We start from the raw sequence: 72,089 nt of genomic DNA, 5'->3' as shown, positions 1-72,089 counted from the left end.
TGTTGCTCCCCTCTGGGAGGAAATTTCAAAGTATTTCTAGCAGGATTACCAGGTTCTGTAACAGCTTTGTTCCTTATGCCATCCATCTGGTAAATTACTCAAGTTTCATTTTTCTTGCTATGTACATGCATACATCCAAAATAGATTGTGTTGTTTCTATATGGGCATATGCATAATTTTGTATTTACGCAGTTACAGTATTTATTTCTTTATTTAGTCATGTTTACATAATGTATATTGAAGGTGGTGACTCTGAGAGCTGTATGCAACAAATTTTCATTTTAATATATGCCGATTAGTGTACATTCAAAGTGACAATAAAGTTATTCTAATCTAATCTTGAGGCAATAAACTGAATGTTTAGGTTTGTAATTCTGTTCACCCAGATCAAGAACACCCTTTAATTAACTTCCTGGCTTTAAAAGATATAAGGATGGGACAGGAGTCACAGAGGAACAAATCATTGGCAGTGGTCTTCTTCCAGATAAGTTGCCAGAAGTAATGATATCTGACAAACTAAGATAGACCAATGATTCACTCAGAGACTTTTATCTTAGCCAGCATTTCAGCAAAAGTTTTTCATTTGAGATAGTAGAGATATATTCAAGTTCTAACCACAAAATCACATTTGAAATGGAGCAGAAAATTCACAATAAGGGTCTGAAGAATTTAGATTAAATAGATTCAAAATATGAATGAACAGAGCATGTACAAAACTAGTTACCAAGCAAGAGCTCCAGTGCTTTATTTATTTATTTATTTACTTACTTACTTACTTACTTACTTACTTACTTACTTACTTACTTACTTACTTACTTACTTACTTATTGGATTTGTATGCTGCCCCTCTCCGGAGACTCGGGGCGGCTAACAGCAATAATAAGACAGCGTACAATAATAATCCAATAATAAAAATGATTAAAAACCCATTAATATAAAAACCAAACATACATACAGACATACCATGCATAAAATTGTAAAGGCCTAGGCGGAAAGAGTATCTCAATTCCCCCATGCCTGGCGGCAGAGGTGGGTTTTAAGTAGCTTACGAAAGGCAAGGAGGGTGGGGACAATTCTAATCTCTGGGGGGAGTTGGTTCCAGAGGGCCGGGGCTGCCACAGAGAAGGCTCTTCCCCTGGGTCCCGCCAAGCGGCATTGTTTAGTTGACGGGACCCGGAGAAGACCCACTCTGTGGGACCTAACTGGTCGCTGGGATTCGTGCAGCAGAAGGCGGTCCCTGAGATAATCTGGTCCGGTGCCATGAAGGGCTTTATAGGTCATAACCAACATGATAGGTCATAAGCAACATAGCCATGAAAATATTAATGTGAGTGCTATGCTCCCATTGCAGCTAGGAAATAGGGTGTTCAGTCATATGGTATTTGACATTTTATCAAGAACTTTGGCTTTCTTAGTCTTGACTCAACAAAGAAGCAGCTTTATTCAAGTGGGAGAATAACCATGGTCTTAAGGAATATATTCTTAATTGTTCATTATCAATTTTTGTTGATTGCCTTTGTATTCTAAAACTGAGAATGTAAAGCAGTATGTTTCTAAGTCATCTAGATTTCACGATAAAGGGTTGAACTTATTGATATTACATGGATCTTTTTTATATCTTTTATATTAATTTGATTTTAATCTTTATCATTATGTAGTGTTTTCTTTAATGTACAACTGCCTTTGCAGTTTCTCGCTACTGTTATCTGTAATATTTCACCAATATATTTTTTGAAAAAGATAAATAAACACCTTTACTTCTTTAATGGGATGGCTATTGATTTTCTACACAAAGTGGCAACATCATTTTGTGAAAAGCAACATTTTGTTATTTCAGTAATGCTTTCCGATAACTCCTGGCCCATAGAAGTGAAGCCTGTCATATGGATCTTATTTCTTTACTTTTTATTCTCAGCCTACAATAGAAAAAAGTCCCTAAACAATAGGATGAGCATGAGTTTTATTAACAGCTTCTTATTGAATGTGATTTTATTTTTCATTCATTCATTTTTAAAAATAATTCATTTTTTCTACTAAATGTTATCTCTAAATTTGTTGCTTGCCATATTATTGAAATTCAGTGTTATGCTGGTCAGCTATGATCAGTGAAAGGAAATAACTTGGTATATTTTACTAGACACAGTATCCCTTGTGTGTTTGTATTGTGGCCCTTGGGCTGCAAAAACAGATGAGGTGAATTGGGAATAGGCGCCAGCATCAAGGCAATCTGAGAGCTCCGAGGTGGAATGGAGCTGTCAGAGAGAGAGGCGGAGCCTAGGCCATTCATCAGTCCCCAGATGGAGAGGCAACAGCCTCCAGGTGCAGAGGTGGCTGATGAGGAAGAGGAGAAAGAAGCTGGGTCCAGTGCCTGACATGCGAAGGTGCAGAAGGCAGAGAAGAGGAGAGCAGCAGGATGCTATGGGCTGGTCCTGGAGACGGAAGCGCCAGCACGATTCTGGTAAAAATTACCAGCAATTTTTCCTGCCGGAAAGAAATTTTGGCTGCGCCTAGAGCAGCAGCTGGGACCGGCATCAAAAGCAGCCTGCCCCAGCTCCAGCTCCGTGGCCTGCTCTTTGATCTCCTGGGCCGCAGGAGAGATGCCTGCAGTGCGGGAAAGCACAGAACAGGCCGCGCGGCCAGAATTGGGGCCACCCGGCCTGCTCCCTGTATCATGGCCACTGCAGGAGATGATCCAGGTAAGCAGGGGCATAGTGGGGGAAGCGAGGGCAAGGGGCTCAGTGGGGGAAGTGACTGCAAGCATTGCGGTGGGGACTGGTAGCTCTTACTTTATTTTGCTAGTCACAAGCGACCGGCAACTCTTGTTTCCAATTTCCTGATTTCTTTTGCTTCTGCACATGAGTGGAAGCAAAAAAAACCGGAAATCACGCCCGGGCACATCTTCACATAAGATTTGGCTTCTGCGCATGTGCAGAAGCCAAATCGTGTGTCGGGCACGGGCGTGCACCGGGCACGCGCAGGAGTGCACTCCCGGCCTGTTCTAGTAGGGCTGTGATTGGTAGCCCACTCCTGCAGACAACTATTGGTCTCCTGTTGGTCAGCCACTGATATTCTGAACTTCTGAATCCTGTCAGGAATGTTATAGGAATTCTTTCTTGGAATCTGTGGAGCTGAGAATCAGGCACATCTTCTGGATAAGACTTCCTTTGTGAGTGTGGGTAGAAAGAGAGACTCCTCATGTGTTGGGGCCATTTCAAGGAAAATCTAGTATGTGTTGTGGTAGCTCTGGCCCAGCTCCTGCCCCAAGGACTGTAGATGTGGGGGAGACATCCACATGCTGCAGGCCTGTTTTGCCCCCGGTGGAATCTGCTGATGAAGGCTCCTCTGACCAAGAAGACATGAGTGACAGGGAAGAGGAGAGTGTGGCAGACAGCTCAGAAGGAGATCAATTATCTAGCTCCTCCTTAGATTCAGAACAAGAGTTAATGATACAGCCACGCATGCGGAGAGCGATGCATAGGCAACAACAACTGAGAGATTATTATCAAAGAAAATGAGGCCACCTGTGGTTGGGTGGGGCTGTGGTAATTAGTGAGGCTGCTATAAATAGCAGGCTGTGGGTTTGGCCATTGTGGTGGATTATCTGATCATTGTGTTTCGTGACTGCTTTACTGACTTTGACCTTTTGTGTGCTGATTTTTCCCCGCTTTGAAACTAAACCAGAGCAAAGTGTGTTTCACTTTGTGAAAGAAGAAGGACTGTGAATTGCCTCACAGCTGCAAGCTAAGTATCACAGAACTGATAAGGGACTTGTACAAATTACCAGTTTGTTTGGAGACAAGTGCTCTTTGCTATACCAAAAGAGGGCTTAGTTTAAGTGACTTTTCATTATAAAGAACATTGTGTCTGAAATTTGTACCTGTGAATTACTGGGAGAAGTCTACCAGAGAGCCCGACAGAACAGTATGTAACATTTTTCACAGGTTCTTAGAGTCTTTGTTAGCCTGGTGTGAGAAAGATAGATTCTGGTCCTAGGCTGCTGATGCTCCTTAACAAAGGGAACTTTAGTTACAAATAGCATGCTTGTCGTGTTTGGGAGCCAGGTCAGAACATTGTGTATCACAAGCAATTGAATGTTGATCTATCTAGATGGACCTTTACTTTGCCCCAATATGTCATTCTTGTTCTGAAAGCTCTAACAAGGTCTGAGATGGTATTTTTAAAAATGGAAAATCCCAGGCAATTATCCCTCATAAGTGGTGTAATTCCTCCTCTAAAATTTGAAGGAACCATCCACCACTGTATCATCTATAATTTAAGATAGAGTGATTTTGGGAATGAGTAAATTCTGTTCTAACCCTTATAAAGGAAATTGGTTTTTAAAAAAAAAATATATATTCCCTTTCTTTTGACATTCTTTCTATAAAAACCATGAAACCTTCAAACTCACATCAGCTATGATTTTCTCCCTAAAAAAGTCTCTCCAAGAAAAAGAGAAGAAGGTCTACTGCAGTCTTTATATCCTGGTTTACCATCCCTCTGTAGAAGAAGAAATTTGAGGTGTCAAGTGGTGCTTTTAAAAAAGAAATGTGACTAAGAGACTATCAGTAATATTCTTAATAGCTTCTGTAGACATGTGAAGACTTGCTGTTTGGTGCTGCTCATTTTGAAAAGAAAGATCTGATGGGTCAGAAGAATTACCAGGCACATGATGAATGAACCACTACAGTCAAGGTCACTTGATTCTTGGCAGTAGGGATAATAATGGAATCTTTGAAGAATAATAACTCATATAACACTAAAGAACGCATTCCAACTAAAAGTCTTTTATCTTTTTCTCATCTCATGACAGATGAGAAGGTGTACCAAAAAAAAGAAAGAAAGAAAGAAAAAGTAGCAAATAAAGGTCTTAAAATATTATTTCTCTCTTTTCCAAAAGTTCCATTACTATATGAATATATGCAGTTATAAATCTTTAATCCTTCTACTCAATTAGTCCTTACATTTAATAATACCAATTATAAATGTAGGTTTCCCTAACCGTCCATCAATATTTATTCTTCATGTTTTAACGTTAAAGAAATGCTTACCTTTAATATAAGCAGAGAAGCATATTTCCAAATGTTGGCTACCTTGAAGTATATCTAATTTCCATTTCTTTTTATACCAATGCACTTTTGCAAATGTCAAATAATGAGATAAAGAAAACTGAGCAACAGAGAACTCATAAGAAGTGGTACAATGGACTACAACTGCAAAGTGAAGTATTGTGCTATGTATTGCTATTCTATATGTATATATGTATCCATCTTTATTCAATACCTATCTGCATTTTTAGGCTGTCCTGGGGGATATAGCAGCAACAACTGTCTTGATAAAAAAAATCTCCTACTTCAAAGGGTACTACTGTTTTCAAATGACTATTTGGGGTAGGCTTATTAAAGCTGGACGTGCATATGCCAGAGATAAAGGAGGCTAAGAATGGAGGATACTGAATCTAACAAGTTCCTCAATTCTTAAGCAGCAGCAATATCTTTGAATAAAGGCAGGATTTCTTCTTTAGAATAGTAATATTGCCAACATGTGCTAAAAAATTATGTACGGATATGAATAAATGTTATCTACTTCTTAATTGAATAAAGGAGAAATACAGCTCCTGTGAAAATACAAGTTAATGAAATCATTATTTTTAAATAATCCTGTGCCACACACATGCAATGAGCATTTAACCCTACAAACATCTGTATCTTTTAAATGAGTCATTTGCTGTCAACAAGCAGCTTAATACTTGATTCAAATTACCTCCCTGTATCATTTTATGGATAACCATAAAATAAATCAGTGTCTGATTCGAGGATAAAATGAACCACAATTTACACCTGTTTGTTTCAATACTGAAATAATAAATTCATGAAGACTAGAATTCCTTCTATTATATATATTTTACCAGAAATATCTGATCATACCTTAAACCTTCAAATTTGCATCAGTTTAGATTTTTATTATTTTATTTTATCAGAAAAAAAAATAATTAGCAAAGAACATATAGTTGGGAAGTAATTTTTCAACTAATAAATGGACATACTGAACTAACAGTAATCTATAACTATACCCATTTGAAACTTCAGAATATGGATCAGTACTATCATCAGAAAAGTCAAAACATAATCTTGAAGTGTTTATTTAATCAATATGTATTGTAGATGACTTCTCAAAGTTGATACAAGCCAGAAGCCTCTGCAGATGGGTAGTGGAAAGGAACATATATTGTGGTTATAATATAAATCCTGTGGCTTTCACATTTACACATTCTGCCATTTTTCCATCAGGGTAGCGAATGCCTCTGAAAAGAGTTTTACATTCTTTTAAAAATGTTTTTATAGTTTTTGCAATTTTATCGTTGCAGCGACTTGCTCATATTGTTCCAGTTTTATTGTAGTTGGTTGTAAGCAGTCCATATAAATCATTAAAATAAATAAATAACAGAAATTACAGGTAGAAAAAAAATGCAAATCCATATAGAAGAGTTCTTTGAAACTAGTAGTGGATAATCAGATCAATTCCGGGGGCAAGTGGGCATGTATTAACATAAATGTCGCAACTCCTTCACAGGCACATGAAATCTACATGGTTTAGGACCTGATTACTTAAGGGACCATCTCCTGCCTCACATATCCCAGTGGCTGGTCAGATCCCACAGAATCGGCCTTCTCCAGGTCCCATCAGCCAAGCATTTTCACCTGGCAGAGCCGAGGGGAAGGGCCTTCTCTGTGGCAGCTCCGGTCCTTTGGAATCAACTCCCCTCTGGAGATTCGCATTGTCCCCACCCTTCTGGCCTTTCAAAAGGTTCTAAAAGACACCTTTGCCAGCAGGCCTTGGGCCATTAAGCACTGGCATTATGCTCCGGCTGATAGTATGATTGTGATTGGGATGTGCTCACATGAATGGGTCTAAGTATATGGCATTTTAAGATTTGGGTTTTATGGTTGGGATTTATAATTTGTATCTGTATTTTGTAAGTAAGTAAGTAAGTAAGTAAGTAAGTAAGTAAGTAAGTAAGTAAGTAAGTAAGTAAGTAAGTAAGTAAGTAAGTTGACAGGACCCGGAGAAGGCGGACTCTGTGGGACCTAGCCGGTTGCTGGGATTCGTGCGGCAGAAGGCGGACCTGGATGTATTCTGGTCCGATGCCATGAAGGGCTTTATAGGTCATAACCAACACTTTGAATTGTGACTGGAAACTGATCGGTAACCAATGCAGACTGAGGAGTGTTGGTGTAACATGGGCATACCTGGGGAAGCCCATAAAAGCCTCTAGGTCAGCATCAAACAAGGGATGGAAGGCAAGCCAGGCTAGGAGGCATCAATAAGGAAAGCTAGGATGAGGGATATCTATAGGGTTTTTAATTCATCCAGGTTGTACAATCACTTTTCTTTTCACCAATATCAAATCATTAAACAATAAATATATATAAACAAAATAAAAAGAATAGGTTTTGCTCTAAATAATTCATTACTAAATAGAAGAAATTCCTTATAATTTCATTTTCATAGATTCATCCCTTTCCCCACTGCATCTCTCTTAGTGCTTTCCATTCTTTTTCAAATGGCTATAGTGTCCCAAAACTCAAAAGGAGAACAGAAGGCTCTGGTGCATGGACAGATGGCATCTATGGGTCTCTGGATCAATCCTTTAAATAAAACACATTATTTGGATTCCAGGGGCATTACAAATCTGAAGCAAAAGTTCCATATGAAAGGTGCTCCTAAAAGAGCAATTATCAAATTATTGTATTTCATAATATTCTCCTCCAAACATTCCAGTGGAAGGAATTTAACCATGTAACAATTTTATCTGCTTCATACAACACAGCATGAGATCTATGCTACTTTGCTGATCGAAAGAGTTATGGAGTTTTTGAATGAAATAAGCAGATTTACATAAACACAGGCAAATGATTAACGGAATTTTTAATTTTTAATAATTTTGTGATAATGGAAAAATCCCATTCCAATATAAGCTGAACTCATCAGCTACAGGGAATTTAATACATATCTACTTTATCTAGGAACATGGGTTCCGCATTGGATAGTAAGAAAATCAAAGAATTGAAGCTTTGATGTTTGTATTAGTTAGAGCAGCATTCCAATTTAACAGATGTGGTTCTTAAAAAAATAAAATAAAACTCCATAGAAAAACCTCATAACCATTTTTTTTCTTAACTTCTCCTGACATTAAAAAAACATTAAACAAGTTGTCTGATAGGATAATTTATTTAGCAGCAAAAATAAAAATAAGTTTTTTTAAAAAAAAACTATATAAAATACTTCTTTCTTGAGACACACATTTCCATAGCAGAGGTCTCCAAACTTGACAACTTTAAGACTTATGGACTTCAACTCCCAGAATTCTCCAGCCAGAGCTGGCTGGAGAATTCTGGGAATTGAAGTCCACAAGTCTTAAAGTTGCCTAGTTTGGGGACCCCTACCATAGTGCATGCTTTTTTCATGTAAACCTCTGCAGCGTCAGTTCTCCAAAACAATTATTTATTTATTTGTTTGTTTGTTTGTTTGTTTGTTTGTTTGTTTATTTATTTATTTATTAGATTTGTATATCGCCCTTCTCCGTAGACTTAGAATAAACAAATTTTAAGGAAATCCTAAATCAATTCAAATAAGTAAATAACATTTAAATCTTGTGTTTAATAAAATATGGGTGGAGGGTCCAGTACATCCAAATGTATTAAATACAAAAGGCATTTATGTGTTTGCATCTGAAGCCCATCTACCATTTTATTATATAATACAAACGGGTATGCAGCCTCAAGTGTATTTCAGCCAGCTCATCTCCCAATCTTACCAGCACCTTTCCATTGATTTTCATGGCTGGCTGCCCAGATTGATTGATTATGTGCCATCAGCTCATTGTCAATTCATAGCAACCACAGAGATAGATTTTCTCAATGACAATGTCCCTAACCTGATCTTTCAGGTTTTCTAGCAGTTCACTCATTGGTGCTGTAACTGAGTCTATCCATCTTGCTGCTGGGCATTCTCTTCTTCTATTTTCTTGTACTTTTCCCGTCATTTGCAACTTTCCCTAGAGCTAAGTTTTCCCACAATACAGTAATTGGAGCCTGGGCATTTCAGCCTTGAGTGAGAACTTTGATCTGATTTGTTTGAGGATCCATATGTTTGTTGTCTTGTCTGTCCATGATATTCTCAGGAGTCCTGTTCAGTTAGGCTGCCAGAGACGGTTCATTTAACAGACTATTATTTGAAGCAAAAGTACAGAATTATATTGCACCCACTGCATTCAAAGTCTGCGAAATCAATTTTTACTGGGCACAGAAACCGAGAAGAAAATTGGGAAAAATTGGAAGACATGTTCAGCATTGTATCAGTTATAAGTGCCATGCATCGTGAAATTCTGGCTATGCTTTGTTTTAGATATCAAAAGAATAATTCAAGTCACAAAATCCACAGTACGAATTGCAGGAGAACAATTGCTTATTGACTGGTTAAGAAAAAGCAAGGATGCTGTTCACACAGTAAAAACAATAATTTCCACGTGGTCATCAATTACAAATAACAGCTCAAATTCCAACTCTTTACTTATCATGAGCTATATAGTTATATCTCTATACAGAAGCATTCATTGATAATAATTCTTTCTAGTGGTGAAATGCTCCCAATTTGCTTGTGTCTGTCGGTTGTTGGCAGTGATGGGCTACCATACTTTTTACTGCCACACTCTGGGCATGGCTTATGCATTTTGTTTCAACATCTTTCAGTGCAAATTGGTTGTTCTAGGGTGGAGCTCCATTTTTGCTACCCCACTGCGTTCCCCCCCCATCCGGGCAGTAGCCCACCCCTGATTATCTACTATATGTTTGGTATGTATGTGCTGTTTGGTTTTTAATTATGATAGGGCTTTTAGTTTTTTTTAATATTAGATTTGTGCCAGTATAATATTGTTTTTATCGTTGTTGTGAGCCGCCCCGAGTCTTCGGAGAGGGGCGGCATACAAATCTAATAAATTATTATTATTATTATTATTATTATTATTATTATTATTATATAAAATGTATGTACACACATGCACGGACAGCTCTTCTAAAATTATACACATTCAACCTCATTTACTGTGATAGGAAAAACATACCCAGAGCCCAGAAGGGAAAAACAGAAAAAAGAAAAAAGAAAAGTTTTGATACCAGTACTGTGTACCTGACCAAAATTTTGCTACCGGTACTGCGTACCTGACTGTACCCATAGGAGTCCACCACTGGTCGTTGGAGAGCCAGTCGCGAAGGCAGTGTGAGGCTCCGCCCACCCACCCAGATGCCTAGGTTCTTTTGCCCTCTGCACATGCACAGAGGGTAAAAAACCCAAATGGTGACATCCAGGTGGTGGACAGAGCCTCACACTGCCTTCACAACCAGCTCTCTCACGACTGAAAGGCACGAGCGAACCGGGAGCATTTCACCCCTGATTCTTTCCTATTTTAATCAATCAGCAAGCTAGAATATAAATACATTACTGAATTCATTGAAAGCAGGGTAATAGTATCTGTTCACACAACGAGCTAAAGGACATCAATGAAATTTGAAAGACAAAAAAAGTCATTCTGAAATACTGGAAATTTAAAGCAATGAAAAGGAATTTAAGCATTTAAGAAGTTAGTCTGAGAAAACCACAGGCCAAGTCATGTGATATTCACCATAGTCTTTGACTTATGACTGCAATTGAGCCCCAAATTTCCATTGCTAAGTTAAGGTAGTAGCACAGCTGTTAAGTGAATCTGGATTTCCCATTGACTTGTTAGAAGGCAGTAAAAGGGGATCACATGACCCCAGGACACTGCAACATACATGCCAATTCACAAGCATCCCAATGTTAACCTGTTTGTGGGGATGCTGCAATGGTTGCGTGAAAAAGGTCATGAGTCCGTTGTTTCAGTGCCATTGTTACTTCAGATGGTCACTACACAAATTATTCTAAGAACTCTCCGTATTTTGGACAATTTTCATCATTTTTGTTGGATTGCCTATCCTTAATTTGCCTTATAGTTCACATTCTGCTTCTATTCCTCTCTGCTTCACCATGCTAAAGTGAAGCCACAATAACCATATTATTTCATACTTACTTCCATTTTTTTGTGTATGAGAATGATGGTTTTTAATACATGTGGAATAGTTCACTCATATGCTAAGCCTTTGTTCCACAAACAAGTACTCTACAAGCATGGAGAACTTCTGTTCACTTACCTGAGCATGTCAGGATTTAAAACCTGAGGTAACATCCCAAGTACAGTGGAAGTGATGTGTTTACTGTAAAGTAGAAGGAATTCTGAGTCATGATGCATCATCAGAATGATGCAATCTGTTCTACCACCTGATTGGTCAATGCTTGTATATATTGTAATAAACCTTTGCATAGGTGTGGTCTTGTGGTTAGTGGTTGGTTTATTGTTAGTGATTGGTTGGCCTGTTGTAGTTTAGTATAGAGTCATCTAGTGTAATAGTTTGGTTAGGTGTTCTGTAATATAGCATTCAATTAATAGTTTTTGATACTAAGAAGAAGTAAAAAGCCTTCTGAAGAAAGAACTCCTGCTATACAGTGTCTTTATTAAGGAAACTGTCCAGGGCCTGATGTTCTCCACGCTTCCAAAGCAGGTTCAAAAATCAACTCTGACAGAACAGAAAAGGTACTGCTGCTACTTCTTTGAAATTATAATACTCAAAAAAGAAATGCTTGAAAAATAATGGGTTTTTTTCCTCTTTATGCTGTCAATAGGTGGAAAGAGCAGGAGGAGGATTGGACCAGAGTACCTCCGGAACCGCCTGCTACCGCACGAATCCCAGCGACCGATAAAGTCCCACAGACTTGGCCTTCTCCAGGTCCTGTCGGTTAAACAATGTCATTTGGCGGGCCCCAGGGGAAGAGCCTTCTTTGTTGCAGCCCCAGTCCTCTGGAATCAACTCCCCCCAGAGATTAGAACTGCCCCCACCCTCCTTGTCTTTCGTAAACTACTCAAGACCCATCTATACCGCTAGGCATGGGGGAGTTGAGACACCTTTTCCCCCAGGCTCTTTATATTTTATGTTTGGTATGTATGTGTTGTTTGGTTTTTAAATATGATAGGGTTTTATATGCTTCTTTTTTAAAATATTAGATTTGTTTCGCTATAATATTGTTGTGAGCCGCCTCGAGTCTTCGGAGAGGGGCGGCATACAAATCTAACAAAATAAAAAATAAAATAAATAGGATAAAATATTCAGAGGGATATTAAAACTGGAGGTATAGCATGAAGGACAATTGATAATTAAACTTCTCTTACACAGAGAAAAGTCATGGAGATCCTTTCATATGTATCCTCAGTACATCAACTTTGTCTCTGAAATTTTTAAAAATAATAATTCCACAGTATCAGACGAGCACCTTTCACCAAACCTGGCTACCAAATTGACATATTGTACTCCTTGTTTCTTCTCTGCAAATAACCATCATTCTGAGACTGGAGCTGAAATAGGAGTGTTCAAATGCCATCTAGAGGAGGCTGTTAAATTCAAAACAGTGCCGATAGAGAAGACACGGAGTTTCTGCTTAAGAGGGCTGATACAAATTTGGCTTTGCTGTCACCTGATGGTGAGTGGAAAGAAACAGAGAACACATAATCTCCCAATGATGCTACCAAAGCAGAGAGAAAAATCAGCACTAACTTTCCGAGGGCTGCCATTTTTTGCGTGAAAAATCAGAGGCTGGTAGCCATTAAAGAGCCACAAGATAACAAAGTTTATGGCCAAGTAAAAAGATAGTGAACAAACTAAGATGGATATTCTGGTGAACATTATCTAACCCATCTGTCCTTACTCACAATAGCAAGCCTAAAGGCTTCAATGTGAGATGCTGATGCTGGTTTATATTCACCCACTTAATAGCAGGGATTCTCCAAAAAAAACTATTTTCTCAAAAGAAAGCTATTTAGCTCCACTAAAAACATTTTTCTCTCTTTCAGGAGCAAAGTGACGGTCCAGAATATAGATCTACAACAAAACTTTCCCTCCCATATTTGTATGTTCAATGCCAGAAAGCAAACGGTGCAACTAAATCATTTGCACAATGGGCTATTTGGCCTTCTCCAATATTTACACCTAAAAATAACCCAATTCAAAGTGTTTTCTTCATTCATAGCTTTGCTTGCAATTTAGCTAAACTCAGGTCCTCTGAAAATTACATCTAATCAGTAATTTTACCACAGAGAAAGCCACTATAAGGCAAAAATAACTAGTTCACATACAAGGTATGCCTGCTACCATATAATTTTCAGGAAAATAGTGACAAATTGCTGCCTTGGCCAATAATACAGGAATTGCAGATCATAGAAGCTCCCTTTTGGAACAATCTATTTCGGTGTCAAAAATGACTGCACTCGATTTAAATGTGGTTACATATCATCGTCGATTCAAAACTATCAGAAAGCTTCTTCCTCTCTTTTTCTGAGCACATTTGTTTATCCACCAAAAGCTGCAACTATATTTACCTTAGAACAGTGGTTCTCAAACTGGGGGTAGGGACCGCTTTGGGGTCAAATGACCATTTCCCAGGGGTTGCCTAAGAACATGGGAAAAGACAAATTTCCCATGGTGTTAGGAACTAAAGCTTCTATTCTGGTGCCTTGGAACATATTTTTACGATCTAACCAATCAGGCGATTACAGAGGGGGTGTCCCTCCAATCTTCCTGCCAATCCCCTTAACTGCTATTCTGTTCGAAAAAAGTTCCTAATGTTATGTTCCCGGGTCACCCTGACCCGGACCGAAAACTCTTCATTTGCAGTGCTTATGTTTGGTATTTTTGAAAGCTTTTTTCACCTGGAAACATGTTTGAACATTTCTGCACACAATGGAATGAAAATTGAACTGAAAAAATTAATCCTTATTGGTTTATTTTGCACATAAATGTGCCTCCCCCCCCGTTTTTGTGAAAGTTTTTTCAATTTATGGATAGTTTTGCTTGCAAAATCCATTCTATTTTACTAAAGTTGGTGTGGGATTGGTAGCTTGAACATTTCTGCACACAATGATATGAAAATTGAACTGAGAAAATTAATCCTTATTGGTTTATTTTGCACATAAATGTGCCCCCCCCCCCCCCGTTTCTGTGACATAGTCTTCACTTTATGGATAGTTTTGCTAGCAGAATACATTCAATTTTGCTAAAGTTGGTGTGGGATTTGTAGCTTGAACATTTCTGAACATAATGACATGAAAATTGAAGTGGAAAAATTGATGCATATTGGTTTATTTTGCATATAAAGTTATTTCAATTTATATAAAATTTATGCTGTTAATTTCAAATTTACATACTTTTTTTTAGTAAAATGGATTTCTTTCATAAAATTAGTTATCTGGCTACAATGTGGTTGATTTTCAAAAGGATATTCCAAATATTTCTAGACAAATATGTATGAACAGTGACAATAATGGCACACAGCAAGGCCGGGGGTGTGTGTCCCGTTTGTGGCAAAAATAAACCAATAAGAACCATTTTTTTCAGTTCATTTATATTTTTCTTATATTCAGAAATGTTCAATTTAGTATATCAAACCTTTTGGGGGAAAATTCCTTAGGGATTTGTAGCCTTAAAAAATAGAAATTGACACAAAATTCAGAAAGGATGGGGGGAGGGGCTTTTTGATCAAAATAAAAATATAAGTCTCAATTTTTCCAGTTCAATTTTCATATCATTATGTTCATAAATGTTCAAACTAGTTTTCCAGTTGAAAAAGTTTTCAAAAATACCAAATTCAAGTACCTAAAAAAAATCATTTTGGTCCGGGTCTATATGACCCGAACAGACTAAACGTGACTTTTTTTTTGCCCAGAAAAAAAAAATTTTCCCCACCCCCACAAATATTTTTTTGATGATCAGCATTGTTAAATTGAGTAAATGAATGCCTAAGATATTAAAAATATTTTGGATTTGAAGCCTGCGTAAATATAAAGTGAAAATGGTTGCAAGCAGCCGAGGGGGGGAGGGAGGCCTTATTTCTGATGTTAAAAAACCAGTAAGAATCATTTTTTTCAGTTCCTTTATATTTTTCTTATATTCAGAAATGTTCAAGGTACCATTCCCACACCAACTCCAGTAAAATAGACTGCATTTTGCAAGCAAAACTATCCATAAATTGAAAAAACTTTCACAAAAACGGGGGGGGAGGCACATTTATGGGCAAAATAAACCAATAAGGATTAATTTTTTCAGTTCAATTTTCATTCCATTGTGTGAAGAAATGTTCAGACTACTTTCCAAGTGAAAAAAGCTTTCAAAAAGACCAAACATAAGCACTGCAAATGAAGAGTTTTCGGTCCGGGTCAGGGTGACCCGGGAACATAACATTAGGGAGTGTTTTTTTTTCAGCAAGAAAGAAACCTCCCACCCCCCCAAAAAAAATTCTCATAGAGAGAACCCCTGAAATGATGAAAAGTCATGAAATTTCAAGTTTCAGATATGCAGGGAAAATTTTTTACAGGGTCTCAAACCTTGATTTCGGGTCTCACAGACCCGAACAGAACAGCAGGGTTAAAGCTCTGTTGGGAGAATTGGCACTAGACTTATGGTTGGGGATCACCACAACATGAGGAACAATATTAAGGGGTCGCGGCATTAGAAAGGTTGAAAACCACTGCTAGAAGGATGTATTATTTACAAATGTCCATAGAACATTTCTATTCAATACTGTACTTCCCAAAGTCTCTTTCTGGCATTTTATTATTTTAAGAAAAGGAAAGATTGGGAGGGGAGGGAATACATGGGATAAAAGTGGGACCCATTCACACTTCCAGCCCAAAGGCAAACATGCTGGCACAAATGACCCAGATACCCAGCCTAAAATACAGACTATTAAGAGGCTTCTGTAAGGTAAACCAAATAGCTCCTATTAAGAGCATATTCTATTGAACACATGGGCTAAAAACTCTGTGGCGCTGACACCATCCCCTGCATTTTCAATTTAATGGAAAAGAAACTCCTTTTGAAATGTCATTCAGGGAAGAAATTTCTCCTTTGAAAAAGGATTTCAAAGCTGTCATTTTGTTGCACAATGCAGTTGATTAGTTTCAAGGAAGATGTCTCAAAGCCTGATGAAAACTAAGCAGGCTTCAGCACTTTTCCTTCAGTACATCAACCCCTGCACCTATCTCCCATTAATTTATCTTTTCATCCATCTAAATATGCTCCCGATTTGATCACACTTTTAAGGCACTTTAACTCTTGCCCAAATTTTTACAGCAATTTGTTCAACATTTTGACAGGAGTTACCAATCCCTTCCCCAGCAACCTGTTGCTCAGCAGAACTAATGCCTCAGAAAGAAAATATGTAAGAAAATAAAGACAAGATGTTAGAAAGAGCGGGAGAAAACAAGGAGCTTCTCATTTTTCATTCCCACCTCATCCATAATATGCTTTATTCTCATCTATACTTGCAATATGATTTTGGTGGGATTTTAAAGGTGTTTATTCATATATAAATCCATCTGCAGATAAGCCAACCATGAAATCCCACCCAACATGATGAGGAAAAAAGTGAGGTAAGTCAACTCTCAAAATGACAACCAAAAGACAGAGTATATATTTAATATACTATTGTTTAAAATGGAAAAATAGATCAGTGTTAATTTATCTCAAATTTTCTGGCAGTAACAGAATGGGTTGTGTCATCCACTTCTGCTAATAACTTTTAGCTTAAGAGCTACATCATATGCTAATCATTAGCAATTTCCAGAACTGGTGATTACATATCTATCGGCAAAGTATACAACAAAAGGCACAAAACTGCAAATGTTTACATTATCACTTAAACCCCTCCATTAAAAAATAAAAACCGACACTTGGTCCAGTAGATAAGCCAATTTTCAGGGTGTGTTTTGTAGCGCAAAGTCCTTATTGTCTGTATAAGTATACAGTGATCCCTCGATTTTCGCGATCTCGATCTTCGCGAAACGCTATATCGCGATTTTTCAAAAAATATTAATTAAAAATATTTTCCCACCCGATGATGTCACTCTCTTCCTTTCTCATCTTTCTTTCTCTCTCTCTTTCTCTATCTTGCTTCTTCCTCTCTCACACTCTCTTCCTCCCTCTCTCATCTCTTTCTTTCCTTCTCTCTCTTTCTCTATCTCTCCCCCTCTTGCTCTCGAGCGGCGGGCGGCGGGCGAGCGGCGGGCGGGCAGCAGCGAGGAGCCGAAGATCGGGGTTTCCCCTTTGCGTGGGCGGCGGGGAAGACCCAGGGAAGGTTCCTTCGGCCGCCCAGCAGCTGATCTGCTCGGCAGCGCCGCAGCAGCGAGGAGCCGAAGATCGGGGTTTCCCCTTTGCGTGGGCAGCGGGGAAACCCCGATCTTCAGCTCCTCGCTGCTGCGGCGCTGCCGAGCAGATCAGCTGCTGGGCGGCGGAAGGAACCTTCCCTGGGTCTTCCCAGGTGCGGAAGTAAAAACACCATCTGCGCATGCGCGGCCATGGAAAAAAGGGTGCGCATGCGCAGATGGTGTTTTTACTTCCGCACCACTATATCACGAAAAATCGATTATCGCGAGGGGTCTTGGAACGGAACCCTCGCGATAATCGAGGGATCACTGTATATAGTACAGTATATTAGCTAGTGAAACACATTTTGTGAAAGCAAATAAGGGCTAAATAACCTAATATCCTACATTAAAAAAACCCACCTCAACCAATTGCATGGTTGTTCTTTCCCTGATGCCACAAACCCAGATAGTCATATGGCACCCAGCTTTACTACTTCACGAACAATCTTTTCAAGCTGAGAGACATCAGAGGTTGACATATGGCTGGATCACTTAGCAGATGCTGTAGTCTCAACTTCAGAATGTTCCACATTTAGGAACAGCTAATATAACGACAAAATACAAATTGCCTTATAAAGGAGGAAGGCAAAGTGTTTACTTCAGACAGTTAACAACTATAGCAACAGAATGGCTGCCAACTGCTGTCAATGCTGCTTACATGAGCTGTAATCAAGTTTCAGTGCTCCATCAAGTGACATGTTGGTTCTAGGACAGGAGATTAAAGCAACCCTATTCCTAACATCATAATAGGATTACCTTCCTGAATATTCGAAGTCACTGAATTTGAAGAGATTAGCAGTTTCCCAAGGGAAGTGTCTACATAGATCAGCTAAGGGTGTCAAACTACAGACGAAATATACTTCATTCCTTAACTCAGGGGTATCAAACTCAAGGCCCGCAGGCCAGATTCAGCCCGCAATGTGATGAGATCTGGCCCGCAGGACTGTCCTGGAAAATGTAAGGGGGTGGCCCGCATCGCTTCACCCCAATCTACCCAATACAAAGAGCAAACATCAGGCCAGCGTGCCTTCAGCCCAGTCTACCCAGTGTGAAGAAGAAACACACCAGCGTTTGAGGAATGGCATCAAGCTGACCACACCCACCCAGTTGGCCACACCCACCCAGTCAGCCATATTTGCCTGGCTCCCTGAGATCAATAATGGCCCTGATGCAGCCCTCAATAAAATTGAATTTGAGACACCCTTGCTTTAACGTAGTGATGGCAAACCTATGGCATGGGTGCCACAGGTGGCACACAGAGCCATATCTGCTGGCACGTGAGCTGTTGCCTTAGCTCAGCTCCAACCTGCATATGTGTGCTAGCCATCTGATTTTCGGCTCACACACAGGTTCTGGGAGGGCATTTTTTACTTCCAGAGAGCCTCCGCGGGGGGGGGGAGGCATTTTTACCCTCCTCTGGCTCCAAAAAAGCCTTTGGAACCTGGGGAGGACAAAACACAAGCCTACTGGGCCCACCAGAAGTTGGGAAACAGATTAGTTTAGATTAGATTAAATTTATTGGATTTATATGCCGCCCCTCTCAGCAAACTCGGGGCGGCTCACAACAAAGTAAAAACAATACATAATAACAAATCCAATACCCACCAATCCAATTACAATGTTAAGCTAAAAAATTCCACCCCCAGAATATTAAAAAACAAGCATACAGGCTGTTTCTGGCCTCCAGAGGGCATCCATAGGGTGGGGAAAGCTGTTTTTGCACTCCCCAGGCATTGAATTATGGGTGTGGGAACTCGCGCATGCAGGATAGCATGTGTGCACGCCCTTTCGGCACCTGAGGAAAAAAAGGTTTGCTATCACTGCCTTAACCTATCCTCATTTTTTGAGAAACTCAGATACTATTTGCTATGGATCATTTTTCTCTGTGGAGAAAGATAAAAAGATATGATTCTCTCTCTCTCTCCAGGCTTTTCTCCTGACGAGTACATGTACATATTATGCGATTTTCTTGGATATAATACATTTTCCTCCCCAATTTTTAAAAATGTTATATTCAAACCTACAGCTCCAACATTTCCTGCAGATCTCCCATCCATATGCACATCAGCTATAACTCAGCTTAGCTATTTTCAAGTTCAGTGAATGTCAAGTTAAGTAGTGCTCATTGATATATATATTTTTTCTCAGATAATATGCCTGGTTTCATGCACCAAACTAAGTCATAGTTAGCCTAAGATTTATTTAACAGATGGGTTTAAATTTTATGCTAAGTCAAAATAAGTCAAAGTGCATGTTGGCTTAAGGTGGTACGCGTGGACGTCTCCTGATAAGGACTACAGCACAGATTTTAGGAAAGAAGGCAACTCTTAACCTACAATACACAATTTGAAACCTTCTGCAAAAAATGAAGTCTCTTTAATAAGCAAAGAACGTGCAAATTCACTGTGATCAAGAATATATATTTCAAATAAAGCTCAAATACCTAAATATGTAATGCAAATATTAGATCACAGGGACAGAAGGGGTATGCTATTGTTATTCTATGATCAGCAGTGAAGTTAAGATGCTTTGGAAGTCTAGGGAGTTTGTGTTATATCAGTTTCCACTTGTCATTTGCTTCAGATAGCAAACTGCACTGGATGAGAACAAGGGAAAACCTCTTTGCAGCTAATGCGTCTCCTTCCAACTTCCCTCTCCTGTTGCTGAAGGAGCATATAAAAGGAGCCCCTGAGAACTGAAGACAAAGAAATGCTATTTAAAAGTTATTTATCCTCACAGTTTGATCCTTCACGCTGGTGACTTTCCAAAGGTCCAATATTATACAGAATGGAAAATAATGTGAATAAGATGAATAAATGGACATCATCAGTAGGAAGGCAGACAAATTCATTTTAGCCTCAGTAGTACTGTATTGAGTTGGTGGGGGGTTTTTCCTGAAAATTAGCATGCATCGACGAGTGACAAATCAGATTGAATTTTCATCTTCAGCTTTGAAACCACCAATTATTTATACATAAAAATTCATTCATCTTGGGTAATTATAATCAACTGAAAATATATATTTGCTTTAGTGTTTAGAGCACATATTGAATTTCCTCTTAGATATTAAAGATTCAGGTAATGGAAAAGAAACCCTCTTCTGTTGAAGATGTTATTACATTCAATGCAAAGACAAAGCAAAGTTGTTTTAGCAAGATAAACTCTTCCTATTACCAGCTTTGACAATAAGATGGCTAATTTGATCATGTTGCTAGAGCACTTCTTATTTTTCTGCTTCCGATCTCAGTTTTGGTCAAATATATGAGTTTTGTATTATTATGAACTCATTTAGAAGAGTCATGACTGAATCAAAAATATAAGGTCTATATTATCTTCATAGTTAGCAAAATACAAACTGCACTGTAAAATAAAATCTTCAAGCATTTTTGTCACTACCCCAGTGTATAAGTAGTCCTTAACTTACAACAGTTTGTTTAGTGAAAGTTCAAAATTACAACGGCAACGAAAAAAGTGGCTTATAAACATTTTTCATACTTATGACTGTGGCAGAAACCCCATCATGATGGTTTGCCCCTGGTTCGGCCCAGAAGAACTGGTAGCAGTGGTGGTAGGAGGCTTTGCCCACCTTCCCGGGACCTTTCTGTACATGCACATAAGTGTTACACACACACACAAGAGCGCATGCACACACTCTCTACATGGGGCTACCTTTGAAAAGTGTTCGGAAACTTCAGATCATGCAGAATGCGGCCGCAAGAGCTATCGTAGGGCTTCCTGCACTGCCTGCCAATCGGTTTCCGGTCACAATTCAAAGTGGTGGTCATGACCAGCCCTTCATGGCATTGGACCAGAATACCTCCGGAACCGCCTTCTACCGCACGAATCCCAGCGGCCGATAAGGTCCCACAGAGTTGGCCTTCTCCGGGTCCCGTTGACCAAACAATGTCATTTGGCGGGCCCCAGGGGAAGAGTCTTCTCTGTGGCGGCCCCGGCCCTCTGCAATCAACTCCCCCCGGAGATTAGAACGGCCCCCACCCTCCTTGTCTTTCGCAAGTTACTCAAGACCACCTATATCGCCAGGCATGGGGGAATTAAGACATCTCCCCCAGGCTTTCTTATATTTTATGTTTTGTATGTATGTGTGGTATGGTTTTTAAATTGTTGGGGTTTTTTAATATAATTTTATTATTAGATTTGTTCCATTATTTTACTGCTTTTATTATTGTTGTGAGCCGCCCCAAGTCTTCGGAGAGGAGCGGCATACAAATCTAATAAATTGATTGGAATTGAATTGAACTGGTAGCAACAGGATTTACTATCCACTACTGATCCCCATGATCACATGATTAAAATTAAGATCCTTGGCAACTGACTGATATTTATGAGTGTCCAGGTATCATGTGATCACGTTTTGCCACTTTCTAATAAAGTAAACGAGGATGCCAGATTCACTTAACAACTGTGTTATTAATTTAACTGCAGCGATTCACTTAACAACTATGACAAGAAAGGCCGTAAAATGAAGCAAAATTCACTTAACTGTCTCACTTCGCAACAAAAAATTTGGGCCCAGTTGTAGTCTTACGCTGAGGGCTACTGATACTGCTTTTCTGAGGTAAATTATCAAGAATGGGGTTGTTTTTCTAGGAAGTCCAACCATTGCAAACAAAAAAAATGACTAAAATTAGGTGATTATGCTATTTACCACTTCACAGTGCTTTACAGCCCTTTCTAAGCAATTTACAGAGTCAGCATCTTGCCGCCAACAACCTGGTCCTTCATTTTACCTACCTCAGAAGGATGGAAGGCTGAATCAATCTTGAGCCAGTCAGGATCGAACTGGTGGCAGTCAGTAATATCCTCGTGCAATACTGCATTCTAATCACTGTGCCATCAGGGCTCTTCTAATGTCATGTCATGTCACTCATGTCACTTGCTGGCAGCAGGATTCGGTGCTTTGAGTTGACTGGAGGATGCTTCTTTGGTTAAAATTAAGCTTTTCTATCGCCACAGCTTATTCATTCAAACCCACCCCATTCATAACCCTATAAAGTGTATCATCTGAACAAGCCTGTAATTTTTTTATCAAGAGACAGCAAGTGGCAGGAGGCAACTGTGATCCGCACTGAGCAAGCACAGGGTTATTGTTTAAATTTCTAACTTCCTCTCTCCAATAGGGCTACTATCACTAAACGATGATATATTCTTCCAGATACTTGACTAGAATTGCTTATTTGCTTCAGTATGCATTTGTGCGGTTTGCTTTAGAGTTCATGATCACAAGAGGAAGCCAGAAAATCAATACACCTTATTAAATAAAGATACCTATCCTCAGAGAGCTATTGGGTCAAATGTCAATCAATTAATGCTCCCCTCAAAAATGAATTTAACATATTGCCTCAGTTAAGCGCCTTTGATTTAGCTAATCAAAGTCTTCATGGAAAAATGGTTTTGAGTGCTCAAAAGTAATGAGAAAAGAGAATGGCCAATATACAAGAAGTGCAGTATTTCCTTCCCTGACAAATCTCTCTTGAATAATTCAGCACAAAATTAATGGACATCCCCTCTCTTAATTTACTACATACAATCTGTATAATTTGCCCCCCTTCCATTTTTTCATATGTATACTTTTTATAAACCATATCAGGGTTAAGGGATTTGGTATAGTTCAAGTGTTTTATTGTACCTGTACATTATTCACTGACTTATAGGTAACTGATTGCTAAACATGTTCTACAAGTTTTCGTTATCATGTGAGTTACTACTCTGCACTCTAGAATCTATTTTTCAGTGATAAAGAAATCATTTAATTCCTTTTTTTCTTTTTTGGTCACACTCTTGAAAACTTATTTATGTGCTTCCCAGTTCTTGAGATATTGCATAAAGCAGAATGGAGGGAATATGCTAGATCAGTGATGGGAAACCCTTTTTGGTTCGCATGCTAAAAGGGTGTGTGTGGGCGTTCTAGCATGCGTGCAGATGCCTTTTCCTCCCCCCGACATGCATGCGCACACCCACCCTGATCGCTGTCCCCCACGCATGGAAAAATGCACTTCCGGTTTGCTATTGTTCTGGTTTTTTCCACTCCGGAAAGTTCAGGGAAGCTTCTGGAAGCCCCAGAGTGCAAAAAACAGCACAATGGGCAAATCAGAAGTACGTTTCCCCAAACTTCCGTTTTGTCCGTTGGGCAATATATTTTTTGCCTCCAGAGTTTCAGGGAAGCTTCCTTGAAGCCTCCGGAGCATGAAACGGCCTTCCCCAAAGCCCAAAATCAGCTGGCTAGCGCATGTATGCCTGCTGCAGCTGACACAGGGTAAAGTCTTGCGTGCCTTCCGATATGGCTCTGTGTGCCACCTCTGGCATACGTGCCATAGGTTCGCCATCACGGTGCTAGATTTTCGACAAGAATGTTTATTTATTATACTATTTTGACAAGCATAGTTCTACTTCTGAGCCAGCAGTGTGTGTAAGTACATAAAGCATAACAAAAATCATATCTGAAACCCATCATCTATTTAATGCATAATAACACTTTAGGTTTAGAGAATTGTCACTCCAGAGCTAGGGTTGGCAACACATGGTTGAACCTAAAAATATAGCACTCGCAATTTCCCGTGTCCAAAATCTTATGAGATTACCAAGAGATTGCAGGAAAACTTATAAAATTAGGGGCATTTTTTAAAAAAAAAAAATTTAATCATCAACTGTTTTGTGCCCAGACCTCTCTATGAGACTGATGATGTACTCAAAACCTAAAAAGGCTGCCCATACTGACAGGGTAGCTGCAACATTATGTCTGAAAAAGTGCCTTAAACTCTTGAAATATACTGTTTAACTTATAAAATAGATAGGAATCCTCGGAAAGGGGCGGCATACAAATCTAATACATTATTATTATTATTATTATTATTATTATATTATTATTATTATTATTATTATTATTATTATTATTATTATTATTATTATTATTATCTAAGCATATATATAGTTGTTCACTCCAGTTCTCTGTGAACGGGAGTGCAGTATAGTAAAGATAAAGCTTTCCCCCGGTCAGTCGTGTCCAATTCTAGGGCAAAGTGCTCATCTCTGTTTCTTATCTGAGGGTAGTCTGAAAACATTTCTGTGGTCATGTGGCCAGCCTGATTTATGCACTTTCAAGCTGCAAGTGGGCAGGAGCTGAGACAAGGAAGGGAGCTCACATTGTCATATGGCACTCAGGTCTTGAATCCAAGCGATCAGCTTTCCAGATGATATATAGTACCCTTAAGCTATTGTTGGAAGCCCAGTTCCAGTATACCTGCTCAGACCTGTTTTATCTGAAAAGGCATGGGGCTGGTTTATTTGAAGGGCTGCCTTTCTCCAGTTTTATCTACTCATCTCATCAAGATCAACAGGAGGGGCATATTACAAATCTTGTCTGCTAAGGGGTTCCATCTGATGGGATCTAGGAGGTGAGTTTTCTTTGCACCTTTGGAACATCATCTATCATGAAGTGAGAATATTTCCAACCTGACCTTTTAGGAGTCTCTGCTAATAACAGTGTTCCTCTTTTTAAAAATGCCACTATTAAATTCCCTGAAGAGTTAATCAAGGATTCCAATTAAAATTTATTTGGCAGCTTCCTATGACCGGTGAGAATTCTGCAGCAGTTTTGCTCTGCGTTTTCCCCCCAGAATCCTTCCATTATCTATCAGTAGCATTTGTAAGTCTGAGAGATCATGTAACAAGGTGGCAGATGGTTGTTTTCTCTTCTCCGTTCAACATGGTCCTGTGAATTCGCCCTTGTCAGATAGTTCAGAAATTCAATCGTACTGTAAGACATCATTAGGCTAGCTGAGCTTCCCATAGATGGCAGAAAGTGCAGCAGATTTAATAACAAGCTTAGTACAATTTTTCCCAGGTTCTGCTAAAATGCACACAGAGGGCTTGCAGAGAATCTTTTTAAAAAGAGGCCAAACCAAGTGATTTTGCTTCCTTCTTGTCACCTCAGAAATTCTCCCTTTCCATTAAAGTGAAAAGCCAGCCATTTTTCTGTTCATCAACCTTACCTATGCAATTCTTCAGGGACAATTGTAAAGTTATAAAATCTAACTATGATTTGACAAAGTTACTGCATCTCGTTCTTTGACAAGCTGTGATCCTGCTATAACAACACATTATCTTGCATTTAGTACAACCTGCTGAATATAAAAGAACCATATGATTTATGTAACACAGAACTCAGTCTGATGGGAAATATTGATCCATGCCCTTAACCTGGGGATGGAGGGAGGTGGGGTAATTCATTATCATAAATCCAAAATAATTAGGAAATTTAAAAACAGCAAAAGGGCTGAGCTTGGGTAGTAAGAAATAAATGTGTTGTTTTAATTATTACAAGTGGTATTCAAAAGAAAGCATAGGGAGGGGAAAAAACTTCAAAGGTAAGTAGGCCAGAGTACATATTGGTGATATGTACAGCAGGGGGTGGGTTCTACTTACCTTCACTACCATTGCATCATTAAGAGGGGCTTACTTGTAGTGGTAATATTCACTTAATAGCAAATACTTGGTCAGCTGAATTGTAGGTCAGCTGATAGTGACCTGTAATGATATTGTCAGATGGAGCTTCTTTTTTATTATCTTGGGTCATAGTGGTGTATTCTTTATAGCGTAACACAGCTAGCATTTATTGAACAATTAAAAAGTGCATTTACAGATCTAAGTAATGTAATACCATATGGAAATTGAGACATTGTTATTTTTGTTTTCTATGTGAAACAATTTGAAGAATTTAAGTTGAAGTCTAACACTGTTGGAATGCTTTGATCACCGTTCAGTAACACGCCCCCCCCCAAACAAATGTATTATAAATTAGAAGAACTTAAAACAGTAATTTTTAGAGATATTATTTGATTTGTATGGATGCCCATCTTAATGGAGCTTGTTATTAAAAGTTCCCCAAAAGCCCCCAAATTCATCTATTGTACAATAGGGTCTTGGGAAACCAAGTGTAATCCATCTTAATATTTGAAGTGCTATGAGATAATGTGTCTCACAAAGCACCAATGCAGGACAAGTTGGTAATGTGATTTTATTTACTCTTGCCAACCTTGGCACATTAGCAATAGGAAAAGAACAGCATGCTTTAACAGGTAAGTGCAAAAATAATCACTGTCCTTCCCCAGAATTTCAATAGTTCATTGAGTACAAAAAAAAAATTCACTTTATTCATTCAGAAGGGAAAACAAATATACCCTTCTCTATATCTCCAACTATAGTATAATGTGCATTTGGCCAATTTCCCAGAAATCTGAGTTGCTGGAATGCATGACAAAGCTGCCAACCCATGAAGAAATATAAATTTTCACATATAAAAGAACGATGATACTGAAGTGTAGGGACCAGGTGCTTTTTTCAAAAGCTGCAATTTGGATCATAAGTTTTGCTTCTTTTTGGTCTAAGCAGCAAAAATCAAGATGAGGAACTTTATAGCAAGAGGTAAAGCGGCTTTAGACTAACAGATTTGCTTGTGACTTGTAAAACAGAAGAAATGAAGCCTGTGTTGGAATTGTGAAAAATTAAGATTGGGTTTCTCTGATAAGGTTGAATGTGGAATTTTACAGCACTCCAGATCAATCAGTGAGTGAGAAGGTCTCCGAAAATGCAGAAAGTTTATCCTCCTGCTCTGCAGAGCTTCAGTTTTTAATGTTTAAAAGCAGTTTTGAAATGTGCAATTTGTCTTGCATTACAGATGAACTAAGTCAGCCTAGTTCTTCAACACTTGTTGTAAAATATAATATAGATTGAATACAAACCTTTCTTCTCTGCGGAGGCCGGCGAAGGTTTTTCTTATTTTAAAAGTTCCGGGTGGCAGGGGGATGCGGAGCCCGCATGCACACACCCGACATTCCAAATCCTGCCTCAGCTGTGAGAAGAACGCCTGCCCCGCCTGTCCTGTAGCCCTTTCGCTGACAGCCTGGGACAAAAGCGCTCGGTGAAGGGACTGCAAGAGGGGCTGGGCGGGCGTTAGCAGCCGGATGAGGAGGAGAAGCCGCTGCAGCCACCCCCAATCCCCCCCTTCCCTGGGTACCTTCCAAAGGCCCCTGGAAAAAGGCAGGAGGTAGCAACGAGGCGCGAGGACAAGCAGGCAGCTTGGCGGAGGGGAAGCGCTGAGGGGCTCTCCTCCTCCCCCAACCCCGCGCTTCTCTCCCGCCCTGGCTTTTGCTTCGCCCGCAGATTTTCCCGCAGTTCAAAAGGAGGCAAGAGGTGGCCTGGATGAAATTGCGGGGAAATCATGGGGCGAAGCGAAAGCCAGGGCGGACTCGCAAAGGCGGGCTCAGGCTGCATGAGGAGAAAGAGGCGGAGGGAAAGAAGGCGATGGCAGCAGGACCTGCAGCTCAGTCGGCGTCTCCTCGTGGGATGGAATCCTCTCTTTCTCACGCTACTCCCATCATGGCTGCACGCAGTCCCGGCGCCCCTGGCTGAAGGTCGTCCTGTGGCTGGTCTTGGGCTTTACGGTTGCTTCCTGGTTCCCTCTCCTCCCACCGCCTGTGTCTACCGCCAGCGCCTCATTCCTCGGGCCGGAGCTGCCGCTTCTTTCCAGGCAGCCCAGCCACACTGCCGTAGAAAGTGCAGAAGTTATTGCCGCCGCCTCTGCCTCCACTCAGGAAGCCATCGTGGTTGAGCTGAGCGAGAGGAAAAGGCGCGGTGACCACGGTGGCTCCCTGAGTGGAGGCAGAAGCGGTGGCAATAACCTCTGTGCTTTCTACGGCAGCGTGGCTGGGCTGGCCGGAGAGAAGCGGCAGCTCCCACTCAAGGAACCCACGGCAACGGCCGCCGGCTTGGTGGGAGGCGACGGTGGGAGACACAGGCGGTGGGAGGAGAGGGAACCAGGAAGCGACTGTGAAGCCCAAGACCATCCACAGGACGACACTCAGGCAGGGGCACCGGCAGCGCCCCGCCCAGCTGGAGCTTCCCTAGGAGCTTCGCGGCACACCTGGCCGTGTCTCACGGCATACTAGTGTGCCGCGGCACACCGGTTGGGAAACGCTGATCTAGTAAAGCTAAATCATTTACCATATTACAGACGACTCCAGGAATATCAACCCTATTGCATACTTTAGAGTCATCGGCAAATAGGCAAACCTTCCATACCAAACCTTCCCATATGTCACTCACAAACACATTAAAAAGAATAGGACCCAGAACAGACTCTTGTGGCACACCGCTTGTAACCTGTCTCTGCTCAGAATACTCGCCATTCACAATAACTCTCTGTTGTCTACTCTTCAGCCAGCTGCAAATTCACTGAACTATCCAGGGATTAAGTCCAATCTTCACTAATTTATCTATCAGCTCTTTATGTGGAACCGTATCAAAGGCTTTGCTGAAGTCCAGGTAGGCAATATCCACGGCACCACCTTCATCCAACACCTTTGTGACATAGTCACAAAGAAATCAATGAGATTAGTCTGACATGATTTGCCTTCAGTAAAGCCATGCTGATTTGAGTCCAATAAGTTATTGTTTTTTAGGTGCTGATTTATCCTCCTTTTGAGTAGTCTCCATCATTTTAAATATAACTGATGTCAAGCTAACTGGCCTGTAGTTACCAGCTTCTTCTCTACTGCCTGTCTTGTGGATAGGCACAACATTGGCCATTCTCCAATCCTCAGGAACATCTCCTGTTAACAGGGATTGGTTAAACAAATCAGTAAGGGGGGTAGCAATGACAAATCTGAGTTCTTTAAGAACTCTGAGGTGGATGCCATCTGGATCCCATTGCCTTATTTATCTTTAATCGTTCAAGTTCTTCTAAGACATCGGCTTCTAAGATCACTGGAGCTGAATCCGTACAGCTGGAAGCAATGCTATATCCATCTATAGTATTATATTGTAAGGTGTCTTTTGAGAAAAACTGAACAGAAGTAGCTATTGAAATGGTCAGTGATCTCCTTATTCTCATCAATGCATGTATTATTCCCGGTACTAAGCTTCGTGATGCTGCAGTTTTTCTTCTTCCTATCACTAATATATCTGAAGAAGGTTTTATCCCCCTTCTTTACAGATTTGGCAATTTCTTCCTCTTTTGAGGCTTTAGCAGCATATATTATCTGTTTCACCTCCTTCTGTCTCATTTTATACACCTCTCTATCAGCTATACTTCCAGACTCTTAATACCTCCTACAGGCAGCCTTTTTTGCATTGACTATAGCCCTTACATCATTGCTACACCATAGCGGTTTCTTCTTCCTTTTACCTTTAGTTATTTGCCTTACATAGTCCAGTGGATTTTAAGATGGCCTTTTTTAATACAGTCCACTGGGTGCTCGCTCCTGCCATTTTATCCCTCTCCTTTAATTAATTATTTAAACATTCCCCCATTGCATTAAAATTTCTTTTTCTGAAATCCAATACTTTGGTTGCAGTATAGGATTGCTCACAATCAATTTTTACATCAAACCAAAAACATAGATGGTCACTGCAACCTAAATTTTCTCCCACCTTAACCTCTGAAACCCAATCCCCATTCATAAAAACTAAATCTAGAATATTCTCCCCTCTAGTTGGTGTCTTAACCAGCTGTGCCAGAGCTGCTCCTGTAGAGGCCTCTACTATATTCTTACTTTTGCATGTAAGGGCACTGGGGATATTCCAGTCAACATCAGTCATGTTGAAATCACCCATAACCCAAATATCTCCCATTACTGCCATTTGGGTAATTTCATCCACCATCTTGTTGTCATATTCCTCAGATTGCCCTGGAGGCCTATAGATCATCCCAATTCTAATGACAGAACCTTCTTTATTTTGCATGCAAACCCAGGGAGTCTCCAGATCTTTACATGTATTTTGAATTAGTGTTGTTTTTAGACTTTCCTTAACATAAATGCTATGCCACCTCCCTTTCTCTCTATTCTATCCTTCCTATACAATGTATATCCTGGTATGGATATTTCCCACTCATTAGAATCCTTAAACCATGTCTCAGTTATGGCAACCAGATCCAAATTTTCTCTAGATATTATGGCCATTAACTCACAGAGCTTGTTGCTCAACCTTTGAGCATTCATGCACATTACCCGAAGAACGTTATTTTCATTATTAGTTTGCCCCTTATCATCAACAACTACATCTATTTTATTTACAGCTCCATTTTCATAAGCTTCCAGAAACTGATTTATCCTCATTGGTCGGGGACAGAAATCATCCATATCAGTTATATCTCTGTCCCCTTTACCTAGTTTAAATGCCTGTCCAAAAAAGTTCTGAACTCCTCACCGAGCACCTCTGTATGATGGAGGCAAACCATCCCTCTTAAACAACTCCCTATTAGATCATCTAGTGACATCATGACTTACATAGCCAAAACCTTCAGCTTTACACCACACATTAAACTCTCTGATACAAGTTGTTTTATCCTCCTGGCCACAAACCGGTAACACCTCTGAGAAAGTCAATGAATCAGTTATTCTGCCCAGCTCCACGCTTAGACATTGGAACTCCTGTTAATCTGTAATATCTGTATATCCTGTTAATATTAGTCTACCCTTAGGCACCGTTCCCTGTAATATGTGCGCGTGCGCACGCGCGCACCCCAAAATACCCCCGTGCAGGCCCTTTTCCATGGGCGCGCGCTTTCCATCCCCCTGCCAGCCCGCGGGAGGGGCGAGGAGGTGCAGCAGTGAGAGGAAAGGGAGCCACGGCCGCCCCTGTCTCCCCACGGTGCCTCCGGCCAAACAAGCCCCTGGCTTCTCGGCCCTGCCCCCCGCCCGCCCGAACCGCCCCCTCTCCTCCTCCACCGCCTCCTGCCTTGGGGTGCGACTTCTGCCGCGGCGGTGGCGGCTGCAGGACGAAAGCGTGGCCCGCCAGCCAGGGGGCTGCGAGAGAGGGCTTTCTCCATGGGCTTCGGGAATGCCCGCCCCGCCCCTCTTGCAGCCCCTTCGCTGGGTGCGCTTTCGTCCCAGACTTCCAGCAAGGGGGCTGCAGTAGAGGCAGGGCAAGCGTTCCCGAAGCGCTCGGAGAAAGTGCTCTCGCAGCCCCCTCACCGTCGGTGCTTCCGTTCCGGAGCTCCGCCTCACAGCTGATCACCCTGCCGCCGACCCACGGCTACTACAACTGCTGAGAGAGAGAGATGAAAGGGGGGAGAGAGAGATAGGAAGAGAGAGAAGAGAAAGAAAGCAAGAGAGATAGAAAGAAAGAGTAAGAAAGAAAGCAAGAGAGAGAGAGAAAGAGCAAGAGGGGGAGAGAGAAAGAGAGAGAAATGTCTCTTGATTTAAAGCATATGATAAAAAGCACCCAAATAATAACAGAGAAAAAAAACCCCAGCCGTTTGTGTGTGTGTGTGTGTGTGTGAACTCTTGAACCATTTCCAATAGCTCACCTCTAATTGGAAATGATTCAAGAGTTCACACACACACACACACACACACACACACACAAGGGGGGAGGAGACAGGGATGGAAAAAGAGAAGATAATAATAGTAATAGATTTTGGTTTTGTTTTATTATTAATTTTTTTAATAAAAAAGAAGGGAATTGTTTATTTATTTATTTGTTTGTTTGTTTATTTTTCTATGCCGCCCAATCCCAAAGGGACTGTCGCTCAGACACTATACTTTTCCACCCACACCGGAAAAAAATTAGAGGGAACATTGCCCCTAGGTTAACAATATTCCTAACCTTGGCTCCCTGGTGAGAAAATCAAAGTCTAGGACTTTCAGCATTCTGCAAACTTGTCTTTTTCCACACTGTTAAAACAGTATATCTCCCTTCTTTATGTGGAATATAATAAAGGATGAGATTCCTTATGATTTCATGTCTATGGTTCACCACCCCATTATGACACAATACACAAAAAACTGAACTCCAGTAGAAAATAAACCAGTAGTGTAATCTAAAATTTTTCCCTACCGGTTCTGTGGGCATGTTTTGGTGGGCATACCTTGGTGGTCATGTGACTGGGTGGGTGTGGGTTGGTGAGCTCAAAAACCAACTTTCACACTTCACACAAAAATAACACAAAACCTACACAACTGACTCACACAATGCAGAAGCAGCTCAACTTCACACAAAATGGCCCCTGCAACAACAAGCAGGAACCTCAGTCATAGAAAGCTCAAAACCAACTACCACACTGCACAAAAATAGCACAAAAGCCACACAACTGACTCACATACAACGCAAAAGCATATAAAGTGACCCCTGCAATAACAAGGAGGACCTCACAGAGCCACAAGGAGCTCAAAAACCAACTGTTATACTTTATACAAAAATAACACAAAGCTACATCACTGACTCATACACAATGCTGAAGCAGCTGGACTTCATACAAAATACCCCCTGGAACAAGCAGGAACCTCACAGAGTGACAGAAGCTCAAAAAACAACTATCACACTTTATACAAAAATAACACAAAGCTATATCACTGACTCACACACAATGCAGAAGCAGCTGGACTTCATACAAAATAGCCCCTAGAACAAGCAGGAACCTCACAAAGTCACAGTTTCAGCAAATAGGTAGTTTTTAAAAATGCTTTAAAAAGTTATTTTAAAAAGATTCCCATGATCCCCTCTCAGCTGATTATTAAAGAGCTGGCAGTGGATTTTTTTTACTTTTTTAAGCATTGTTTTATTACCAACTTTTGCGGAATAGGTAGTAAAAATGCTTTTTAAAAAGTAAAAAAAGATTAATCAGCTGTGACAATCAGTTGTGCTGCGTGATCGTTGAAAACTTTTTTCATTATTTCTTAAAAGCATTTTTACTACTGTTTCAGAGGACCGGAAGTATTTGTTACCAACAGTTTGGGCAAACCAGCCAGAATTGGTAGCATTTCACCCCTGCTATAAATCCAGCAAATGAATGTCATGGAAGAAAAAATTATATCCCTCCCTCTATACATAATATAACTCGAAGTGTATTATATTTTGCTTCACAACCTTCTATAGGTATTATTTTCCAAATAAAATTTTCATTTTCTAAATTGTGTGCTATAAGGAAAAAATGGAAGAGTTGGTATTGGCTATTTTATTCAGCAACTAATTTTAAACTATAAATGAATAAATCAGTATACACAGGTTGATACATAGGAATACTTGGTTTATATAAACAGTCATATTAATTCACCTCATATGGCTTAAAAATCTAGAAACTTTTGCTAACAATGTTTTTAATGCAATGTGGAATTTTCTCAAACAATAACTTAGAGAGAATATGATTTATTTTACAAATATAAATAAAGAAACTATAGGACTATCCCTCAAATAAAATATTTTCTTTTTTGTCAAATACAACAATAATTTTAAAAGGACTTATTCTTAGGGAAATCAGTAGTGATAAAAAAAAATTCAGTAATTTGTGCCAAAACAGCTATTAACTTTCTGGGTACTCAAATAAATGACTAGATTAACTATAAGGTACTCATTTGTTTCTTCTATCCATATTAATTCCATGTACACTTTTCCAGTTGAATCCTTATAATTCATACAATAACAAGGTCCCAAAAAGTGATAAAGAGAAGATGTTTTGGCTGATAATTTCGTGTCTACTGGAACACTAATACACCAAAATGGTTTTTGTGAATCATCCAGAACAGTCAGATCCATAATGAAACAACTCTATAATACAGAAGAAATAAAGAAAATCAGTATTTGTGTCTATCATTTCCATTCCAATGGAGAATAAAAAATCATTTCCATAAAATACTCCTTTAGCAGGTGTAGAAAATAATGAAAAAATATCATATTAGCTTTAAAAATATTTGAAAACAAAATTACAAGGAATAAGACAAATATATTTTTGTTTTATAATTATAATTCTTGATTATAAAAGACAGTTAAAATGTGAGTCTTTTATTCTAGATTAATAAGAAATACCATTTTTTTTAAAAAGTAACCATTACATTAGTATTCTTGAAAATCCATTAAATTTGTTTGCATAATCTATTTGGAATCTATTCTGTATCAGAAAAACTGCATTCAAAATAACTGTATATAGAGGATTGTTGTTTATTTTAAGGTAATTTTACAGAACTATAACTTTTATATATTGTGTGTGCTGCATTTATTTATTTTCAATAACAGACTAATACTGTTTTATAAAGTACAGAATATAGTTTTATACAGTTTTATAAGCAGAATAAACCATTTCCATAATTTAGTAATTGCAAATTACCTTGATAATGCCTTCAAATGCATCTGTTCTCCAAGACAATCCAATATTTCCATCAAGAGGAAGATGTTGAGCTTTCTTTTTGTAACAGATTACTGAAAGCCTGAGATAACCATTTTTAATGTAGTCTGAAATTAAAAAATAATTATGTTATGTCATGGCCAATAATATGTTGAAAGAATATGTCAATTATTTATGTCTTTTTTCTGTAAGATTTATGCTACCTGTAATTAATGAGGAATATTTCCTAGGTTACAGTCATGGTCCATTGGAAAATGGAATAAACAGAGATTACAATACAGTGGTACCTCTATCTACGAACGCCTCTACTTACAAACATTTCTAGATAAGTACCAGGTGTTCAAGATTTTTTTGCCTCTTCTCAAGAACCATTTTCCACTTACGAATCAGAGTCTCTAAAACTATAACCGGAAAAGGCAGGGAGAAGCCTCCGTGGGGCCTCTAGGAATCTCCTAGGAGGAAACAGGGCTGGAAAAGATGGGGAGAAGCTTCTGTGGGGCCTCTCAATGAAGTTCCTGGGAGGAAACAGGGCCTCCCCCCTCCCTGTGGTTTCCCAAATTGCACACATTATTTGTTTTTACATTGATTCCTATGGGAAAAATTGCTTCTTCTTAAAAACTTTTCTACTTAAGAACCCAGTCATGGAATGAATTAAGTTCGTAAGTAGAGATACCACTGTACTATCAAAGGCAGTAATAGTTTTGTTACATTAGTATTTTATGACTTAATGACTAGCACTATATACTGCCATATTCTATTATACAACTTAACATGCTTAGGCTTCTTTGGCTACCAAACTGGTTTTTTTTAAATTCCATTTCATTTTAATTGCAGTATTCTCAATTATTTGCTAGGGTTTTTTTATACTACCTGTCTTTTGTGACACCTATTGTAAGCAAATGTTTCTGGAGAACAAATTTTACAAGAAATACCAATAATCAAACACAGATTGTGGCCCAAAATACCTTTTGTTTGATTTTCAGCAGAGGAAGCATCTTACAGATGAGAAATAATAGACAAACATAAATGACTAGCCAACTGTGAGCTGCTAGAATTTTGTTAAAAGGAATACATAATAAAATCAAAAACTAAAGCAGAATATAATTACTAATGGTTTTGTTATTTATAGTTATTGGAAAGATTTAAGATGGAGAGCAGTTTATGGTTTTGAACAGTGTAGGATCGATTTTGAAATAGAAATGTTCAAATGAAGAGCATCTACTGATATAAACCTACTGAAATTTAAAACAGAAGAACAAGTGAAAAAATGTATGACAAAGAGGGTTAAGATTTTTGGTTATAATATACAGATTGAAAAGTTAAAATGTGTGGCAGAAACAACTGAAATTTGCACTTGATTGAAGTGCATTTTAAATTTTAAAGAGAATTTTTGTAAAATGATGTATCATTGATATATATAACCAAAGAAACTGTCTAAAATATATAAATGCACTTCATTTTTTTCTTGGAAATATGAACAAGAAGGGGCTCCCTGTTTGGTAAAAATGTAAAAGCTAGAAAATTTTGGATTCAAATACATACACTGATTCAGAGCATTTTAAAGAATATACAATTAGGACTAGGGGTCTGTATTTTAGAATTGATAAACAAACAAGAGGAAAAAGTCATAGCATTCTGTTTTTGCATATGGCAATGATGGTGAACTTTTTGGCACCAAGTACACAAACTAGACCGCATGCACGCAGATGCACTACATCGGAATATCAGAAACCCAATCACCAGGTGACCAGTGTACACGCACACACTGGACACTTGGACGTCAGGTTTCTGGTGCTCCAACACACAAAGACCAGCTGGCCAGTGCGCATGCGCATGCCAGAAACCAGAAGAGCAGCTAGCGAGTGCGCAAGTGCCCACAGAGAGGGCTCTGTGTACCACCTCTAGCACGCATGCCATAGATTCGTCATCACGGGTATATGAGAACTGCAGTGATTGTTGTATGCAAAGAGACGGAAAGATTCAGAACTACTCACAATGGAGGAATGGTTGGTGAAGATGGAACTTAATGAAAAGGTCAGCTTGACTTCTTTGATTAGAGAAAATATACTTTCTACATTTATTGTTGACTGAAAAACCCTTATGGGGTTTTGGCATAAAATAGACAAAAGTGAATTTACTATTTATGATTTTATTATATAAATATAGAACAAATAAAATCATGCTGTAACCTCAGAGTAAGGGGTTAATTTATTATTTTACTTAAAACTGCTGTAAACAAGATCAGAAGCTACTTCTTTGTATATTTTATTTTATTTTCTACTTATGTGGCTTTGTTCCTTTCTTGCATTTTTAGCTTTGATTTTTCTTCTTATTCTTCTTATTAAGTTTGTATCAGCTTTTCTTATTTTTTTAAATACATATAAAAGAAATGCCATTAATCAATTTCAATGTAAATACATATTCTTTTTTGTGCTCTTCTACTGTAGCTACTCAACGCTTTAAGTGAATTTGGTGAGCAATTATATTGAAGGTTATTTATTGATCTATCTATCTATCTATCTATCTATCTATCTATTTATTTATTTATTTATTGGATTTGTATGCCGCCCCTCTCCGTAGACTCGGGGCGGCTAACAACAATAATAAAAACAGCATGTAAATCCAATATTAAAACAACTAAAAAACCCTTATTGTAAAACTAATCATACATACAAACAAACAGACTTATAGAAGTCAAAGTGAATGGTAATAATCTTTATTCAAAAATGTTTTTATAAATAAAGATTTAGGCTTATACCATCACAGCTGGCTGTAATGGAAATAATAAAATTCTTCAAAATTAGTGCTAAATTGTGCTAAACATTTTGTATTTTCTTCTTCCTCATTTTCTTACATGCCATGTCTTTCTAGTTTCATCTCAGAATAAAGAAAATCTATAAGCCAGTTAAATATTTCGACTGAAATTTTAATTTAATTTATTTGACTTAATGCCAACCAATCCCAGGGCACTCAGGGCAGCTACAATTAAATAGAGAAACACACTTTTTTATTGGTTCACTGTAGATATTCTGTTCTATACTGAAAAATATAAACAATGAAAATTATTTATAAAAAATACTGCATCTTTGCAGTAATAAGACTTGAGATTGCATGCTTATTCCGTTAAAATTATAGTTTAAAAGCACACACACACCCCAAAGAAACATTAGGAAGTCTGCAGTTCAAGCAATACCTTTTTTACAAAACAAACTGCGAAATGTACTACATATATAATTATTTCCTCTACTCTGTAAGTCAATATGCAGCTGATAGCCATGCAGGCCATATTCAGGATCGATATCATCTGGGATAGCCTTAATAGGGGCTCCATAATGTCTCCTGAAAAAAATAGATGGAGAAGATTGCATGCATAGGGTATATAATGACTAAACAAAATGTTAAATCATGAACTGCACATAGGGAGAAGAGTTTTCACTCCAATTTCTTTGAACCAGTTTCAGCTGTCAAATATTTAAATTTATATTGGGTTATAATCTAAGTATTCTTTAGGAATTAAACTACTAATTTAAATATATAAAAATGGATCTCCTTGTGGGATTTCAAATGTTTAATTGAAATTGTAAATGTGTTACTGTTTATACAATCTTGTCCCATGATATGGTTGTGTAAACAGATTGTATAATTTTTTTATAAAATACTTTTGTGTTTATTGACAATTGTTAAAACTGTTATGTGGCAGGTTTGAATCTCAAAGTCTTAGATCACTTCAGTTCTTTGCCTATTTTATGGTTCCACCAGATATTTCAGGCGAATGGTATTTCTTGAAGATATTCCAATCCTTGTTGCTACTTTGTCATGCTGTTTATGTCAGTCGGTGTCATCTTCTCGCAGCAGCTAACCAGGTGATGCACTGTTTCTTCATCTTCTTTGCAGAAGAAGCATTTGCTACCTGTCTTCTCAATTCTGGCTTTGTAGGCATTTGTTCTCAATGATTGAACTTGTGCACCCAGAATTAGACCCTCTGCCTCTTTTTCAACTATCCTGCTCTTAGGCATTGTCACATCATCTAGTTCAAGAATGTCAAACTGGCAGCCTGTGGGCCAGGTATGTCATGCACAAGCCATGCCCACCACAGCTCCACAAAGGGAAAAAAACATCACAAAACGTCATGTGAAGGCAATGGAACACCGTGAGTTTGACACTAAATTTGCTTTGCCTGATAGTTTTTTAATGTACTCACCATGTAATATTTTGTATTGCCATGAATCCATCTCTCCAATAGTCAGTAAGCCTTCCTGTTATATTAGTGCCTATACATCTTCTTCACTGTCCTTCAGATATTCTTTCAATATCTATATATATTTTTTCCTTCTTCAACTACCTTCTATATTTGGAACATTTCTATTTCCCTTGGTAAGTAGAGTCTGTCAACATTGCTATATGGATGAGGAGCATGATTCATTGTCATTATTTTTCTTATCTTCCTATCCAGAACTTTTAGTTCTGCTTGAACCCAGTCAATATTCTACCTGCATATCTAATGACTGGAATTGCCCAGATGCTAATTGCCTTAATGATATTACTCTATGAACTTTAAAATATTCACATTCATGATGTATTCGTTTCTAATCTTAATTTCAATGCACAAAGTCATCTTAAAGAATGCCCAGGTATTTCTAGCTATTGTCTTCATCCAGACACTTCATGCTATTTCTGGGCTTATCGATTCTTTTAGTTTTCACAAACTCTATTGCTATTTGTATTTTTGATTATGTTTTTCCATAAACCTTCAAATCATCCATGTAAAGGGAGTGGATAGCCTGATAGACGTTTCTGATGCTTGATATCTATGAATCAACTTATTGAGTGTTGTTGACAGAAGAATCTGTGCAATAACAATCAATAGCAGTGATAGTAAGACTCTGAAAGATTGCTTCATTGGTATTAACTGCTTCCAGTTGATCATCATTGACTAGAAACTGTCTATTACTATGCCATTGATTGTTATTAAGAAGTTGTATCTAATTTTGCTTACCACAACATAGGATGACTTCACAAGTTACGTTAGCATCAGCTAAACAATGTTATTTGTTGTCCCACAACATATGCATATAGATATACACCCAGAAAGGAATAAAAGAAAAAAATGTTTGTCAAAAGAGTAGCATAGCTGCTCCAGATTAACACAATCTGAGAAAACCAAGTGGGATCTTAACCTAGTTTTTTTATATTACTATAAAAATACTTTAGGACATTGTTTTACATTTAGATACACTATAGACCTCTTCCTGGGAGAATTACTCTCATAATATTCCTTTCTACAAATGTACCACTCTGCTTCTTTAATTTTCTCCAGCCATCAGTACCCAAGGGGAGAAGTATTATGCTCTACAAGCACTTCAAAAAGTGATATTGTTAAAACAAATTATACTTTTCTTAAAACACATCTTTCTTTTCAGTTTTGAGGAGGAGCTCAGATATGAGCATCTCTGTTAAAACAACGAAAATCAGTACTTACAGTGTAGCAGAACCAAAAGTGCTTCTTTCAATGAGCTGGTGGTAATGAAGACTTGCCATAACAAAAGCAATCTCACCTTTCTACAAAATAATTACAAATAACATACCTTTCAAGATTAAAGTATTTACCTTTCTGAAAGATCTTAAAATAAGAGTTTACAGAGACTACATCATCTTTTTTAATAATCAGACATAAAGTGCCAAAAATAAGCTATTTTAGTCTAAGTTATTTCATATATAATCATATTACACTTGAACCTGGAGTGTAATGAGATTAGGAAAAGTGAGGCTCTGTTGCTCAGAGTTTTCAAAAGGATTCAATGAAATTTTCAGCAATATAGAATATATGTATTATCAGTTGAAACAGGTACTTTTGAACTACCGGTACTTATCTGTATAAATTATTTAAGTTGTTGTTTGGAACTGCAAGAACTCCTTTTCCAGAAATTACCTTTTCCACATTTTAGTCAGAGATGCTAATTCATCTTCCTGAATGCAGTTAGGGGCAGATATCATGGTTGTGATGGGAATGAATGAATGGACTAAACTTTTCCATAAATTAAATTAGTTAGCATTAGCAATAGCATTTAGACTTATTTACCACTTCACAGTGCTTTTCAGCCTTCTCTAAGTGGTTTGTAGAGAGTAAGCATATTGCCCCCAACAATCTGGGTCTTCATTTTACCGACCTTGGAAGGATGGAAGGCTGAGTCAACCTTGAGCCTACTGAGATTCAATCTGCCAAACTGCTGGCAACGGTGACCAGCAGAAGTAGCTTGCAGTACTGCACTCTAATAATTGCACCATCAAGGCTTTTTATAAGGCATATGTCATATAGTTCAGAGACTATTCAAAACAAGCGATTGAACAACAAGATAATGACATGGAGAATTTACTTAACAGAGGGCATTCTTTGTCAAGTGGACCAGGTGAAATTGAAGCCTTATTTGAAAAGAAACCATCACAAAAACAACATATATGATAGAAAAAAACCATACTCTTTCTAATGAAATAAAAATGAAGATGATTGAAGGTGAGAAAACAGAGAGTGATAGGAAAAAAGTGCTCTTTCTAACGAAGCTCTGTTTCATCACCTCCAATCATCTTCATTTTTACTTCATTGTTTTTGTGATGTTTTCTTTTCAAATAAAGCTGCAAAAATCAGTCAAATGGACACCTGGTCCACTTGACAAAGAATGGCCCTAATGATATTCCTTACGCTGATATAAAATCTTACTAGAAATCCAAAATTTTGAGAAGCACTAATATAATTTGATTGTATCACTATCTCAAAGTTCACAATTATTTGAACCAGACCTTTTTATCACTAAATCCCTCCTGACTCTGGTATTTTATATAAAATGCCATTTTTTTATTTTGGTGGAACCACCGCAGAAATACAAATTATAGCAAATCAAAGCTGAAAAGTAACATATGAGAATCAGAGCTTTGTGGATACCTACATCTGAAATTTGAAGAAATGAAAAGAGGCTGAAAAATAAAAGTAACATAGAAGCAGGAATATTCAATCAAGAAATAACTATCTCCAGAATGGAAGTTTACTTGGATGTAAACTAGAGTTTCTCAGGATTCTGATGCAGTTCAAATCTCACCAGGCTGAAGGTTGACTCAGCCTTTCATTCTTCAGAGATGGGTAAAATGAGGACCCAAACCATTGGGGGCAATATGCTGACTCTGTAAACCACTTAGAGAGGGTTGTAAACAATGATGGGCTCCTATGGGTACGGTCAGGTACGCAGTATCGGTAGCAAAATTTTAGTCAGGTACACAGTATTGGTAGCAAAATTTTGATTTTTTTTTTTCTTTTTTCCCTTCTGGGCTCTGGGTATGTTTCCTATCACAGTAAATGAGGTTGAATGTGTATAATTTTAGAAGAGCTGTGCATGCCTATATGTACATACACTTTATATAGTAGATAATCAGGAGTGGGCTACAGCCCGGACGGGGGGGGAACACATTGGGGTAGTGAAAATGGAGCTCCACCCCAGAACACCCAATTTGCACTGAAACAAAATGCATAAGCCACACCCACAGTGTGGTAGTAAAAAGTTTGGTAGCCCATCGCTGCTTGTAAAGCACTGTAAAATGGTACAGAAGTCTAAGTGCTATTGCTATTCTGATCAATCCGCAGTAATCCCAATATTCATTTTACAGCATTCCTATACCATACCAATTATAGCATTGCCTCAGAAACATCACAAAATAGGAATCCAATAAACGTATGGCAATAGCATCCCTAAAAGGTATGTCCAAAGACCATCAAATTGATTTTACTTTTCTTCTATACGTTAACAGAAATTGTATTTGTGATAAGACACAGAGAAGGTAATGTCCAGACTCTTACCCCTTTAGCTTCATTCAAGGAGAGATACACAGCACGGCTCCCTTACTACATAAACAAGTCTACAAATATACAGTATATATAATCTTCCAAGGAATAAGGTGATAACAAATCATTGCTAATCAGCAAAATTAAGTAGTCTTATGGTAACTAAAAAATAGAACAAGTCAGCAAATATTAGCAAAAATAGTTCTGTCACACAGCATTAGCTATATTAATATACCATTTTAATTGCTGTGGATAAGCAATAAAACAAATATTTCCCCCAAAAAAGTTGTATATTAAAAAAACAATCTTACCTTCCAAAGACCCAACATGAACCCTTGTTCAAAATGGTAGAGTTCAACAAGTGCATCACAACCAATCATTTTTGCATTTTCAGTCATCTTATTCAACTTGTATTCAGAAACTAAAGAACGTTGCCATGGGCTTTAATAATAATAATAATTTATTAGATTTGTATGCCGCCCCTCTTCGAAGGATATTAAGGATATTAAGTTAGTTAAACACAAAATGCCCAGTTAGTATTTGAGGTTCAACATTTCAACTTTTTAATGTGTAATTACTAGCAATAACATAAACTAAAAGCAGTTGCAAGTCCATTGATTTTCAATTACTTTATAAGACCAACACTTTATTTATTTATAATAAATTTATTTCTTTACATCCCATTCCCATCTTCATACCATTCAAGGTGACATACATAGCATTCTCTCTCTTTCCATTTTCTGACACAACAATCTTAGGTGATATATTGGGCTGAGAGAGAGTAACTGAAGCTGAGGATAAACTGGAACTATTCTCCTTACTGTTAATCCAACCTTCCCCAATTCCCACCCTCTTGAGAGCTTTTTCTTACAGGACTATTAGGGAATGGAAATCAATTTTCTTATAATTTAAGATGAACACTGTCTATCACATCTGTATAAATAGTGTGTCTCAATAGTACACTGTCTCTATAGTAAGAGAGAAAACATACATAATCAATAGAAAATAGTATTTGTAGCTCAGGGTTCAACTATGGTATGGAGTCTTTGGTGCTCCCTGAGCTTAGCTTTTTCTTGCAGATGTTTCATTATCTAATTAGGTAACTTCATCAGGGCCAGAAGGCCTTCTAATGCTGATGATATTACAGGTAATGAAAAGTCTTCAAAAAAACTCAGACAGCATAAAGGACCGCCAAACATACAGAAATTGATCATTAATAATACTTCCTTAGACATAGAAGGAATCATCATATTTCTGCCATATGAAGCTGCAAATGTGTACCTTTTTGCTTCCCCATTTTCTGCCCTAACTAAAAATAGCAATCATAATATCAAAGTCTGAAATAGCATTCTGCTGATTTCCAATCTGATCACTTTCAATACTTTCACCACTGTGCTGTTCATAATAGTGAAAATGCATCTACAGCATATTACCCTAATAAATTAAAATTATACTGACAAAGATACAACTCAAGGAGGAACTTTTAAATTAACTTACCCATTACTATTATGCATTTTATCCTCACCCAAAAGTACTGGGGTCACTCCAAATAATTGCAAAGTTGACAAGGTATGTAAGGGAGGCCATTTATTATTATACCAATATACTGTAACAGATGTTTCATTAAAAGAAATGTCAGCCTGATCCATTTCATGTTCCTTTCCGTTTTGCTCCTTTAATAAGATTACCCATTTCAAAGCAGAGATTCTGTGATTGGAAAGGAAAAATAAGTGTTGAAGGCTTTACAGCATCCCTTTAATAAGGGATATATTATATCCTAGTCTCCCTTAATTTTCAAATTCAGCAAAAAACATGTGAGATATATATATATATATATACACACACACATATATATATATATTTTCGTAAATTTTCACGGGTATATGTATGTAGATTGTTCTGAGTTCGGGTTTTGCCCTATGTAATATTTTGCATGTTTATGCGACGTTTCGGCGAAATCACATTCACCATCATCAGGCTGAAGTTTCCAAGCTTCGTGCTGTTGTAAAATTGAATGTTTGCAACTGTCATTTCTTCCTAGTATATAGTGTGGGGGTGGAGATTTGGTTTGAATGTAGCAAATAGATTGGGTGATTATGTTTCAGTGATCTGATTGGTTGGTGTAATCATAATTATTAGAAGGATTGACATGGTGATTTTTATGAAGTGTTTTTTGTTTAAGGCTGGTTTCCAAATTTCAAATTTCAAAATTCATAATTATTAGAAGGATTGACATGGTGATTTTTATGAAGTGTTTTTTGTTTAAGGCTGATTTCCAAATTTCAAAATTCCACCAACCAATCAGATCACTGAAACATAATCACCCAATCTATTTTCTACATTCAAACCAAATCTCCACCCCCACACTATATACTAGGAAGAAATGACAGTTGCAAACATTCCATTTTACAACAGCACGAAGCTTAGAAACTTCAGCCTGATTATGGTGAATGTGATTTCGCCGAAACGTCGCATAAACATGCAAAATATTACACAGGGCAAAACCCGAACTCAGAACAATCTACATACATATACCCGTGAAAATTTACGAAAACAAATATCTTACCTCTACGGGGAGGACACTTTCCTACTGACTAGGACCTATGAAAAACTTGAAGTCAGAAAAGCCTCCATCTTATGTGATCTCACATTCCTACGCAACTGCAGGGACAAAAGAATAATTCCCAAATACTTCCAACTAAAATTCCACCCAAAAACCCCAACCATTGAGAGGATCCTAAAAAGAACTGAATTAGCCCTAATCAGAAATGAACTCCACAAAAAAAGATTCATACTTGATGAAATCAACAAAAGTCTACTCTCTCTTCACCTTAAAATCAGCAACCAATTACACCCTATACTCTGGGATAAATTCAAACAAATATCAATCTGGAGAGCAGAAACAGAAACCCAATATAAGACAGACACACATAATAAAAAACTCCAAAAACTAGAAATACAGCAGAAACCCAGCCCTCCACAACAACTTATGACCAAAACAGTACATAACATATCAGACAGGATACTCACCACTACAGAAACCAATATTCTTTCAAAAGGATTCAATTTTGCAATAACCCCAAAACGTATACCAACTGAAAACATCATATGTGGAATTGAAACAAATCTAAACAAAATAAACCCAGATGCAGCCAACAAAATCAGACTTAAAGTCACTAATATTCTCTGCTCTAGTAAACCTCCTAAAAGCAACATACAAAAGGAGGAAAGAGATGCACTTATCAATTTGAAGAAAGACCATCATATAACCATCCTCCCAGCCGACAAAGGAAACTCCACAATAGTGATGAATACAGCAGACTACAAAGAAAAAATGACAACTCTACTACAAAACCCAGCCTACAAACTCCTAAGCACAGATCCTACCACCTACCTAGAAAAAACTACCAAATCCAAAATCAAGGCCTCTCCCATCAGCGAAGAAATCCAGCAAAAAACCATCCCCAGAGAAAAATCTTCCATATATCCAAAACTCTATGGCCTTCCAAAAATACACAAGGAAGGAATACCTCTCAGACCAATAGTCAGTTCTATAGGCTCCCCTCTACAAAACCTTGCCAAATTTTTAGCCAAATACCTTCAACCATATACAGAAACTATTACCTCATATGTTCAAAATTCATTCCACTTTATACAAATAATCAAAAAACAAAACCTACAACCCGATGACCTACTTGTAAGTTTTGATGTCGTGTCCCTTTTCACACAAATACCTATTAAAGAAGCCTTGACAGCTATCCAGGACAAACACAAACCCCCCAAATATATCCTAGACCTTACCAACCACTGCCTGACCAATACATACTTCATCTATAATGAACAAAGATATAAACAGATAGAGGGAGCCCCCATGGGATCACCTCTTTCACCGGTCATCGCCAACCTCTATATGGAATATTTAGAAAATAATGCATTAGAGCAATCCAAATACAAACCTAAACTTTGGCTGAGGTATGTTGATGATACCTTTGTAATTTGGCCACATGGTAAGGAAAAACTAGACAATTTCCTCACACATCTTAACAGCCTACACCCCAAAATACAGTTTACTATGGAAACAGAAATCAATGATCAACTTCCCTTTCTAGATGTACTGGTCTATAAAAAACCCAATGGCAGCCTAGGACACACTATCTACCAAAAGAAAACCCATACCAACCGTTATCTAAATGCACACTCACACCACCACCCCGCACAAATCACCTCAGTGGCCAAAACTCTCATCACCAGAACCAAACGCTTAGCTGACCATGAGCACTTAAAAACTGAATTGAACAAACTCAAAGATGTATTAATTTCTAATGGATTCGAAGAGAAAACAATCACAAACCTAATCAAAAAAGAGACACCCCCCAAAAAACAAGATCAAGAACAGGACAATGGTACCACCATCCTCCCTTACATCAAGGGCACCACAGACAAAATTAGTAAAATTCTGCACAAACATAACATCAAAACTTCATTTTGCACCAACCAAAAAATATCTAATATCCTAAGGAGCCCCAAAGATAAAATCCAATTGGAATACCAAGGAATCTATGAAATCCCTTGCAAAACATGTGCAGCCACATACATTGGACAAACCAACCGAAGAGTAAGTGCACGCCTTGCAGAACATGTGAATGCAGTTAAAAAAGAAGAAAAGACTTCCTCCCTTGTCCAGCACATTAAAAAAAGAGGGCACGAAATTGACTTTGAAAAAACTAAATTACTTCACAAAACAGAGAATTTATATAGAAGAATTGCTCTAGAAGCCATAGAAATTGAGAGGAGCCCCCTTTGCATAAATAAAAGAGATGACACGTCCCGCCTACCAGAAATTTGGAAACCAGCCTTAAACAAAAAAAACACTTCATAAAAATCACCATGTTAATCCTTCTAATAATTATGAATTTGGAATTTTGAAATTTGGAAACCAGCCTTAAACAAAAAACACTTCATAAAAGTCACCATGTCAATCCTTCTAATAATTATGAATTTGGAATTTGGAAATTTGGAAACCAGCCTTAAACAAAAAACACTTCATAAAAGTCACCATGTCAATCCTTCTAATAATTATGAATTTGGAATTTGGAAATTTGGAAACCAGCCTTAAACAAAAAACACTTCATAAAAATCACCATGTCAATCCTTCTAATAATTATGATTACACCAACCAATCAGATCACTGAAACATAATCACCCAATCTATTTGCTACATTCAAATCAAATCTCCACCCCCACACTATATACTAGGAAGAAATGACAGTTGCAAACATTCCATTTTACAACAGAACGAAGCTTGGAAACTGTTCCCGACCATTGCGAACAGGCTAATTTGCGATTTTTGAACCCGGAAGTCAAAACACCATCTGCGCATGCGTGCCCTTTTTTTCTATGGGCACGCATGCGTAGATGGCGCCGGGCAGATCAGCTGCTGGGCGGCTTCCTTAGGTCTTCCCCCTCTTGGCGGGCATCAGCGAGGAGTTTCCCCACCGCCCACGCAAACTCCTCGCTGCTGCCGCTTTGCTCGGGCCGCTTCCCAGCTGAGTACTCAGCTGGGAAGCGGCCCGAGCGAACGGCTTGTCCGCAGTCTGCCTGCCCGCGCGCCCGCGCGCCGTTCTCCCACCCACGCCGTTCGCTCGGGCCGCTTCCCAGCTGAGTCCTCAGCTGGGAAGCGCCCCGAGCGAACGGCTTGTCCGCAGCCTGCCCACGCCGTTCGCTCCCCCTCTTGCTGGCGGGAGGGCGAGAAGCCCTCCCCAGCACCCGCTCGCCCGCCCTTCGCCCGGCCACCCGCCGTTCACTCGCTGCTCACCTGGGTTCGGGGGGGGTGCTGGCAAGCCGCCCATGCCAGCGGCAACGTTTTAAAACAGCCGTGCGGCTTTCCAATGAGTCCCGAAGACAAACGCGGAAGTTTGACGTTTGTCTTCGGGACTCATTGGAAAGCCGCGCGGCTGTTTTAAAACGTCGCCGCCGGCATGGGCGGCTTCCTAGCAGCCCCCCAAACCCGGGTTGGGGGTCCGGGGGGGTGCTGGCAAGCCGCCCATGCCGGCGGCGACGTTTTAAAACAGGAACCCCAATCTTCGGCTCCTCGCTAGCGCTGCGGGAGTAAAAACATCATCTGCGCATGCGCAGGTGGTGTTTTTACTTCCGCAGCGCTACGTCGCGAAAACCCGATCATTGCTAGGGGTCCTGGAACGGAACCCTCACAATGATCGGGGGATCACTGTATAGATAGATAGATAGATAGATAGATAGATAGATAGATAGATAGATAGATAGATAGATAGATAGATAGATAGATATTTGTTTTCGTAGATTTTCACGGGTATATGTATGTAGATTGTTCTGAGTTTGGGTTTTGCCCCGTGTAATATTTTGAGTGTCTATGCGAAGATATATATATATATCTCCAGATAGATAGATAGACAGACAGACAGACAGACAGACAGTTTCCCCACCAATATAGGCTCTCTTCAACAAGATTTACCTATATCTCACCAACTATATTATTCAACTTTATGAATTTGTACTTCCGATCTTACAACTAAATATTAACCAGAAATAAAGAACTTCCCCTAATTAACATAAAATTGTAAGTAAAATATAAAGCTATTAATGTAACCTTTTTATTAAAAATCTTATTTTATTAACACTTCTTACTTGATAGCTTCTTTGGTTTTAAGTGGAAGACCAGTGTAAGTGTTTATTGGCTTAAGAAGCTGAGTTACACTGGATCTTTGAGCACCTATTTTTTTCATGAAGTACTCTCTTTTCCAGCATCTTGACTTGGAATCTTCCACTTCCGGAAAACTCAGAGATATGCAGTCTTTTTCCTGGACAGATTTAGTTCTCCATACTTTTCTTTTAGGTAGAAAAGACTTAGAGTATATTTTGAACCAGATAACACTATTGAAAATACACATACAAATAAAAATACAATGACAGTTGTAAAAATCATTAGGTAATAACACTTAAAAAATAATCCAATATTTAGATATGCATTCCAGAGACAAATTACTAACAGGATTCAATCATATATTTCAATTTAATGTAGGAAGATCTCATTTAAGGCTGTAGGTGGGACAAATCCAATGGTATGCTGGAACTGGCTTACACCTACATATAAGAGCCAATTCCAACTTTCTAGAATTTTATAAACTTACTGATAGCAGAGGTTAGACTATCTAGCATTCTAATAACCTGTCCTATGGCTAACAAGGTTACAATAATAAGCCAGTTTAGCTAAATTAATAATCTATTTAATTCTTAAACACTTATCATTATGCCACTTTAGAAATCGATGTTTTAATTAAACCAATGGCAATAATTTCACTAATAACAATGAGCCAGCACTATTACAATAGCCAATTTCATAATTTCAACTTCTTATTTAGATTTTTTAGTTAGTGCTGAAAAATTAAATACAATTGCTGAAAGATGTTATATTACCTAATCAATTTTTATCCTATCATTTTTCTAGCAAAAAAAAATCAATATAGGAAGTTGTTCTTCATACTTTAAAAATAAATACTACAAATCTACAAAAACTTGCCTTAGTGAAAATAAGATGTTACTGATCATCAAAAAATTAATATCATGGTGCTTATTAATATAAATTGTTTGTCAAAAGACTAGCAATATATATATATATAATAACTATAGAACCTCATATGTATATGTTGTTGTATTTATTTACAGTAACATCTTTAATCAAAATGGATCTCACTGCAGTGAATGTGAAAGAATATATACCTTAAGACATTACCCAATCAATTTGTCTCATATAAACATTAGAAAACATGATTGGATAATGTCTTGAACTATGTTTTCTTCTTCATCCACTGCACTGAAGCAGTGAAATCCTTTCTTATTCCCTGCTACATATTTAAAAGATTTTTATCGTTTACATTATACTGGCTACTATGTAATAGTAATAATGATCCATGCTACTCCTTACTTGTCATTGGACAGATCATAAAAAAGCTTGTTCACACAGCCAATATACAGTAGAGATGCAGCATCTAAGTATGATAATATTTTCAGAAGTATTTCTGATGGCATGCTGCAGAAATGAACATGAGAAAACAATATAGTAATTTCAGTAAAAATAACAGCCAGTAACATGTGTTTGAAGGAATGAAATTTACAAATAAAGTTGAAGATTCATATTACAACTTTATTAAATAAAACTAAACATCTCAAAAGCCACTAAGTCACCACAAAGGTAAACTGAAGAAAATAATTCTTCAAAGCACAGAAAATTTCTTATGCTCACAATATAAATTAAAATATGTAATTTGAATTAGGGCCTTTCTTTCGTTGTGGTAGATTATATCAACAAAGGCTTTTTCCCAAGGTTATTTATTGATAATTTTAACAATGATTGTAATAAATGAAAATAGTTGGTAGGAACCTTGGGAAACACTGCATATGAGATTTGACTAAATTTCATTATACCTATATAATGCATTATACAAACAGGTACAGTATTCTGTACTTCTGGCTAATAGCCAAGATGTTTCCTTCAAATATCTCAACCAAAAATCAAATTTCTTATGCTATTAAAGAAGTCTAAAGCCATGCATTTTGAAATTATTCTGAAAAATCGCTGTAATTGTATGCTATATAAAAAGTATAATGTAATTTCCCATTTTCTACCAAATAATGATCCTAAAATAAAGAATATTCTAATTCTACCTCCTATATTATTATTTATATTACCGTATTTTTTGGAGTATAAGATGCATCTTTGTTTTGGAAGAGGAAAACAAGGAAAAAAGGATTCTGCCTCCCAGCAATTTGCCAAACAGCAAACAGCACAGATGATATACAGTTTGCTGTGTATTTCTGTGCATGTGTGCCTGACCCTTAGAAATAGCAAAGAATTCGAGAAATGTGCATTATTGCAGTATATTAATGCCAGAATGTTTTCTTAAATGTAGTCACACTAACTCCTCCCAATTATTTAAATAGATCTACTCCAAACATGACTAAGTCAGGGTTTAACTCAGCTGCCTTATCTTAATATCAAACAGGACACTGCTACATTTCAGATTATACTTGTACAGATGTTTAAAACTGATGTGGCTTTCTGGAAGTATACATTATTCTCAATTATTTAAAAGAAGATACAGGTGAAACTTGAAACATTTGAGTATCGTGTAAAAGTTCATTTACAGTATTTCAGTAATGCAAGTTAAAAAATGAAACTAATATATAAGAGACTCATTACATGCAAAGCAAGATATTTTAAGCCGTGATTTGTTATAATTATGATGATTATGGGATACATTCAGTGTATAAGGCACACCAAAGTTTTCACCCTCTTTTGGGGGGTAAAAAGGTAAGTCTTATGCTCTAAGAAATCCAGTTTATCCTATCAATTACAATTTGGCTTTTTCCTTTGGATTGAATCAGTATTGTTTATGGGACCAGTTCTCAGTTTAAATCATCTACAATCATTCAAAATTCATTGAAATAGAATCTTCTACTTGAAAAAAAAGGTAAAATGTACTTTTGGTTAAAGAGTAAACTAAAGACAAAAGAAACTAAAGATAAATTATAGCAGTGATGGCGAACCTATGAGTGGGTGCCACACTTGGCACGGGGAGCCATATTTGCTGACACATGAGCCGCTGCCCTACCTCAGCTCAAATGTGCATGTGTATGCTGGCCAGCTGATTTTTGTCTCACACAGAGGCTCTAGGAGGGCATTTTTGATTTCCAGAAAGCCTCCAGGGGGATGGGGGAGGGAGGAAGCCTTTGGAGCCTGGAGAGAGCGAAATACGAGCCTACTGGGCTCAACAGAAGTTGTGAAACAGGCTACTTCTGGCCTCCAGAGGGTGGGGAAAACTGTTTTTGCCCTTCCCAGGCATTGAATTATGGGTGCAGGCACTCGTGCAAGCGTGATAGTATGTGCCCATGCTCTTCAGCACCTGAGGAAAAAAAGGTTCACCCTCACTGCTGTATAGTAAATATCAACAGTTATTGATGAATCAATGCCTTAAAAACTGATGAAATAAAAATACTGATGCTGCATTCGACCTTTTCCTTCATCTATGATAGACTTTACACATTGCACTAATCATAAAGCTTTGTTTAGTTTTGACTTTGTACACAACTTGTTCGTAAGACTCATTTTACCACATTATGTGCCATATATAATGGCGCAGCAGGTAGAGTGCTGTACTGCAGGCCACTGAAGCTGACTGTAGATCTGTAGGTCAGCGGTTCAAATCTCATCACCGGCTCAAGGTTGACTCATCCTTCCATCCTTCCGAGGTGGGTAAAATGAGGACCCGGATTGTGCGGGCAATATGCTGGCTCTGTTAAAAAGTGCTATTGCTAACATGTTGTAAGCCGCCCTGAGTCTAAGGAGAAGGGCGGCATTAAAAAATTGAATAAATAAATAAATTTAATTCAATCAGCATGGTTTAGTAGTACTGTATGTACAACCAGCTCATCAAGGTTATGATAATTATATCTTGATTTACTTTTATGTGAGAATATAACCAATGAGATTTACATATCTGAGTGAATATTTTTCAGTTACTGAAAAAAGTAAAAAGTTTAAAGTAAAAATGTATCTTACCTGTCAAAACGTATTATAGATTTTGACTTATTTGTCTTCCTAAATTGCCAACTGCATATCTCTTTCCTTGTCGAAACCTGCATTATTGATGGGTATTCTAACTCAGCACTAGAAAAACAAACAAATACTTAATCTTATAATTATTCTGACTCAAGTACTTTACGAATATTTACTATGCTTTTAAAAAATATTGGTAGGCCACTGCACATTTATTTTTCAACAGGAACCCTCTTCCTTATGCCAATAGTCCTCAGAGAGGGGCGGCATACAAATCTAATAAATAATAATAATAAATAAATAACCTAGTCAAGCTTTTTCTATAGAATTATAAATGGTGGATCATTGCTAGTTCTCTGTGTTACATTACTGTACTATTAAAAGTGAATAAAGGAAAAACCAAGAGAACACACAGTAGCAATCCCTTATACAGAACATTATTCATTTAAGAACACAGAGTGTATAAAACTAGAGACTTATTATGCTAGGCAATAACATGTTTATTAAATTAATATGCCACTCATTTCGCTATTAAGCAAATCTGGGTAACAATATAATGTATTGTTATATAATAATTTATTATTCAAGAATGTATCCTTAATTTTCTAAACATCAATTTTCTCTCAAGTAAACCAGATGGGAAATATAACCCAGCTAATTCTGCTCATTTCCATTCTCTCCTTTTACTAACCTTTTTACTAATCATATTGAGGTATTTTATTTTTATTTTTCCTTGTTTATTTTATTTTTCCATTATTTTACTTTTTGCTTTGTTTAAACTACCTTTTTATTTCTGTTTTTATGGATGTGAACCACCTAAACTAGCCCCTTGGCAGAACAGGCAAACAAATTTAATAATTTAATAATAATAACTCCTTCACTGCAAAAACTACACATCGAGACTACACATCTCGATCAGGGCAAATCAATAGATGCAATTTACACTGACTTCTGTAAAGCCTTCAATTCAGTGGTTCATGACAAACTACTTCTAAAACTCAAATCCCAGAGCAGTGAAGGCAAACCTATGGCACAGGTGCTACAAGTGACACACGGAGCCATACCTGCTGGCACACAGTTGCCCAAGCTCAACTCCAACAAGAGTCTGCAGAGAGGGGCGGCATACAAATCTAATAAATAATAATAATAATAATAATAATAATAATAATTATTATTATTATTATTATTATTATTATTATTATTATTATTAGTGTGCCAGCCAGCTGACTTTTGGCTTGCACAGAGGCTCTGCAAAGGTGTTTTTGGCTTCCAGAGAGCCTCCAGGGGATGGGGAAGGGCATTTTTACCCTCCCCTGGCTCCAGAGAAACCTTTGGAGCCTGGGGAGGGTGAAACATGAGCCTACTGGGTCCACCAAAAGTTGGAAAACAGTCCATTTCTGGCCTCCAGAAGGCCTCCTGGGGGGCGGGGGACGCTGTTTTTACCCTCCGCAGGCATTGAATTATCAGTGTGGGCATTCGCACATGCACAATAGTGCATGCCCATGCTCTTTTGGAACCCGAGGGAAAAAAGATTTGCCATCACTGTCCTAGAGCATCTCAGGATCCCTCCATAGATGAATAACTACATTCCTAACAAACAAACAACAAGTTGTCAAAATAGGCAGCGCCATATCTAATCCTGTTCCGGTTAACAGCAAACTACCCCAAGGCAGCATACCTGGACCAACACTCTCTATACTTTATATAAATGACCTTTGAAATCACAAGCAACTACGTTCTCTTCTCCGATGATGTAAAACTTTTCAACACTACCGATAACACAGCTACTCTCCAAAAAGACCTTGACTTTGTGTCTGAATGGTCAAACATCTGACAACTCCAAATCTCATTCCAAAAATGCTCTGTCCTACACATTGGCAAAAAGAATCAGAACACCAAATATAAGCTGAATAAACAAGACCTTACAGACAACCCTCACTCCATTAAAGACCTTGGAATACTCATATCAAATGACCTAAGTGGCAAAGCCACTGCAACAACATTCCTAGGTATATCCTAGGTAGCTTCTGCTCCAGTAATCTCATACTACTCACCAGAGCAAGCAAAACTTTTGCCAGACCAATCCTTGAATACAGCTCATCTGTCTGGAACCCACAGCGCATTTCGGACATAAACACTCTAGAAAATGTCCAGAGATACTTTACTAGAAGAGCCCTCCACTTCTCCACTCGCAACAGTATACCCTACACAACTAGACTTACAATCCTAGTTTAGAAAGCTTAGAACTACGTCACCTTAAACATGACCTAAGCATAGCCAATTAAATCATCTGCTATGTCCTTTCTGTCAATGACTACTTCAGCTTCAACCACAACAATACATGAGCACACAACAGATACAAACTTAAAGTAGACTGCTCCAAACTCGAATGCAGGATATACGACTTTAGTAACCGAGTAGTTGATGCACGGAACTCACTTTCTGACTCTGTAGTATCATCACCTAACACCCAAAACTTTACCCTTAGACTATCCACTGTTAACCTCTCCTGATTCCGAAGAGGTCAGTAAGGGATGTGCATAAGTGCACCAGCGTGCCTTCCGTCCCGTCCTAATGCTTCTATTACTAGTATCATGTATATAAACAAGTCTACGGAGAGGGGCGACATACAAATCTAATAAATTAGTAGTAGTAGTAGTAGTAGTAGTAGTAGTAGTAGTAGTATTTATTATTATTATTATATTGTTGTTGTTGTATCTTTGTATACTACTAATACGTACTATTAATAAAATAAAATAAACCATAACTCTAAGTGCTATTGCTAATACATGTTGCAAACCCATGTACACTATGCCACACACTAAATAAATGTGGAATATTTTTCTTCTCCAAAAGTATACAGTATTCAGCCCTTATTTTCCTGATGTTTCAAGGGAAAATAAAGACCTAAAACAGTTTTATTCCCATAAGATTTTGGATCTAGCTGACTCCTTATGGGGAGTTATATAATGAATGTATCTTTAGTTCCAGAAGTAGTTTCTGCCTCCAAGACGGATTCAGGCTATATAGTTAATATATATTTAGAGGCCAATCTTGGGACAACCATAGTTTAAGTTTCTGGCATTTCTTATACCCTTACATAACCAATATAGGAAGAAAGCCATGAATGATTAAGTTCTCCTCAGGGACGCCAAGAATTAAGGTGGCACTCTTTGATTAACCGACCCGTTTCTCCTACCGGTAGAGACTGTGTAAGTCTCTTCACACAGGCAACACGAAAGGTGGGCAAATTCGCGACGCCTGCGGGCGGGAGTTAAAGAGCAACGGCGGGCAGCCTAAAAGTTGTTCCGCGGTTAAGCCCGCCTCTTCAACTCGACTTGGCCCGCCATCCCTCAGAGGAAGCCAATTCGGGGTTACCTATCTCCAGCTGAGGAGCTGACCGCCAGGCACCTATCTCCGGCGGGGAGGATAAAGAGTGTCGGCGGCGGTGAGGCGCCAATCCCTTGCCGAGTCAGGGCGGCAATAGATGAACTCAAGAAACCTAAGCTGTGCTGCCTCAGAATCCAACCGCGTCCGGTTGCCATAGAGACGGGCCTCTCGAAGATAAGCTTTTGGAAGGCAATGGATCGAAAGCGCTCTAGCTTCCTCTTGAGCGGGAATCCCAAAGCCCAAACTTTGCCTGGAAACGCTCGCTTTCCCGGCTTGCTTTTGGCCATGTGGACAAGGGGCGTGGCGAGCAGGCCGAATGGGAAAGGAGCACACGTGATTTTCTTTATTAAATTATTTAATAAATAATATATTACTATACCTTCTTTTCTATTATTTCTTAGATATATTTTACTATGAGTATCTCCTCTATAACCTTCATCATGTATTTTATTATGTGTATATAGATATATACCCACTAAAACCCTCATTGTGTATTGGACAAAATAAATAAAATAAAATAAAAAATTTCTAAGCTGCCCCCACTCGCTCTCCCGATTTGACGTTTGATGCCGAGGGTTTGCAGCCGCTGAAGCAAGAGTGCTTCTAGCAGATGTTTTGTTTGTTTATTTGTTTGGGGGGGGATCAGTAGGATCAGTGGATCGTTTTTTAAAAACAGGTAGTCCACAACTTACCAGTTACAACAATTCTTTTAGTTACCCTTCAAAGTTGCAAGGCCACTGGAAAAAAAAGTCATTTGAATAGAGTAGAATAGAATAGAATTCTTTATTGGCCAAGTGTGATTGGACACACAAAGAATTTGTCTTGGTGCATATGCTCTCAGTGTACATAAAAGAAAAAGATACATTTGTCAAGAATCATGTGATACAACAATGATTGCCATAGGGGTCAAATAAGCAATGAAGAAACAATATTAATAAAAATCTTAGGATACACCCAACAAGTTACAGTCATACAGTCAGTCCTAAGTGGGAGGAAAAGGATGATAGGAATGATGAGAAAAAACTAGTACAAATAGAAGTGCAAACTTAGTAAAAAGTTGACAGTGTTGAGGGAATTATTTGTTTAGTAGAATGATGGCATTCGGGAAAAACTGTTCTTATGTCTAGATTAGATTAGATTTATTGGATTTATATGCCGCCCCTCTCTGCAGACTCGGGGCAGCTCACAACAATGGTGAAGAACAGTACATAGTAACAAATCTAATATTTAAACATCTAGATTACAGTTTTAGATTAAAAAGTCCAAAAAGAAAACCCCAATATATAAAAAACAACGCACAATGGAATCATACACAGAAAACTACATGTGCAAGGGGGAGATGTTTCAATTCCCCCATGCCTGACGGCAGAGGTGGGTTTTAAGAAGTTTACGAAAGGCAAGGAGGGTGGGGGCAATCCTGATCTCTGGGGGGAGCTGGAGCCACCACAGAGAAGGCTCTTCCCCTGGGTCCCGCCAGACGGCATTGTTTAGTCGACGGGACCCGGAGAAGGCCAACTCTGTGGGACCTAACTAGTCACTGGATTCTAGTTGTCTTGGTGACTGTTTTTCACGGTGTACCACCTTTGTGGCATCCCCATGCTCCTGTGATTATTTATTTATTTATTTATTTATTTATTTATTTATTTATTTATTATATTTGTCATACAAGTATATATAATTATAGTTTATATTAACATAACAAAGTATAAAGAAGTGATAAAAAGGATAATAGGGCAGAAGGACTGGGATGGTAGGCACAATAGTGCCAAGATGCTGGTTCATACTAAGGAGTGGTACTGTGTTCCAAGGTCATGTGATAAGCCAGGTTTTCTGTTATTTTGTAAGCTGCCCAGAGTCCAATTGGAGTTGGGCAGCATTTAAATGTTACAAACAAACAACTACTTCAGCTTCAACCACAACAACACACAAGCACACAACAGATACAAACTTAAAGTAAACCGCTCTAAACTCAACTGCAGGAAATACGATTTTAGTAACCAAGTAGTTGATGCATGGAACTCACCACCAGACTCTGTAGTATCATCACCTAATTCCCAAAACTTTACCCTTAGACTATCCACTGTTGACCTCTCCTGATTCCTAAGAGGTCAGTAAGGGGCGTGCATAAGTGCACCAGAGTGCCTTCCGTCCCCTGTCCTAATGTTTCTCTTTTACTAGTATCATGTACAGTATATTATATCTCTGTATACCACCAATACATACTTGACAAAACAAATTAAATAAATAAACGGGTTACTAATTTATCAACTGCAGTGATTCACTTAACAACTGGCAGGGAAGGTCATAAAATGGGGCAAAACTCACTGAAGAAATGTTTCACTTAACAACATAATTTTTGAGTTTATTTGGCATCCTAAGTCAAGGACTACCTGTACTGTGATGTTCTTCATGGCTCCTCAAATATTTATTTGCTAACCCTATATGGGTATGCCTATCCCAACCGTGAAATGTATATGCCTATGAGGCAAACCTATGGCATGCATGCCACATGTGGCACATGGAGCCATATCATGTGTGTGTTGTCCAGCTGATTTTCAGCCTTCTGGAGGGTGGGAGAAGGCATTTTCATCCTCCTCAGGCTTTAGGAAAGACTCTGGAGCCTGTGGATAGCAAAAAAAACAGGCCCAACTGGCCTACCGGAAGCTCATTGGGCTCTTTTATTGCCATACACAGGCTCCAGAAACTTCTGAAGCCTGGGGAAGGCAAAAAATAGACCATTGGGCCTACTGGACAGTGAGACCTGTGTGCATGCATGGTGGGGCAGCTTGTGGGGGGATATGCACACATGCATGGGGGAGGGCATTGTATTATGGTTTTGGGGGCATACCCTTTTGACACCTTAGCAAAAAAAGGTTTGCCATCACTGGTATATGCCCTGGCCTCGCAGCATCTTGAGGAGTACCCCAAGTCCTCCACTAAGAAAGTGGCTTTCCGTTCATCCCAAATCTCTGAAAGATACAGTCTTTCTCTTGGCCTTCCTCCCCACTGCTGAGTTGAAAGCTAAGTTCAATTTGTCCTGAAGCTGGCAGAAATTATACTAGTATAAAATGTACTTCCTGGGTGCTGATGCCCACTTCTTGCCTCTGTTCCCAGTCATTGACTTCATGGTAGTGAGCAGCAAAGTTGAACAGATTTTATATATCTTGAATCTGTCCTTAATTGGAATACAGTGTTCCCTCGATTTTCACGGGGGTTGCGTTCCAAGACCGCCCGTAAAAGTGGAATTTTCGCGAAATAGCGGTGCGGAAGTAAAAACACCATTTTTGGCTATGGACAGCCAAAAACTACCCCCACGCACGCTTTTTCAAGGCAGCACAAGGAGCCGGGCTTGAAGTTGGGGGCGGGGAGCGATGAAAGTGCGGAGGCCGGCAAAGATTGTTTTGAATGTCGGCTGCCCCCGCCCCCCCCCCCCCAGCGCCTCCGGCCCCCTCACCGCTACCGCCCGCCCGCCCGATCCACCCCTCTCACCGGCTTTCTTGGGACACGTGTCCTCCTGCAGCAGCGCTGGCGGCTACGGCTTCTCATCCTCCTCATTCGGCCGGTAGCCGCTCTGAGTGCTTTGAGAATGCCTGCCTCGCCCCTCTCACAGTCCCTTAGCTGAGAGCGCTTTCATCCCAGCTATCAGCGAGGGGGCTGCAGAAGAGGTGGGGCAGGCGTTCTCACAGAGAGGGAGAGAGAGAGGGAGAAAGAGAGAGAGAGCAAGAGGGGGGAGAGTGGAAGGTAGAGAGAGAGAAAAAATGATAGAAAAAGGGAGAAAAAAAGAGAAATGAGAAAATGATTGAAGCAGAGAATGACAGGAAAGAAAGAGAAAGAGAGAGAGAAGTGACTCTTGGTGATAACGTATGACGTCATCGGGTGGGGAAAACCGTGGTATAGAAAAAAAACCGTGGAGTATTTTTTAATTAATATTTTTTGAAAAACCGTGGTATAGCCGTTTTGCGAAGTTTGAACCCGCGAAAATCGAGGGATCACTGTACATTTAAAAGCACTACAGACATTCCTTAAAAGCACAATTGAGACCAAATTTCTGTTGCTGAGAGATTTGTTAACAGAATTTTATCCCATTTTACATGTAACAGTTCTTTAGTGAATCACTGCAGCTTTTAACTTAGTAATATGTTTGTTAAGTAAATCTGGCTTCCCCATTGATTTTTCTAGTGAGAAGGTCACAAAAGGTGATCGCCTGACTCCAAGATACTGCAAGAGTCTGCGGAGAGGGGCGGCATACAAATCTAAATAATAAATAAATAAATAAATAAATAAATAAATAAATAAATAAATAAATAAATAAATAAATAAATAAATAAATAAATAAATAAATAAATAAATAAATAAATAAATATGTGTTAGTTGCCAAGCGTGTGAATTTTGATCACATAACTATGGGAATGCTGAAATGGTCATAAGTGTGAGAAATGGTCATAAGTCATATTTTTCAGAACCGTTGTAATTTCGAACAGTCACCAAATGAACTGCTATAAATCGAGGACTACCTATATTCCCACATTTCTTAACTTCAGCAACTTTAAGATGTATGCACTTCAACTCCTAGAATTCCCCAGCCACCAGTTCTGGAAGTTGAAATCCATACATCTTAAAAGTTACTGAGGTTAAGAAATATTGCACTACTCTAGCACTAATATAGGTAAGCAGGAGTTAAGCCTCTTTCATGGACAAAGCTGAGATGAAGATTCGATAACCATCTGTTCCGAATGATATGACTCCTGCTTGGGAGTTGAGGGGATGTTGAAGTAGAAACATTAGAGATCCCTTACAACCTTATGATTCTATGAAGATAAAACCCCCGGCACATAGCAGAAAAGCTGCGGGAAAACAACAGTCATAGCACTGCAGCAGGAATATTCAGCACAGCCTGCTGACCTTCTTAAAGGGATATATCTTGCCCCAGTGTAGCAGTAGTGGGTACTAAAACTCATTATTAACCAGTTCGTGTGTACACACGCACGATGCTTCTATGCATGTGCAGAAACACCCCGGGTGGGTGGGCGGAGCTTGCTGCCGCCAACGCTATCAGTTCACAGAACCAGGAGCAACCGCTGCATTGCAGGTGCATTTGTCATGGATATTTTAAAACAACATCTGTCTACATTACTACAGCTGATTACATAGCTTTTTTTCCAAACATTAAAGGCCCTTTCAAACAAAGTCTTCTTAGAATTATGGGAATTACATTTATATTTATCTTCAATATCTAAAAAGGAACTAATACACAATTATGCTGCTAACTCTGCAATATCATCATTTTCTGTTATTTTGATTTGTCGAGCTCACAAGAAGTTTAAATACAATAGACCTCTCCCCTTTTCTAAGAGGTCTGTAAGGGGCGTGCATAAGCGCACCTTCGTGCCTACCGTCCCTGTCCTAATGTCTTTTTATTTTTTCTATCTCTACTTTATACTTACATGTATATTATGTATATAATACTGTATATATTGTATATTATGTTAAACATACTACAATACTATTTGTATGACAAATAATTAAATAAATACATACATAAATAAATAAATTTAAAAAATGAAAAGTATCTGACACTAAGGTATGTGTGAGGAGCTTTGTAAGAACAATTCAGAGATTTATTTTCCCAACTCATGTAGTCCAGTAGAACTCTGTGTTTGCGGGTTTTTTAAATGGTTCTGTACTTTGTATAGCAAGAAAATCCATCTTTAAAGCAATTTAAGAGAATATTGTTAAACCCAAGTTCTCTTTTGTAGAATGAACTTCTGAAATACCACCAATAATGGTTTTACAATTTATGGGAGAAAGGTGAATTTTCTCATTAGTGACTTGAAACTCACAAAAGTCCAAGTGATATGAGTAATAATTACTGTATTTCAAATGCCATTCGAAGGATAAAATGCATTTCTTTTTAACTTGGGGCTTTCCAGTTGTGTTGGACTTCAACATATGACAATTTATAAGGAATCACAATTTAAAGGCTTTTGGGGTCAAGTTTGGAGAAATTTGTACAATGAAGATAATCCCCAATTACAGTAATATGTATTTGATGCTATTCTCTATTTTTAACTCGAATAAAGCATGCTATATGGATGTCAGAGGTTTCTTTCCCTTCTTGTGCATTAGACGTAGCGATCAAATTCCGCCAAATGCTCCCTCTCTATCATTTCAGTCCGCGAACTGAAAGCTGCCTACTTCTGCCCTATAACACGCTGTCAGCTCTATGGAAACATCGCGCCTTGCATTTCGGGAATTGAGGTCCTTCGTTTTATTTCCTCTGCAAATCAGTGAATAGATCCGTATTTCCTGAAAACTACGGTACCCACAATCGCTTGCAAAACGTAAACGATACGGCGAGCGGGAAGGATCTGGGACCATAAAGGTCGTAGCCGCCTTTGCTCTGTTCGAATTCTTTCAACAAGTGAAAACCGCAAAGGAAAAGATCGCAATCGGTCATTCAGCGGCTACGGGCACTTTACACCGAGAGTAAACTGCAGAGCGATGCCTCCGGCTGCTTGCACAGAACGCAAAGTGGGCTTGAATTGATTCCTAGGTTTGGGGCGCGGGGGGAGGGGGCAGAAAGAGCTAGTAAAATTATCATGCTTTCCGCTTTTGTGCGAGGAATTTGCTGTGGTGACCAGCTGCTGAGATCTGCGGTGAAACAGGCGCTCGCGCTACATAGGACGGCATTTTTAAACACCTGGGCATGGTGCCGAGTAGGGCAAGGGCTCAGCCACGAGCAGGTCTTGAGCCCTGAGATAGGCTGCGATGTCACCAAGCGAAGCCTATGGGTCTCCCTGGGTGCCCTGAGATCCGAAAAATCAGAGAACAGGGTCTCGCCTGTGCAAAGTAGAAAAGGAGACGTTTCACTCTCAGCTGCTCAAAAAGGTAAGGAGGGAGGGTGTAATTGCTTTCAATAATTCAAAACACTGGATTCTGGCCCACCAAAGTTTTAGGAAATGGGGTCTAGAGCAGTGTTTCCCAATCTTGGCAACTTGAAGATATCTGGACTTCAACTCCCAGAATTCCCCAGCCAGCATCTGCTGGCTGGGGAATTCTGGGAGTTGAAGTCCAAATATCTTCAAGTTGCCAAGGTTAGAAAACACTGGAGAGTGATGGACTCTTTGGGTCTGGAAGATTTCAACAATTGCTGGGTAAAAATTTGCCTGCTTAGAAAATTCACCTCGGCCTAATACAGTCTTACAATCTCAGCGTGCAGGGCCAAATATGATAATTGCAGGAGTGAACCGTAAGTCAGGGTGTCCAGCAAACCTGGAAATCAGGGAATTATCAGGGAAATCGGCGGTTTGGGAAATATCAGGGAATTTGTGAAAAAACAGAAGAAATCGGGGGGGGGGGGGGGCAAACTGTATTAAAGTGTTTGAAAGTCAGGAAAAAATCATGTTAAAAAGAAATGGATCGCACTGCCTGGCAGAGTCCAGCAAAAATAAGCATAACTGTGGCAACAATTTGCTTCCTTGGCTACCTGTATTTCTCCACGGCTTAGCCGCTTGGTATGACATTATCTACAACCGCGCCTTAACTAGATTGCAAGTTACAGGGAAATGTCAGGGAAATATCAAAGAATTTCAAAATGTTTTCCCCCTGGACACCCTGTAAGTGATTCTGGAGGGCAGCAAAATGTTGAAGAGGAATGTGGATCTCACAACTAGCTGTGTTTTGCACAAATAGAAATACAGTATTAGTGTTTTTCATTTTGTTGGCATTTGTAGTTCAGCCATTATGCTGGCTGGAACTTAGGTAAGCAACACTTCTAGGGCCAAAGGTAAAATACCTTGGCAGGCATAAGGCCTTTTTCCACTCCTAAGTTGAATGTTTGGCAGAAAACAGAATTTACTATCTCCACTATCTGTCTATTTCAAGTCACCTTGGGCACTTGATAGGAGCAATGGGAAAGCAGCTTAAACAGACTTAGACGTTGCTTTTCAATGGTGACAGCATTAGGAGAGACATAGTAGTTTATCCTAGTACAAAGGACAATTTAAAGTTAACTCATTTTTAGGCTAGTGACGAGCCTGTGTTCAATTGGACTCATTCTTTGTCATTCTCCAGTGACATTTGAGACACCTCTTCAGTATTTTATCTCACAGAGCTCCTCTAAAAAGCAAGCAACATTCCAGCTTCAGCACATAATGAGAGATTTCATAGAAGCAATGCCATCCAAGGTACTGTTCCATCCCAACGCAAGGCTAAGGTCTTAGCCAAATTGGTGTTTGGGGCAGAATGCTAATAGGTCTGATGATAATGTCCTCGACTTCCAGATCATGTTACAATTGGCTTGAGACAAAAAAATAATAATTTCTCCTCTGGAGCCTTCTTGACTTGGGTCAAGTCTGAGTGGCCATAGTAGCTATGAATTCCTGAACTGCCTCAATTTTTATGGTATTTGGGACAGTTTGAAGTCAACAAGAACTGTTAGCCTCGGCAACTCTGCTGCTAACCTGCCACCAGAGTCTGGCGGTTCAGACAAGAATCTCATTACACAGTAGGCAAGCTTGGTATGGCAGTGTCAAATCCAGTATTGACAAGAAGGTCTCACATTCAATATGTGCAAAAGAGAACCTGTGAAAGTAGTTTCTCAGATAATAATTGCCACCCACCCTTTTCTTCTCTGTGATCATGGCTGTTATCAGATTTGACACCCAGGCCTGAGTAATGAATGCTATATCAGTTGTCTTGTCCACAGACAACTGTTACCAACCTTAAATTCAAAATAGCAACAACTAGAATCCAGGGCCATGCAGAATCCAGTGACTTAGAATTGGGATGATACTGATTAATTCTTAGCAGAAGTAAAAACTCTTCTTCGGGTCCCCAAGCTTGGCAACTTTAAGACTTGTGGACTTCAACTCCCAGAATTCTCAGAGTTGAAGTCCACAAGTCTTAAAATAGCCAAGTTTGAAGACCTCTGTTCTTCCTCCTCATTAAGCAATATTTCTTGCCATAAAGTTAACAGTTATACTATGCTATTTATAATATATATTTATGTTTTACTGAGTGATTCTTGGTGCTCTCTGAGCTTGCTTGTTTTATTGAAAATATTTCGTTACCCTAAGTAGATAATAACAGTGCTAGTTAGTAGGATCAGTGATAACGTTACCTATCTAAGAAATGTTTGCAAGAAAACAAGCACACTCAGACAACGCCAAGAATCCCTCATTTCAACCCTGAGCTACAAATATTCTTTATATATATTTTACTATTTGTCAAATACATCACACCTGGACTATTCTACTTTTATATTAATTGGATTTTATTCTGCGGTCAAATACTCTACTTTCTTCTTGTTTTTAGCTGGTCTATGGTTTGTAATAGCACATCTCTCTAAATATACAAACTAGAATATGTATTTCTTTTGTCATCTTGTCTCTGCCATGCTAAGTCAGTAATTTTAAGTAACGGGAGAAAATAGATATTGGCAGAGATTCAGTCAAAAGATTTGACTAATCCAAAAGAGTTTGTTGTCTCCATTAGTGGAACAACAAAACCCTTTCTATATAACACATTAACCAAGAACAGTATCCACAAATCAAAATTAAACAATCATAGAAAGTTCCTGATCAAGAATCCAACAAAACGAATATATTCTTAACATTCTTGTGAACAGAAAGCTCTTCCCTGACCCTTAGTTAAATAGCAAGACTACATTAAATTCTTAAAGACATGGAGAATGAAACAGTTGTAGAATGTTATTATGTGTGATAGAACTAACAGTTTTAATGCTTTTCTTACTATTCTCAAAATAAAAGCTATTGACATATTTTGATTCTCGGAGGAAGCTCGTAAAAGACATTAATTTTAGACACTGCACTGGTATTTTTAATCTGGTATTTTACACCTATCTTGTTTGTTGTTTTCTTTCAGTGAAAGAAGCAGGAAGAGATTTCACTTACTTGATAGTGGTGATCATCGGAATCGGTGTGACAGGTGATTGAAACTGGGAAAATCTAGTTTGCAAGTGCTTTACTAATGGCTTTTTAGAATATTTTTTTTAATTCACTGGCATCTGGTTTTCTTCTCCTTCAGGTGGGTTATTCTATGTGATTTTTAAGGAATTATTCTCTTCTTCCAGTCCCAGTAAAATCTATGGAGATGCCTTGGAGAAATGCAGAGCTCACCCTGAGGTTTGTTTCCAAATTTCAATGAAAAAGATTATAGAAAAAACAGCTCTTAATATTTTTTTAAACTTTAATTGATCCTCAGAATTGCTGGAACTTGGTTTTACCCATTATCAAATGAAAAATAGTTTTCTTAAAGTGAACTGATTCTCAACATCTGAAAGTAGGATTGACCATTCTTCTGCCATTCCAGAAACATTGCATCATAGCATTTTCACAACATATCAGTTATACATAATCTATCTAAAATAAGCCACAGGTGGTGGAAAGAATATCTATGCCAGCTGTTCCACTGTGGGGGGTTTTTTCTCATGAATTGTCATTTTCAATGTTCATCATAAATTCCAACATGGCTTTCAATCATTCAACATCAAACGCAAGGAAACCCAAATTTTATATTAAAAAATTAAAGGGGAGACAGAAATTATGTAATCAAATGGCAGGTAATGTTAGACCAGCTGAAAAGCACAAGCCACTTTTTCCCCAAAGAAGCATGCCGCCTCCTCATTGTGCTAAAACTTTGAAATCTGTATAGTGAAAAGATATAAATTATGACTGATGGGAGATTATATAGCATTAGTAGTTATTATGATGAAACTACTCACTAGCTCTGGATAGAAAGTGGTTTACCCAACATGTTGTCTTGTTGCAACTGCTTAGGTCATAGGAATTTTTGGTGAACCCATAAAAGGCTATGGCGAAGCTACACGGCGTGGGAGAAGACAGTTGGTCAGGTACCTATTAATGGAACCCTTAACATTTCTATTAAATTTATTTTCTGATTGTTACTGTCTTTGAACTTGCTTTTACATTTACTGTCTTTGAACTTGCTTTTATATTTACATTTACTCGACCCGAGTCTTCGGAGAGGGGCGGCATACAAATCTAATAAAATTATTATTATTATTCATCTCACTTGATACTTCTTGTTTTTCACTTGAAAAGTAGTAATTTAGCCTAACCTAAATTTACCCCTAATGAATGCAATTGTAATTCATATCAATCAAAGCATTGGATAATTTCTTAGCAAGTATACAAGCATTTGTTTACTCTTGCTGTCCATGTCAATCTATGCTGATATACTACATCTTATACTGTTACGGTATAGGTAGTCCTCAATTTACGACCACAATTGAGCCCAAAATGTATGTTCTAAGTGAGAAATTTGTTAAGTGAGTTTTGCCCCATTTTACAACTTTTACTTGCCACATTCTTTAAGTGAATCATTGACATTGTTAAATTAGTAACACTAATTCTCTTATTATATATTCCTATTACTATTAGAATCTTGCAGGAAACCATTTAAAAACTGAGATTTTGTGTTGTCGTGCCCCCCCCCCCCCTCAGTATAGAAATCTGGTTTGCTTTTTCTTTAAGCATACACAGTAGTTTTCAATAATGCAATTTTTGCCTTTAAAAAAGTAATTTAGAATGTCAGTTATGTACGTATAATGACTGAGTAAGCAATTTTTTAGATATTTTAAATCTTAAACTTGTGTCACAGCTCCAGGTTTACAACATTCCAACAACAGAATCAAACGTGTTATACTAGAGCTGAAAGGCAATGAGTGTCATTGTCAGTGTGAAGACAGGAAGATTGAGTGGCAGGGCTTTTTGTCAGCTTACTTAAATTAAGACCCCCAAAAAAGTCATATACAACTTCTAGTACATTTTGTAATATTTTAACTGTAAATTCAAGATTGCATGTGGATCATAACTTTACTTGATCCTTGATTATAGATATTACTAGACAGAAGACTCCAAAGCTAATATTTTCTGACTTTAGTCTTATATGCACTTGAGTCAGTTCACTTCTCCTAAATATCCCTGATGAAATTTGCCTTTGAATAAACTTGATATAATCAGATATAACTAATATTTATCAAAATAATCTATTTGATTGTGTTGGTGGATTTGGAAGTGAAAACCATGAGTCTAAGTAGGTTAGGTATAAAAAGATTTACTGTATTTTTTGGACTGTAAGATGCGCATTGGTCTTACCTCGAAGAGGTAAGTATTAAAAAGGAACGTTTTTGTCCTCCCTGGGACCCAGGAGCAATTTGCAGGTCTCCCAAACTCTCTGGTGGCCTATTTCTCACAAAAACGAGCCCATTTTTTAGTTTGGGAGGCTTCCAGAGTGCTTTTGGGGGAAAATAAAAATGTCCCCACTTGCCCATTTTTTTACAAAATTGGGGGCATTTTTGCCAGCCCTTAGGAGCACTCTGCAAGCCTCTCAAACCCTCTGCGCACTCCCATTTTTTAAAAAGACCCATTTTTCACAAAAATTGGACATGGGGTGGGGCTTCAGGCTGTATTTGGTGTAAAAGATGCACCAAATGGCTGTATTTGGTGTATAAGTCGCATCATTTGCACCCTCTTTTGGGGGAGGGGAGAAAGATGTGTCTTATACTCCAAAAATACAATAATTACACTCTAGAATAATGTACATTGTGGCATAGATCCAAAGTATATATAATAAATGGATGGATCTAATCACTGGTGTGTCTCAACAAAATAATTCAAAGTTTCCCTATCCTTCCTTCACACTACATTGGAAAACATTGAAATGTCATCGTAATAGTATTACTCACTACCTACCTTTGAAGGATTTTGTTTACTATATTCCCATCTTCTGTTAATTAATGGTTTACCATTGGCTGCACCATGCATTTAAGTTTTGAAGACAAAATTGCTTTGTCCAAAAATTGCACATATGTACGGTATGAAGAATTGTTTTCTTAAGGTGAAAAAATATTTCTTTTGTGCTTTTCATCAGCCATATTGAGTTTGTAAAAGATGGATTGAAATATATGCGTCTAAAATTCTACATTGAGGGATCTGAAAAAGGAAAACAAGGAACTGTTCATCTTGAAGTCAAAGAGGTACAAAAACTCCAAGAAAGTATAGACCATAATATAATGCTGACATGGAAAACCTCCAGTTTGTAGAAGTATAAGTGACAACCTCAGGTTCTTCCTCAGAGTTGCATACCATATATGTTGGGACATGACAACATCAGGAATTAGAGTAAGTTTTCCTATAAAGAAGATGGAATGTGAGAACAGACTGCTTTAAAAAAAAAAAAAAGCACTGTGATTGACCAGGATTTTAGGCTTTCAGCCCCTGAAATCCCACAGCTCCAATAATACGACCTTTATGACATGTAAGGATTCAACCGAGGTGGGTAAACTGAGGACCCGGATTGTGGGGGCAATATCCTGGCTCTGTTAAAAAAGTGCTATTGCTAACATGTTGTAAGCCGCCCTGAGTCTAAGGAGAAGGGCGGCATAAAAATGGAATAAATAAATAAATAAATAAATAACCTTTAGGTCAGATTTATTTCCACATCTCTGATTTAATAATTAAATTACCCACATCTTCTCTTTCTTCTTTTTTAACAGAAATTACCCTTCTTTTTTTAACAGAATCCTGAAAGTGGAAAATATGAATATCGTTATATATTTGTGGATATTGATAGCTACCCTAGAAGAATGATAATTATTGAAGACAATAGATAGTGGAATAATTGAAGAAAGTCTTTCATTACTGGGATACGTACTGATAATATGCAATGAACAACAGAGTAATAAACATGAAAAAGGTAACAAGGCACATTGCGTCCTTACAGACTGTCAACGTAATTCAGAGGAACCCGTGGATCTATATATAATGGAGTTGCATAAATATTGGAAATAGAGAAATATAAAAGTAACAGAAATGCAGATAATTTTGTTATTTTTATACAAAATTGGCAGGAAGTCCTGACTGCGTCAAATATGTGATTCACCCAATATTGTAAATGAATGAATTAGTTTTTATATATATGCAATCCAACAAGCAAACATTCAAAAGAAAATTTAATTTTTGGAATGAATATTTCTTCTTTAAGATGGGATTTCATATCAGTATTATAATAAATAAGACTTAAATGTATAAAATAGTGTTCTTTTTTAATAGAGTTTGTGTGCACAGGATTTAGAATATTAAGTAGCATTATATATATATCCCAGTAAGGAAGGGTGTGGCTAGCTGATGAGGCCAGAGCAAGGCCGAAATGGTACCATCCTAGTCTCCCTTAATTTTAAAAATTTCAGCTAAAAACATTTTATATATATTTGTTTTTGTTGATTTTCACGGGTACAGGTATGATGGTCTTGGTATATTCGGGTTTCTACACGGAAGAAACCCGAATATATCAAGACCGTCATATATATGTCACATGGGTTTTTTTTTTACTGAATTTGAAAATTAAGGGAGACTTAATTTAGGACAAATATAAATACAGTGATACCTCGTCTTACAAACGCCTCATCATACAAACTTTTCAAGATACAAACCCGGGGTTTAAGATTTTTTTTGCCTCTTCTTACAAACTATTTTCACCTTACAAACCCACCGCCGCCACTGGGATGCCCCACTTCCGGACTTCCGTTGCCAGCAAAGCACCCGTTTTTGCGCTGCTGGGATTCCCCTGAGGCTCCCCTCCATGGGAAACCCCACCTTCGGACTTCCGTTGCCAGCGAAGCACTTGTTTTTGCGATGCTGGGATTCCCCTGCTGGGATTCCCCTGCAGCATCGCAAAAACACAGAAGTCCAGAGGTGGGGTTTCAGGGAAATCCTAGCAGTGCAAAAACAGGCGCTTTGGCTGGCAAAAGGGTTGAATTTTGGGCTTGCACGCATTAATTGCTTTTCCATTGATTCCTATGGAAAACATTGTTTCGTCTTACAAACTTTTCACCTTAAGAACCTCGTCCCGGAACCAATTAAATTTGTAAGACAAGGTATCACTGTATATATAATAATAATTTCTGATTTGATTTTGTTTCTTGGGAGGAGAAATTGGCGTACTATAATTTTTTTTTTTTGCATATACCAGAGAACAGCCAATAGTATTATGATGCCTTTTTGAATTGTATCTATGGCCATAGTCTTTCATTTGTTGAATTTTTGTCAGGAACATCATTGATTATATCAAATAAGCTATCATATTTATCTAGACAACAGTATTTACACTATCTGACATGACAGTGATGACTAATAACTATATTGATAGTATAAAACTAGCTTTGGGTGAGTAATGTTGATAGTTAGGTAGTACTAAAAGAAAAGCATCCTGCTGTGACATTATATAGTCATTCCAACCTTATGTTAAGTTGTAACAAAGTCTGTCATATTCTAAGTTCTTCCAAGAGCAGAGGAATGTTTAGCAATCATCAAATAATTCTATACAATATTTAGCATACTTGTTTGGATTCATTGAAGGTAAAGAAAGTTGCCATCTGGTGGTTTTAAGGGAAATTGCACCAATTAATTTCTAACTCAACCTTTTTCCATAGTTTATTTACATGTAGATCTTTCTGTCAATGTATGCCTCAAAGTCATTACATTGTTCCAAATTGAGAAAATGTTTGAAAAATATGGAAGGGAGGAAGAAGGGAAGTAAGGCTTGTACTTTCAAATTAGATAATTAGAAATTTAGCACCTGACAATTTGTTTTCTGATTTTGTTTGCAATATGGCACTCATCACATTTAAAAGCTTCTGCCCCATTCTCTTTCTCCCCTCCCAAGCCTCAAGGCAGCTTCCTAGCTGCAAACATAATTTAACAAATCCGAGTCAAGCAATGTCAAGTCTCAGTAATTGCTTTTTTAGGCTGCAATATGCCTGTTGACTTTGTGTACA

General features: G+C 38.3%; 2 protein-coding genes across 4 annotated transcripts; one reads left to right on the top strand and one right to left on the bottom strand.

Moving 5' to 3' along the window:
• Nucleotides 1-33,281: 33,281 nt before the first annotated feature.
• Nucleotides 33,282-56,567, bottom strand: FBXO15 (F-box protein 15). 3 transcript variants are annotated; one of them, XM_070747451.1, is made up of 10 exons: nucleotides 56,258-56,567; nucleotides 52,883-52,990; nucleotides 50,249-50,353; nucleotides 48,952-49,197; nucleotides 43,786-43,995; nucleotides 42,600-42,729; nucleotides 39,940-40,019; nucleotides 37,654-37,799; nucleotides 34,443-34,567; nucleotides 33,282-33,886 (listed from the first exon to the last, which is right to left on the bottom strand). In XM_070747451.1, the coding sequence occupies exons 1-10, from the start codon at nucleotides 56,554-56,556 to the stop codon at nucleotides 33,617-33,619; spliced, it is 1,719 nt and encodes a 572-aa protein (XP_070603552.1). In that variant the 5' UTR covers nucleotides 56,557-56,567; the 3' UTR covers nucleotides 33,282-33,616. The 3 variants fall into 3 exon arrangements, with proteins under 3 accessions (XP_070603552.1, XP_070603553.1, XP_070603554.1); XM_070747452.1 differs by lacking the exon at nucleotides 56,258-56,567 and adding an exon at nucleotides 56,066-56,214; XM_070747453.1 differs by lacking the exon at nucleotides 56,258-56,567 and adding an exon at nucleotides 56,079-56,214.
• A 5,996-nt stretch (nucleotides 56,568-62,563) lies between these two features.
• Nucleotides 62,564-70,346, top strand: TIMM21 (translocase of inner mitochondrial membrane 21). The gene is made up of 6 exons (XM_070749132.1): nucleotides 62,564-63,157; nucleotides 66,155-66,217; nucleotides 66,317-66,414; nucleotides 67,069-67,142; nucleotides 69,185-69,290; nucleotides 69,834-70,346. The coding sequence occupies exons 1-6, from the start codon at nucleotides 62,869-62,871 to the stop codon at nucleotides 69,924-69,926; spliced, it is 723 nt and encodes a 240-aa protein (XP_070605233.1). The 5' UTR covers nucleotides 62,564-62,868; the 3' UTR covers nucleotides 69,927-70,346.
• The last annotated feature ends 1,743 nt before the right edge of the window (nucleotides 70,347-72,089 follow it).

This window comes from Erythrolamprus reginae, chromosome 3 (assembly GCF_031021105.1).
Source record: "Erythrolamprus reginae isolate rEryReg1 chromosome 3, rEryReg1.hap1, whole genome shotgun sequence".
NCBI lineage: Eukaryota > Metazoa > Chordata > Lepidosauria > Squamata > Dipsadidae > Erythrolamprus > Erythrolamprus reginae.
Note: the sequence above shows the minus strand (reverse complement) of the source record. Positions and strands in the feature narration are given on the sequence as shown.

Excerpts from the sequence above, each read along its gene's own strand:
- FBXO15 (XM_070747451.1), bottom strand. The coding sequence starts at position 56,556 with ATGGCCAAAAGCAAGCCGGGAAAGCGAGCGTTTCCAGGCAAAGTTTGG. Across the intron at positions 49,198-50,248 it reads TATGATCTGTCCAATGACAA|TGTTATCTGGTTCAAAATAT; the intron begins GTAAGGAGTAGC and ends TATTTTCAATAG. Across the intron at positions 33,887-34,442 it reads CATTTGAAGGCATTATCAAG|AGTTGTTTCATTATGGATCT; the intron begins GTAATTTGCAAT and ends TCTGTATTATAG.
- TIMM21 (XM_070749132.1), top strand. The coding sequence starts at position 62,869 with ATGCTTTCCGCTTTTGTGCGAGGAATTTGCTGTGGTGACCAGCTGCTG. Across the intron at positions 66,218-66,316 it reads CATCGGAATCGGTGTGACAG|GTGGGTTATTCTATGTGATT; the intron begins GTGATTGAAACT and ends CTTCTCCTTCAG. Across the intron at positions 67,143-69,184 it reads GGGAGAAGACAGTTGGTCAG|CCATATTGAGTTTGTAAAAG; the intron begins GTACCTATTAAT and ends GCTTTTCATCAG.